This window comes from Cyprinus carpio, chromosome A2 (genome assembly GCF_018340385.1).
Source record: "Cyprinus carpio isolate SPL01 chromosome A2, ASM1834038v1, whole genome shotgun sequence".
In the NCBI taxonomy this organism is placed as follows: Eukaryota; Metazoa; Chordata; class Actinopteri; order Cypriniformes; family Cyprinidae; genus Cyprinus; species Cyprinus carpio.
In genome coordinates this window covers 26,330,004-26,400,003 of record NC_056573.1, presented here as the reverse complement: position 1 = coordinate 26,400,003, position 70,000 = coordinate 26,330,004, and the positions used below count along the sequence as shown (strand labels likewise).

Here is a 70,000-nt window from a genome sequence, read left to right as displayed (position 1 = left end):
CTTGAGTGATTTGTGTACTCCCACCATAATTGGCGCGTGGCCTCTCGTCCCGGACTGCTCTCCAATACTGCTCTGTGCCACCGATCACGTAAAAAATAAGCCAGCGAGACGGACACGTCGGGCTGGTCTGTGGGCGTCTGACCCCTCACTCCTGCCATTATAACAGCCGGAGAATCTCTGTGTAATTACACTCAGAGTGGAGTAATCATCCCAGAGCTGGGTTTGGGTAAAGCCGAGGGGTTGGAGATATTCCTCTGGTCGGAGAAAATTCGAGGGTGAAGTGAAAATAGCCAAAATCCAAGCCACATCAGGAGAATCGGCCACAAAAAAGAGGGCTTGTAATGAGCCCCCTCCATCCGCACGTCTATAAATGTGTCTTTTATGAGGGTTAGGGTACTTGGAGAATACGCTGTGTTTATGTTGGTTAGTAGAAGCATGCGGGCAGCAAAGTGCTCTTTTGAAGTGAATTCTCTCTTTTCTTAGTCTCATCTTCCTTCTGTCAACCGAAATCATCGTCACAGATCCTCTACGGTTCTCTACGGTAAAACCAATGCAAAAACTGTCCCGTGGCTTGTGAATTCAAGGAATAGTTCACCTAAATCCATCATTTATAAAGCTCTGTGTTGTTTCCTGCCATGTATTCTTCTGTTTCTTCCATGAAACACGAGATTGGAGTTTAATGGGTGTATCTGTATATATATATAAAAGAGCTGCATAATAATTCTTCAGAAATTATTTTTGTATTTTTAAGAGCTTACAGCTATGAAACAACATGAGGGTGAGTAGAAAGATCCAGTGATGATTTAGTATCATTGTACTATCATAGTTTCTATTAATATTCTATTAATAGTTTTAGTCATTTTCTTGTGTTTTGTAATATTTATTAGACATGATTACACATATTATTAGACATATTAAGCCATGAATGAAAAGTGATAATTCAGTTGTTGTATAGCACATTTAAAAAACAATAATAATTAAAGTAGTAATTTTTAAATAACAATTAAAAATAGTTTTGTAATAAGAGAACAAAAAACTACATTGCTGTTCAAAGGTTTGGAGTCTGAAAGATAATTTTTTTATGTATTTGAAAGAAGTCTCTTCTGCTCACAAAGGGGTTTGCATTAATTTGATAAAAAAAATACAGTAAAACAGTGAAATATTATTACAATTTAAAATACCTGTTTTCTATGTGAATGTATTTTAAACTGTAATTTATTTCTGTGATGCGCAGCTGAATTTTCAGCATCATTACTCCAGTCTTCAGTGTCACATGATCTTCAGAAATCATTCTAATATACTGATTTGCTGCTCAAGAAACATTTCTGATTATTATCAATGTTGAAAACAGTTGTGCTGCTGAATATTTTTGTGGAAACCACTTAGATGACTATAAAGTTCAAAAGAACAGCATTTATTTAAAATATATTTTGCAACACCATTAATGTCTTTACTGTCACTTTAGATTTATTTAATGCATCCTTGCTGAATAACAGTAATTTTTTTCTTTAAAAAAAAAAACTTCACTGACCCCAAACTTCTGAATAGTTGTGTTTATTGCCAGTTGCTGTATATTGCTATTGCATTCAAATGTTCCCATATTTAAAACACAGCACTGCATTAATACATTGATAATGGCCCAAAAGATCACTCAACACCTGGTCACGTCTACATTCACATTCACAGGACGGCCCAACTGTCCCTGATGTCAAACACACGTTCTCTTCTCTCTCCGCACAAATAGCCGGACTATTTCGAGGGCTGGTTAGTTCGCTGTGTCTCCACACGGCCTGTTTGCAATCTCAAACCCACAGTGGCTTTTTACATGATCACTAATTCACAAACGCGGTCGGGCCAGGAATTCATCTGCTGCGTTACTGTTTTGCTGTTGCCATGCACATGTGCTAAAATATCACTGAGGTTCACGAAAGAGTCGGCGAGAAAATAAAACAAATAAGAAGCCCAGAGAAAATCTGCAGAAAGAAACTATGCAGACGGCTTCCAAGGTCTTTCCCAAACAGGAGGAGGAAAAACCCCAGTGTTTTCAGTAGCAGCATGTAAAACCGAGAAACGTTTGCGTTGTCCATCACAGAGAATCAGGGCCTTTGACAAGTGACTCGCTGTGAATCGCAGCTGCTGAGATGATCACCGTCTCCACTGGAGGCCTTTCCATTACTGTTGCTGCCTTGCTGTATATCGCCTGAATAGGCTGCTGACCACTAAGGCAGAATCCTAATGGGAATGGAAGCTCAAAAGTGACTGATTTAGAGCTTTCTAGATAGGTAGCAACTTGTTGCTAAGCTAAAGATGCAATTGTCTGTATGTACAGTATGATACAAGGTTATTATTGTAGAGTAAATATTTTTGTTGATTGAAATAATGTTTAAAGTATAAATAATAGATGTAAACTTAAAAGTAGAACTGTTTTCAACTGAAATCAGTTGAAGTTGAAGCACTATAATACTACTGACTAGAAATAAATAAGAATTAATAAAATAAACTTAAATAGTAATAAAAATAAATAAATAGACTGAAAAATTAAAATGAAAACTGAAAAAATATATTAACAAAACCTGATTCAAAATATTAATAAATACTATAATGGTATATAAATAAATAAAAAAACAACATTGATACATTTTTTACATTTGTTTTTATTATTATTATTGTTTCTGTGTGAATATCTGATCAAATGTAATTTATTCCTGTGATGCGCAGCTGAATTTTCAGCATCATTACTCCAGTCTTCAGTGTCACATGATCTTCAGAAATCATTCTAATATGCTGATTTGCTGCTCAAGAAACATTTCTGATTATTATCAATGTTGAAAACAGTTGTGCTGCTTCATATTTTTGTGGAAACTGTGAATTTTTTTATTTTTTGTAGTATTATTTGATAAAGAAAAAAAGAAGCTAATTCAAAATATTCATAAAAACTATAATAGCATATACTGGTGTTATCAACACATCAGTATTGGGTGACAGTCTGTTTTTAATTAGAATGAGCATTTATTATAGGTATTGCAATATTGTATAAAATATGAATAAATTTATCACCATTTATTGCCATCTTATATAATGATTTCACTGAAAAAAGCAGCGCTACCACCTCGCTATTGAGAAATGTAGTTAAACTAATAGTTAATCGCGATTTACTTTTCATAAAATTGCCATTTTTAAAACAATTATTGCATTCAAATTGTACAAAATACACAGCTATACATGATTGTTTTCTGAAATGCTCATTGCATCGGTTGTCTTTAGGCATTAATGTGCATTCATGTTAAAACAGGCTAGCAGGATGCAACATACTCTTAGTGAGCTTTGTATTTTCCTGTCTAAAAATACATGACAGGTTGATTTTAGCTAACTGTAACTCGAGCGCTGAGATCCTAGACGCTCAGGCCGGAAGTGGTCCTTCCGTGGAGAGGTGAACCTGACCTGAGGCAACAGGTATTGTGCAGGTCTTTACATGAGATCTATCAGTCTCTCGCTCCCCGTCTGCTGGCTGCCAGGCTGTTGTTTCTGGTCATGTATACCGGTGAGAACCTGTGTTTGAGCCCGTGTCCTCCGCTGCTCACACAGATCACAGATAAAGCCGCACAGGTGAGATGTATTTCAGGTTTCTGTACATTCATGCTGACAGAGTTTGCAAGTACAACAACATATACAGCACTGTAACATAACCACTGTTGTGGAGCTGAGGGTTTTTCCACAACACACACAAACAGGGCATGTTGCTGCATGGCTCTGATTTGTGGATTATTCATGTACAGTAACTTAGACAGCACTGTACTGCCTCCACACACACACACACACACACACACACACACACAAAAAAATAATAATATAGACATATGCAAAACTAATTTGATTTTCCACTATTCACAGCAAAAAAAAAAAAAAAGTTAATTTGCATTTTTGTCTTGTTTTTCCGTATAAATATCAAAATACATTTACTTGAGAAGCAAAACTGCATGTTATATTTATTTATTATTTATATGTATATATTTAAGTATAAACCTCCAAAAAATTTAATTTAATTTATGCCTAAAACAAGAAGAAGAAGAAGAAGAAGACACTAAAAGGAAACAAAAATTATAATTGGGTAAGAATTTTGTTTTCGTTAAAAAAAAAAAAAAAAAAAAAAAAAAAAAAAAAAAAAATCTTGTTTCAAACGAACTAAACTTTTATGAGGTTTACACTTTAAACAAGAAAAACTATAAGTTAATTATTTAAAAGAGAACACAAATTTCAGTTAGGTAAGAAAAATACACAATATATCTTAATATAAGCAGTTTTGCTTCTCAAGTAAATTTTTTGATATTTGATAAAAATACTGATTTAAAAATACTGAAAATAGCAATGAAATTTTTACTTTTTCATTTTATTTATAAAAAAAACCCATTTGATTTAAATTAAAGCATAATTTCAATTACATTTGGTAGGACCAATACACTATGCTGTATAAATACTTATTTTTTCATATACGTAATACTTTATTTATTGTTTGTTTGTGAAATGTGGACTGAAATGATCTTGACAGGTTTGTTACAGGATGTCTTGCTAGTAATATAATGAGCGTGATGCTTAGGCCTGATGAATTTTCTCAATTAATCCTCTAATTGTATAATAGAGGTGTGGTAGAAAATGATATTTGGACTGTTTGCATACGCAATACAGCATATTTTCTTTTTATTTCAGGTGAGGTCAATGAGTGTAACGGCCGGAAGTCATTTCGTAAGACTTCATCAAAACCTTGATCTCGTGCAAGAGCTGCTTTATCAGCCGTCCTCCTCCACACGCCATCCGTCTTCACCTTAGAGACTTTGAGCTGTTTTAAATGACTTTATCACCACAGCAACTGTGTTTCCAAACACACACACACACATGCTGGCGGAGGTAAATATGGCAACACTGGGCCAAATGACTACCTGATTGCGCACTTTCACACACTAACATTACACCTGGTATTTGTCACCGTAAACTTGCGAAATGCCATTTGACCTGTGAAATGATAGTGCTGAGAAAATTCATGGAAAAAGCCACGGATACTTCTAAGAGATGAATCGTGTGCCAGCTGGACTAAATATTTGGACGTTACTACTGCAGCTATCGGCATGTCAGGCCGAAACCCAGCTAATGAAAATACGTTTTACTAACGTTAACATTACATTATGAAAACTTGTTCCTGATGTTCTCTGAACATATCAAACGTACAGTTTTTTTTTTTCTTTTTCTTGGTTATTTCTTGGAACTTTAAGCAAACATTCAATTGTATCATTTTGCAAACATTATGGGAATGTTCCGTTTGAATGTTCTCTGAACATTCCAAAACAAATAGTAACATTTAAAAAATGTTAGATGAACATCTAACTAAAACATAATAAAAGACATAATAATACACATTTATTCTATTAATTATGCTTAAACAAAACTAAATAACGTTTTTGTTCTAACGTTTTCAGAACGTTATTAAATGTAGCCTATATATAATGTAATAATAATACACATTTATTCTATTAATTTTGCTGAAAGAATGTTTGCTCATAACGCTTGAGAGAACCTTTCCAGAACATTTTGATTTAAAAGAAAAAACAGTAATTTTGTGAAATATTATTACCATTTTAAAAAAATGGTTTTCTATTTTAATATACTTTAAAATATAATTTATTTCTGTGATGCAAAGCTGAATTTTCAGCATCATCATTTGGGGTCCACTCGATCGATCACCCTCCAGTCTCCTTAGGGCTGAAGTGTCACATGATGTTTTTTGTCTGTATTTTTTGGTCAAAAAAGTGTACAATCAAAAACAAAAAGAACAAAACTCTTTAAAAACATTCAAAATATAAATGATCACAAACCAGGCCTAAAAAAGAATCGAAAATATACATTAAATCAATAACATAAAATAAATAACATCGAAATCTGTTCATTAAACCATTTTCAAATGATCGCAAATAAAAATTAGCACAAGAATGGTTTAACAAAAAGTGAATAAGGTTCACTATATAACATCGTTGTCTGATTTGTATAAAGATCTGATTTTTGATTTTTCTGTTTGCTGTTCATCTCAACTCGCTCATCGAGCAAGCTGACAGATTTCCAATAAAGTGATTTGCATGTATGCAAAATTTGTGTGTTGGGTAAAAATCTGGGTGTGCCGATCAGGTTTGCCTGAAACCACAGCGATGCAGGCTGATAAATCAATGCATAATTGTGGATTTTAACTCACTGCAGAAACCGGTTCATGTTACCGAGAGGATTTTTCTGATGCAGCCTCTGTCACATCAGCTTTACCACCTGCAATTTACAGTTTCAGACCACTAATTAAAGCTCATTTCGGCGAGTTTGCATTGTCTCCCTGCGGCCTCCCGCGAAATCCTCGCGCGTCACTGTAAAATGAAAGGGTAAGCTCGCCTGCTTGATTGCACCATCCACAGACACTTTAAATGAGGATGCTTTTCTTCCGGTGCTCCTTCGACCGGTTTTTCACTGACTCATTAACTGCTTATCTTTTGCAATCCAGGTAAAAGAATTCCTTTGGTTTTATCTCCGCGCCCCCGCGAGTGAATAGCCGGCGTTTGACGTCACGCGCGCTCTCGCGGTCCTACCCCGGTCTATAGAGTAAGCAGGGCTTCCCTCGCTCAGCCCGCGTTGCTAGGCGACGGGATTCCGTGTTGAAACAGAGCACGGGGGTTCCGTGCGACGATCCTTTGTGTGACCCGCTGAAACGATGCTAATCTCTTCCAGTTTCATAATAGGATGAAATTACAGTCAGTAAAACTCATTCACAGGACGCTTTATTACCCCGCGGGTTAATCATATTCACCCCCGCTGACACGTACACACGCACTCCCCTATTTACATTTCACAAGCGGCGGAAATGAAATCAAACTGTGCAGCAAGACTTTTAAACTAAATGCACCTGTTTGGGAAACTAAGTGTAACACATGTGAATCTGACAGAGAGGGGCCCAACAGTCTGAGACCACCAGTGGAAATATTTCTGTTTTGGATTTTTAATGTAATACAATGTTGTCAGTACAAATCATATAAAATTTGTTTTTATTTATTTGAAAGTTGAATATATTTTGGCCGGTTTCAAATGTTTTCTTTTAAAAGTATAAATATATATTTTTAAAGTATTTTAAAGCATTAAAGCATAAATATATATATATATATAATACTATATTACATTATATATATATATATATATATATATATATATATATATGAGACAAAAGGGATCATACAAGATGCATGTTATTTTTATTTAGTACTGATTACTGTAATACTGTGTTATTACCACGTTTAGTACAGCTTGATTCTTAATACTGTAATACTGTGTTATTACCTTGATGATTATATATATGTATGTGGGTCAAAGACGTTAAGCTGTCCGCATCAAAAGAAATGTACAAAAGTGATTTTGTGTCCATAGAAAGCACATTAAATGTAAGTAAAAGTGTCTACTTTTAAGGTTTCAAATAAGTTTTTGGATGAAGAAATATCAAAATTTGGTTGAAATATGTTACAATTGTCATTCCAGTTGTAACACAAGCATTTATGCAAAAATTCAAACAACAGGCTTATTCTGACGTGTACATATTAAAAATATCTAAAAGAATAATGGAGCATATTTAAATTCTTATTTATAGTGTTTTAAATTAGTAAAAAAAATGTCTACTGACAAATGGGCAAATCCTAGGATAGCGGCAAATGTTTAAAAATGTAAAATTACATGTAAATATAACTCATTAGTATTTGGGGTGAAAGTAATTAGTCTTTTAATATGTCCAAAAATTGATTTTTGTTGTAAATATGACTGACGTGATTGTACACTGAATGACATTTTACTGGGTTGTCTTCTCTAAAATCAGGGGGAAATGTATGATATTTATTTTTTCCTCAGAAAAACAAAATTGCAATTAAATAAAACAGAAAACTTTTTGCATTTTTTAGGGGAAAAACTACAGCAGTTTAAAGCAGTATTACACTTTTTTTATGCTTAAACACTTTTTCGTCTTTGACCCATGTATAAAACAAAAAAATGTGAAATTTTATTTTATCATTATTTTATTATTTAGTCTTGTTTTGAGCATCAAACAACGTCTTTATGCAAATTTTTTATTTTTATTTATTTTAATATTAAAACAAATTATGAGTGAAAAGTTGCATTTAGTGTTTGTCGTTTGCTTCAGTTGAGCATGATTTTAGATGCAAAGAATCTGAAATATTTTTGCCTTATTTATTTTTTACAGTGTTCTAAAAACAAAGTGGTCTCCGACTTTTGGACCTCACTTTATGTATTTCATATGGATATAGAGTTATCATAGAAAGTAATAAGAGGTCTCTTTCTTTCTCTTTTCTATGCAAAAATCCCACACTCTGTGCCAGACATCACCAAGAAGACGCTGCCAGGAACAGTTCCGGTCAGTGGCTCAGTCGTCATTGGGCTCCGTCCAGCAGGTTTGGCATTCCTGTGGTTTTGTTTGTGCGTATGCGGTGAGAACCTGCTCTGAAGTATGCGATCGCTATGAATGGAAGCTCTAGACATGAATGTGTGGTGTGTGGAAGTGTGCATTACCTGTTTGCTTTCAAAAGCTTTTGTCCTTTCGACTCCTACACAAACCTGATGAACCAGAAGAAAAGTGCATGTTTTTCAGTCCAGAACACCAAACAGTAACCATAACAACTGCATTTCTTCATACAAGGTGGAAATAATACTTTAAAATATTTTTTAACAATTTTATAACAACAGTAAACATTCCTATAGTTTATCAGGACGGTCAAAATGTGCAATAATTTCTATTAAAGCTTATTTTAATGTAAATATTATGGAATGCATTTATTTGATCAAAAATACAGTAAAAACAGTGAAATATTATTACAGCTCTAAAAAAACATTTTCTATATGTTAATCTAGTTAAACTGTAATTTATTTCTGTGATGCACAGCTGTATTTTCAGCATCATTAATGCAGTCTTCAGTGTCACATGATCTTCAGAAATCATTCTAATATGCTGATTTGCTGCTCAAGAAACATTTCTGATTATTATCAATGTTGAAAACAGTTGTGCATGGTTCTTATTTTTGCAGAAACTTTGATACATTTTATTTTTTAGGATTCTGTGATGAATAGAGTTCAAAAGAACAGCATTTATTTGAATTTTTTTAAACGTCCTTGTTTGAAAATGTGAAACAATTGAATGCATCTTTGTTAAATAAAAGTCTTAAATTCAAACTTTTGAACGGTCTGCATACAGAACGTTAACGTGATCACCATGTTTATGAAATAAACAGCTTATGAATTTTAACAAGCAACACTCTCCACTTTTCCGGACTAATCGAAACTTGATTTCGTGACTTATCCAGACACTTACATTCCACCTCCACAGTTTCTCAGAACAATAGAACGAAGCCTTGCGGATCTATGCCAAGAAAAATGAATGTCAAAATGTGGGCGTAATGAAGAAAATGCCAAAAACCATATATCTGAATATCCTTAATCTTTCAAAGCTTTTGCTGCTCGATCTTGTACAACAGACCAAAACTGAGAGTAATGGCACCATGGGAAAAAGAAACGATTATTAATTTATATAAAAAATAAGAGGCTTTTGCATTAGACATGCAGGTGGAGTCATGTTCATGGACCATGAAAATAGGACAATGGCATCCAAATAAAAGGGCAAGTACAGTCAAAGACTGGTGCGTGACTGTCCTGCAGCCGTTACAGGACTTCTTCAACCCAAACCAACACCTCAAACTACAAGCACACCAAACATGAGACATTTAACAAAGCCGTGAAAAATCAGCTATAAAATGAATCTGATCATTTTTTATATTTAATGGCATGACCTTTGGTAAAGAAATAAACATTAAACCATGTACTTATAGGTTTGGATCAACTTGGTCTGGATAATTCAGGGAAAATGGTCAAATTTAGTGCATTTTAATACATGTTTGAATGTTAAAGACTGACCTGGTTATGCTGTTCTTGTGTGGTTAATTTATTAAAAGTATGCTTGCATGTATATTATTATTAATATAAATAATATATTATTAATAATGCATGTATATATAGTTCTTGGCCAGAATAAACTGCATATTAATTAATTAATTCAATAAACTGCTATTTTCTAAAAACGTTATCAGTAAAATATATATATATATATATAATATATATATATATATATATATATATTGCAAATTTCAAAAACACACACACACACACACACACACACACACATATATATATAAACATCTTTATACATGTATAATATATACAATAAACTGCAAATTTCAAATTGATTGAAGTATGTATAATATATATATATATATATATAACAATTTTTATATTAATAACAATTTACCTTTTATTAATATTTGACCATTTTCAAATAGCAGTAATTATGAGACAGATCAGACGAGGTATTTTCTAAACAGGTACTTTATTGATTCTTGACGTGTACAGAGAGATGAATTATTTATGTGAGATACAGAAACATTTTGAGAGGAATACAATTATGTCACATTTCAGCTCCATTGCATGCAGTACCATAGTAAACATGGTAACCTTCACATTCCATCCTTTAAAGGCAAATGAAACTAGACAAATCGACAAATTAATACAAACTAACAAATGTTTTCTTCTTCGTCTTCTATTTTCAAAATGGCACCGTGGTTGACTTTAGATTTCTGTTTTGTGTTGAATAGTTTAAAATCGAGTGTAATTCTGCATTTTAGCAGTAGAAGTAAACTCATGAGGTACTGTGAACAGATCCCAGAGCAGCCGATAATACTGAATTACAACATGCTATAAATAAACTATAAAAAAAACCTAAAGAGTCAGTGTGCAGGAATGACATCAAAAAATACTGAATGTTAGAAAATAATATCGGAGTGAAATACTGAACGAAATGATGGCAAAGAAATACAACCGCTTCAATAAGAGTCGATTCATTTGACCTTTTTGGACTTATTAATGTAACAAACAAACACTGTAATCTGCAACACTATCGCTGTGACCTTACGACTGTCGTTGAGTTCATCTGATAAATGACCGCAAACGAACATGAAGTGTTTACAGTATGAAAACATCTGAAATGGGACACATATTAGCACTTCCTCCGTTCAGATGTGACGTGGCACCATTGGTTAAGGACTGGTTAAGGACCTGCAGCGCAACAAGAAACATTACTCCTTTACACATAAAAACAAAAAAAAACTGAAACACACACAAAAAACCACATTAAGTATGAGAAATGATTCAATACAAGCAAATCAGCATCTGTGATTCTTCCATACAAAAAATAAAAAAAAAAACATAAAAAATCAAGACAACAATATAAAAAAATCATGAACAACAACTCAACAACACAAAAAAAAATATCAATGAGATCAAAAGTAAAGATTCATGTGATTCTTCCATGTAAAGATTCATATGATTCACATGTTCTGCAGAGTTTTGTTTCGATTCAATTCGAACAAAATCTAATTAACACGGCATTAAAGATTCAATTGCAGTCCATAAACTAAGATCTAACGTGTTTGTTTGAAAACATCAAAACAGCACATAACCTCCACATCACATAAGAGAAAAAAGCAAAAAGACAAAAACACACACACACGACCCCTAATTACCCATGATGCTCTCGGCTAATTCTTCACGTTTACTGAGTCCGCAGCTGATAGTCTGCAAAGAGAAGGAAATGAGCGACGCTTAATTAAATGCACAGAATGACAGGAAACACGGGAAGAAAGTTAATTGTGACAGCTGAACTTTCTCTCTCCACCCATCAAAACACAATCAAGAACCACATCCATCAATAAGATTGAGACACAAGTTCACAAAATGAACTTAAATGCTGATTATAAACAGATGCTGGATGCGGTCGTGATAAAATATGCAGCACTTATAGAGGAAGACTGCTTACCGGAGTTTACACGATTGTAGAAAATTTAGCAACAATTTTGCAATATGTACATTTGGTACTTTGTACATGACTTTTAGATTTCATGTCAGTAAATTAGTTTCACAACCCTGAGAGCATAAAGACAAAGAGGGTTTAATAGTGTCTCTGATTTAAACTGTGAATCTGTTACAACTGTTTTAATGAATTGATTCAATGGTTTATTTGCCATGCAGTATAAATTCAACAAAAAAACCTCAAAAATTATTGCTCAAAAAAATACATGCACTATAAATAATTTGTATTTTTTTTGTAAACATAACAGAAACAAAAAAAATTTTTGTATATAAAATGACAATGATGTAATTATTGTTCATTTAATGAAAAAAAAAAAAAAAAAAAAAAAAAAAAAAAATTAAACCGTGTCTTATAAAAAATAATAATAATAACAATAATAATAAAATACAAAAAAGAAATACAAAAAAGAAATTATGTATATAATTTATAATAATAATAATAATAATAATAATAATCTATTTAAAAATTACATAATAACAAAATTTCATTTAAAATTTTATATAAATTTATATAATAACTATATATATTTACATTTTATATGACAAATATTTAGATTTTAACTACTATCAATTTGTTTTTTAAATTTTTATTTATTTATTTATTTTATCATTATTATTTAATTAGCTACAAGGAATGCCAGGTTAAAAATTATGGTTATAAATAAATACTTTCATACTTTAGTTCACATACAGAAAAAGAAAAAGCAACAACAAAATATTATATATGTATAGGTGGAATTGGTGGAAAAATACCTAGATAAAAAATAATAGTAGTAGTAATAATAATATAAATATAATGTAAAAATATAATATGAAAATACATACAAATATAACTCTGACTACTAAAATATGTGTGAAACATGGAGCTCTCAGTTGTAATGATACACACAGTGTCAAAGTTCAAGATGTGAATTCTGAGAAAGAAAATCTCCTACAACATCATGCACCACACACTGTACCAGCGTTTCTAATTTTATCGGCGTCACCACAGCGGTTTCTAATTTTATCGGGGTTTCACCATCTCGCACGCGTCTGTCCCGCGTCGTGTTAAACATCCTCTTTCTTCCACAGAACAATTTCACCCCGACATTTTAACAACCAATCTCCCATCATTCTGCACTGCATTGCAGGTATTTGGCAACAATTAAGCAACAATTTTCTGCGAAAAACAATGACAAAAATAGAGAAAGAGAGAAGAGAGGATGAGAAAGAGGATGAGAGAGGGTTTTACCTCCGTTCTGGGTGATGTATCGCACCCACGGCAGCGCCTGATAGCCGCTCTTCTCGATGATCTTCAGGTAACGCACCTGTCAAAACACACACGTCACTGTCATACATGCAATGCATTGTGGGTGAATTCATTTAGCCAAACCTGCTAAAGGCCTCCAACACAATGGAAATAACAACCCATTCAAGGTATACAAAACAATAGTTTGTTTGGCCTTTGGGTTTGTGTAAATTAAATGCCACTTTAAAACGGTCTTCCACAGCACAATGCATCTTTATGGTGCCAAAAAGAAAAAGGACGGAAAATAAACATTGCATTTCAGCATGCAACAAAAACAGGCTTTGAACAGACTCAACCAGGAATGTTTGAGGAATATCATGCAATGCAACCGCATCCCAGGCTTGTGATATTTAGCGTTAGCTTCATGTCAGGTCCACGTGGGCATCTGAGGGTAAATCTGAGTGCACGGACAGCGCAGCCTGGGAAAGTGGCAGAGTTTAACACCGCGGGCGGAAGCACATGAAGAAGTGAGATTGGGGAAATGGCACCTTTCAGTGGCAAACGCGATTGAGTCACATACGTGTTGTTAATTAAGGGCCTTGCATCACTTTTTTGTAAGAGGCCACAGATAAACCTGATACTCGGAATTAGAGGTGAAACGTGTTTTCGTTTTTTTTACGCTGGTTTTTCTAACGATACCCATTAACTATAGATTAAAAGTGTATTCTTCTTCTACGTTAAACAGCTTTTTCTAACGGGTCCTCAATCAATTCAGAGCAAATACATAATCAAGATTATAAAACAAATATTCTACGTTAAACAGCTTGACTGTTGGGTGGAAATTGTGGTTTCTATGATTGGGGAAAAAAATCAATTCAGAGCAAATACATAATCAAGATTATAAAACAAATAAATTTTTTCAACAACTAAAAGAACTGCCGTAAATTGTGGTTTCTGTTTTTTGGAAAAAAGTAATAATTGAAGAGCAAATATATAATCAAGATAATAATACAGATTCTTAGAGATGAAATTATATCACCATTTATAATAATATTTGATTTGAAATTTTAATCAGTTATAACTGTAACTGATTACATAATAATAAAATTGTATTAATATGTTTAATAATAATTGATAATTATAGTACTAAAACATATATGTGACCCTGGAGTGTCAATAGTGAGTCTTAAGTGTCAATTTTTCAAAATTGCGATTTCTACATCATCTGAAAAGTGAATAAATAAGCTTTCCACTGATGTATGGCTTGTTAGGGATCGCGACAATATTTCTATTTCACAATCAAATCTGGTGAATTCTGAGGGTGCAAACAAAAATCCAAAATACTGAGAAAAACATCACCTTTAAAGTTCTGTCCCACATGATAGTTCTTAGCCAATGCCACTTCTTTACTAACCAAAATTTTGATATAATTTTACGTGTAGGAAATTTTACATATATCACTTCACCTGGAGCCTATGATCCTTTACTTAATATCCTAATGATTTTTGGCATAAAAGAAAAATGGATAATTTTGACCCATAGTAGATTTTTTTTGGCTATTGCTACAAATATACCCCAGAGACTTAATACTGCTTTTGTGCTCCAGGGTCACATATACATACATACACATACATACATACACACATACATACATACATACATATATATATATATATATATACACATATGCATGCGCACACACACACACACACACACACACAATATAGTATAATATACAATCAGCTATAATTATAATATATTAATATTTATTCATCTTAAAATCTTAATAAAGAATAATAACAATGATATACCGTAATAACATAATTGTTATAATAATTTTAATATACCAAAAGAACTCCAAACACACCTATCTGGCTCAGTCGATGAGTTACGTTTGAGAGCACAATGAAAAACATGGGTGGAAGGAGCGGTAGGAGTGTTTTTGGAAACTCTCTTTATTTTTGTAATTCCATTTGATGTCGCTAGTCACCTTTAAACGTCTCCCGAGAGCAGGGATGGACCCATAAAGACAGCGAGGAATTACAGTCCCTCCGTTGGCCAGGTCCAGCAGCTCTGTGTTTGTTGATTTTGCCGAGCGTTTGTTCTAATCGTGGACTGTATTCTCTCAGAAAACCTCCCCGTCTAAATGCACAGAAATAGCCGACGTAAGACGCAAAATAGGCTTACGCAGAACAAGAGATGTATTCTAGGTATCAATACAGATTTTCAAAAAAGCACAAGGACAACCCTGCCGTCAGTATTTTGGGAAGGCAGCGTCCTGGCGTCCGTGGGCCGGTAATGTGCCACTCTTGGGTGCAGCTCACACAAACTTACCAGGCCCTCTTCGCCAGGCCCACCCTGGCGAGACGTACACACCCAAAATGTAAATAAACCCAAACCCATCTCCACCACCGCTACTACGCCTACTCTTGTTTTGTGTAAATGTAGCGATTCGGGCTTGTCGGGTTGCGTTTATGTCATGCTCTGGTTTAGCCCTTCATGAACTCCAGTGTATATTTGTAGCTGGATGAAGTCCAGTGTCAGTGAGGACGCTGGACGCGTGGGCAGGGCTCTGCGCGTGTCGTGGTCACCGCTCTCGTCATTACGCATGCGGAGTGAGCTTCACAGGCAGACCCGATCAGGCCAGACGCGCACACACATAAACCTGCACAGCTGCTTACTCAGCTCTTTACAAGCATCATTCCTTCACTATGTACACAAGCAAACAAAATATACAGGAGAGATGTTGCTGAAGGACAGTGGTTTAGTGTTTTTAAAATGATAATGAGATGGAAAAACATGCATCATGACAAAAAATAAATAAATTAAAACCTAATGTTGACAAAAACATGAGGAAAAACACTAGAATAAAGTGACAGTGGTGCAACTACTGTGCAAAAGTTTGGGGTCAGTAAGAGAGAAATGAACACTTGTTCAGCACGGATGCATTAAAAGTGACAGTAAAGACATTTATGACATTACAAAAGATTTCTATTTAAAATAAATGCTGTTCTTTTGAACTTTTTTTTTTTCATCAAATAGTTGTTTTAATCTGTAATAATATTTTTGCAATATTAAATGATTATACTGTATTTTTAATCAAATAAATGCAGCCTTGGTGAGTAGAAGAAAACAATTAAAACCCTTCAATTAAATCAAACAAAAGCGTATTCTAATTCGATTTAGATTATTTTGGATATATACCAGATAAATGCAACACCATAAAAAAGAATGTTAAAATTAACTGCATATACATAAAAACAAGAGATTCAATCTGCAACACCATTAATACAAAACTTAAAAATAAAATTAACTGTTTTGTATACAGACACTAAAATTATGCTTACGTTTGTATAATAATAAATTTATAATACTGACTTTATATTTCTATTTCAATTAGTTTTTCTGCAAAACAGACTTTTAATAAACAACAAAAAGCTAACAAAGCACATTTTTTGGTAGGAAAAATCCTACAACAATTTCCTTTCAATAAACTCAACAAAACATAAAAAAAATAATATACTCTTGATATAATAATAATATATAGCGTTTCACAATAAATAAAAATAAAAAAAAATAAAAATCTAGAATTTTTTTTTTTTTTTTTTTTACCCAGCCCTACTGTTTTTGTCCTATTGCGACTAAAATTTTAATTTTTATTGACCAAAGCTGTAATTTTACTGATATTCCAATTCACTAAAATTAATGAATGACATGATAAAATACTGACTACATTTAAAGCACAAGTCAAAAGACAAAAAAACAAAAACAATGAATGAACAGTTCAAAGGTTTCATATTTTACACTGGATAAAGTAGCAGCCCAATACATAAAACATTAAGGACATTTTAGAAAAGTTCTTAAAAAAATAAACATTAAAATGTATTTTTATGTTTTATTATAGAAGTTTGCAGCACTATAAACTCAAAAACAAATAAAATAAACAAATGAAAAAAAAAAATAATAATAATAATTAGACAAACATAGAGTCATATCCTAAATCTGTGGATGAAAAATTACACATTTTATTTGCTGTTGATGAAAAGTACACCATTTTAATTTTAGGATACGGTATATGCACTTTTCTTGATACTGCAAGTAAAAAAAACAAAAAAAAAAAAATATATATCTATATATATTATATATATATATATATATATATAGTATATACTATATAAATATATTATCTATATATATGATCATATAGATTTGTAATGACCTGTAGAAATGTTGTGCGAGCCGAACTCATGGTAGCCCAGCTCTGGGCCTGTGGAAGAGTCTCAAGCTACACCTGGAGAAAAGTTAAAATTGTTTTTGTGTTTAAAAAACCTTGTGAAAAAAGGAGAAACGCTCATTTACTGCAGACCTGTAAAACAACATCTCGATCAAGAAACACCCAATTACAGCATACCTAACAAAAAATATCCTACAAAAAACAACCAGCACGCAGACCCCCTAATGACGTGTGTAAACACCAATTTCAACAAAAATCTACCTTAATTGGAGAAGTCGAACACTTAGAGGATCAGACAAAATGCCAACCATCATTCCTCATCATTATCTTCATAATAAAAAACATTCAATAGTTTAGAATTAAGACTGAAGTCTCTTCTGCTCACCAAGGCTGCATTTATTTGATCAAAAATACAGTAAAAACTGTACAACTGTGTGGAAATTTATGATACTTTTAAGACGACGAATGAGGTTCTTTTTTTTTTGTTGTATTATGGTGTTCAATAAATTAATTAGTTCCGTGTGATCATTTTCAGCCCGTCTTTATAATCCTGCTTTAAGTGTGTCAACAACAGGTGATCCTTCAGAACGCATTCTAATATGTGTGTGATGATGTCAATTATAAAGTTCGTGACTGCACTGAATATGTATAATCCCGATTTAACAAAAAAAAAAAAAAAAAAAAAAAAAAGAAACGCTTGAATTTGAAAACTGTGATTTGTTAGTCACAGGCGATGTCAGAATTTATTTGCAATAAAAAATCTTTTGTAACATTATAAATGTCTTAAGAAACGTTTGCTCTATTTAATGCTCAATGCTGAATAGAAGTATTAACTTTCTTTTTCTTAAATCTTTGTTTTTTAAAACGTCTGGTGGTGATTTGCACATCCATTGATAATACTCAGAACTTGTTTCTTGCACGCTAGGCCACATTCCCAGATGAGTCATGCATGATTGAAGGATCACGTGCCCCTGAAGCTTGCAGTACTGCTTGACAAGGAATGATGATCTACACTTTAAACATATATTCACCTTTTAATAACCTTGCCATAATCTTTTCCGCGCCCAGACTGCAGTACTTTACAGTAAGATTACATTTAAAATATATTCACATTTTAATAACTGCAGACTAGCGTCCAGATAATCGAAATACTGACTACAGTTTAAAAGCAGAGCGAAACCGCGTCAGATTAAGCTAAGAACCAAACCAAAAACCAGAGACGAAACGCAATGGCAAGAGAAAAGACCAGGAATGAACAGTTCAAAGGTTTCATATTTTATCACTGGAATCACTAGTAGCAGGCCCCCACTACATTCAACAACCTCGCATAAGGATGCGCATTTTAGACAAGTTCTTAAAATCACAAAGGTAAAACACTCCATAGTAACACCAGCTGTACAGGGGACAATTTTATGTTTTTATTATTAAGAAGTTTGCAGCACTGGACGCTCAATGTCTGGCTCTCTCTAGCTGTTCTACCGGATGGCTATCAAAACTAACAAATAAATAATACACAACAAATGATTTAAACTAAATAAGAAAAACACACGAATATAATTAGGACAAACATTAGAGTCTATCCTAAATCTGTGGAGGAACATTCACATTTTATTTTAGGATACGGTTTATATGGCACTTTCTTGATTACTGACAGTTTAAAAACAAAAAAAAAAACTAAAAAAAAATATATCTAATATCTTTGCCTACTTGACCTGGAGCAAATACACCTGAGAAAGTTAAAGATTGTTTTGTGTTTAAAAAACCTTTGTGAAAATTACACGTCTAAAAACACACCTCCCAAAAAGTTAAAGATTGTTTTGTGTTTAAAAAACCTTTGTGAAAATTACACGTCTACAAAGTCTGTGCCCTCGGAGGCTGACGGTAACAGAGCCGCTCGATGGAGAAACGCTCATTTACTGCAGACCTGGCAACGAATATACAACACGAACACTTAGAGGATCAGACAAAATGCCAAAACAAAAAGCTACCTTAATTGGAGAAGTCGAACACTTAGAGGATCAGACAAAATGCCAACCTTCAGGCTTTCGCATGAGTTTCTTCAGAATATACATTAGTCAATAGTTTAGAATTAAGACTGAAGTCTCTTCTGCTCACCAAGGCTGCATTTATTTGATCAAAAATACAGTAAAAACTGTACAACTGTGAAATATTATTATAATTTTAAAGAAGAGGTTTTTTTTGTAATTATGTTAAAATATAATTTATTCCTGTGATCATTTTCAGCAGTCTTTAGTGTCACATGATCCTTCAGAAATCATTCTAATATGCTGCTTTGCTGATCAATTATAAATTTTTTGCAATATTATCCATTTAAAAAAAAAAAAAAAAAAAAAAAAAAAAAAACGCTTGATATTGAAAACTGTGTTTTTCAGGATTTTCAGAATTTATTTGCAATAAAAAATCTTTTGTAACATTATAAATGTCTTTAATGTAACGTTTGATCGATTTAATGCATCAATGCTGAATAGAAGTATTAAATTTCTTTTTATTTTAAATCTTTGTTTTTTGAAAACGTCTGTTTTCAACATTGATAATAATCAGAAATGTTTCTTGAGCAGCAAATCAGAATGATTTTTCTGATGACAATACTACCGTTTCTACTGAAAAACCAGTAATTTACAGGAATGAATTACATTTAAAAATATATTCACATTTTAATAACTGCAATAATATTTCACAATACTACCGTTTCTACTGCATTTTTTTTTAAAATAAATGCAGCCTTGATAAGCACAAAAGGCCTCTAAAAAACATTAAACGATTATTCCAAACTTTTGACCAGTAGTGTAAATATAGCCGCGCTGGGAAAACTATTCCCGTTTTCATATAAAACCCGAGCATGCTTAAAATTGCACGCACATGTCTATTTGTGACTAGCAGAGGCCGGTGGTAATAGTCCAAAGGGCCACGCTCAGACTGTCCAGTGCATCGGGACAGACTGCAGATCTCTAGCTGCAGTCGCCAGTCTTACACAAACGTCCCGAGGCTTGACGCGACACCAAACCACAGCCTGGTTCTGTGAGCGTGGGACTGTCGCACAATCAGCTGCCGGTCGTTAATCGCAGGGGACTCGACGCCTGGCGCTGAGAGTTATCAAAGCCTTCCTGAGGTCTCAGCACCCAGACCGCTTCTCTCACCATAACCCACCACTAAACAAGCGATCAGATGATAGTCTTGATTTATGGAAGAACTAACAAGAATATAACATTGACCCAAAGAAGAAACTAACACGCATTTACATCCCCAAAGAATCAAAACCCTACACTTTTGACATAGGGGGAATCAAAACCCTACAGGACTGCTGGGAAGCAGATGCAAAGCGGCAGCGCTGAATGAAAACACCAAAGAAATTATTTTTTTTTTTTTTTTTTTTTTTTTTTTTTTTTTTTTTTTTTTTTTTTTTTTTTTTTTTTTTTTTTTTGTTTTTTTGTTTTTTTTTTTTTTTTTTTTTTTTTTCTTTTCTTTTTTTTTTTTTTTTTTTTTTTTTTTTTTTTTTAATTGTTTTTTTTTTTTTTCTTTTTTTTTTTTTTTTTTTTTTTTTTTTTTTTTTTTTTTTTTTTTTTCTTTTTTTTTTTTTTTTTTTTTGAGAGAGGAAATTTCATAGAAGTTCAGCACTTAATTAGATCTGACACTCGGCTGACTTTCCCCTCATCATTTTTGCCCAAACATCCTCACTCTCAGGGGAAATTGAGTTTCAGATGATTTTATGTCGTTGATGTCCATGTGGGCTGATGAAACTTACCATTATATGGAGGAAATCTTTTGTTTAAAACAAAAAATTAGAGGTAATTTTATTGTAGTAGTTGTTTATGAATATCAGACTCGAGGTTGCAGTGAGTTCAGCTCGAAAACTGCTGTTTCACTTTCAACCTCTCTGTGATCTGATGTCACAGCAGTCAGGCTGTTATTTGAGTGTACGGCCTGTGGATTTTATTGTCGATTGTTCGTCTGGTTTGTGGGTTAGAGACAAAAACAGCTGAATGTCAAACAACGTCAAAATGAAATGTTGACAAATGACAGACCGGCTGCTTATGCTGCTCGACTGGATTAAAGCATTCGCTAAACGTGACACTGTAAAAGACAACATATTAAATAAATAAATCCTCACGCAGATGTTAAGCAAGGAGAATTCCTCCTGTAAAATGCCCCTATTATGCCGTTTTTAAGGTTCCTAATATTTAATATTGATTCTCCAACAACATACAAAAATTCAACCATGCACAAAAGCCCAAAAGTCTCCATAAATTACATAAAATATGCATTTAATATCATCTCATTTTCCAGCGATTCTCAAACAATTCGTTCGAAGCAGTTCTAATGAGGCAATAACTGGGTCAAATAAAATATCAAAAGCAATTAATCATATGGTTTTATTGAACAAAACAGTTTAAATTAAAAATATATATATATATTTAAGAAAATGATATAACCACAATAATTATAATTCACATTACTGTAAAATTACAACACAATATTTTCCATTTTAAAATGTCAAACCATCAAACGTTTATTCTGATGGAAAACCGCATGCGGAGTATTAAAGCTTCTTTTTTATTTATAAGCGCTTTTCATCACAAGTTTGGAAAGACTTTTGATGCATGTTGCATTTTCAAATGCACATTATAAGCAACACAAATGGATGCAGATGCAGATAAAGGTCACGTGGAGAAGCATTTGCTGAAAACACCGGCTCAAGAGCTGCTCACGTGTAAATGAACACAAAATGCTGTGCTTAACTCTTAAAGACACAGCGCATATATTTATTCAATTAAATCACAGCCTTTGTGATTTGCTAATAGCACTAAGCCATATCGTTATTTTGGTTTTATTTCGATTAGTCATGCAGCCTGCTGGATGATTAAACAGATGAAAAGGCTAACTGAAGGAGGAACCCGAGCCATATTTAGAGTCCAGAAGATCACAGAGTCTAGCAGGACTCGTATGATTACTATAAGAGAGAATGAATGCATGCAAACTGAACGAACAACAAATGAAACAAACAGATTCTGCAATTTAACATCAACAAATCATGTTAACAAAAAAAAACAAAAGCATGGTTTTGAAACCACCGAGAGTTCGATCCAAAACTACGGTGCACAACATCTGTTTGAGAATCATTCCCAGATCAACAAACATCAGTTGTTCTGTTGAAAGCAGTCCTGTCCAGTTTACTTCTGCTCTTTCCACCTTTATAAACTGCTGAGGCCTGAGAAACACACACTCGACTGACCATAACAAATAAACACACCGTCTGCTAAAACACAAGATTCAGCGGGAGCTGTGGTTCTGTTCTGTCTGTCCTGGATTTGACTGGCTGCCAGCGTCTGGACCGGGCCACTGTCACCGCCACAACACACACACACACACACACACACACACACACACTGCATGCAACTTTAACCATTTATTCTAACGCAACAAGATTAAACCCTGTGATCCTGTACGAGACACATGATAACTTAACAGAGCTCATGTTTCTGTGGAACACAAAAGATGATATTTTTAAAGTATTTTTCATCTGTTTTTGTCCAAACTAAAACAACAATGGACTCCATTGACTTTCACTGTACAGACAAAAAAAAAAAAAACACATTTTCAAATGATCTTCTTTTGTGTTCTGCAGAATAAAGAAATCATAGAGGTTTGAAATGACATGAGTGAGTAAATGATAACAGAATTATTGTTTTTGGATTTTATGACTTTTAAGTTAAACTCCAGCAGATTTATTGGTTCCATCAACAAATCGTGTTATTTTAGTATTATTTATATGTTATTATATATATATATATTATATATATTATATATATATATATATATATATATTCAATTTTCATTTTAATATTAGTTTAAGTTTTAGTAATTTTTATATGTTTGTTATTTTATTACTTATTTGTAAATATTTCTATTTAGCTTTAATTTACTTTTATTCCACTTTCAATTTTAGTACTTGTTTTCGTAACTTAAATGTACTTTACTTCCCTTAGTTGCCAAGGCAACACACATTTTATATTTTATTATAATTTTATAATAGTTCTATTAGTAGTTAAAGATAACACTGGAGTAGATGCCAGTTTAAATGTTCATGAGTGAAAATGAGACGGTGATGGACAAATGCACATCGAAATTTCACAACGCAGAGTATTAACACAGAGTGTATTAACACAGAGTGTAAACACAGTGTTTAACAGAGCCTTCTGTCATCAGGAATTGCCAGCAGATTGATCAACAGCAAAGATAAATTCAGTTGAACAAGCGTCTAACCCTCACAGCCTCATTTACATTCCCAAGGAATTAAAATAATTCAATCCATTCCAACACAGAATTGAGATAATGTTGAAAAAGTGCACATAAGACCAGTGTTTCCCAAAGAGCATCACAACAAGACAACATCGCTCACATTTGAATCCGCATTACAAATAAACATAAATAAACAAGTTATTATTAATATTTTCCTCTTCTATGCAGATGTGTGATGTTAAATGCATCGCAGAGCCCTTGCTGTCAGTGGGAGTCCAGCTTCTTTTCATAAATTAATGATATTTTGCTAAATTAATTCACTCGAGAGTTGATCACAGAATAGTAATGAAGAATAAACTACCAAAAAAACTGAATCTAACAATTTAACATAATATTTTATTTACTCACTATTAATAATTCAACAACACAGACACATACACATAAAAAAAAAAAAACCTGTCAGGGTACAAATGCTTTAAAAGTACAGATTTATAGCACCATCTATTGGTGACAAAGCAAAAAGCACATATCAGAGCTGCCATGGCCTGAGCAACAGGTGTTCAGCACCAGGGAAAAAAATATATATATAAAGCCATCAAATAATCAATCAGCAGCGCCCCCTTTTGTCAAAAACAGGAAGTGGTATTAAGATGACGACAAAAATCTGCTCTGGTCACTGAAACTGAGACAGTTCTTATACTCATCATGTACAGATTTAATTATGATTCAATAATTTTATTAAAAGCAGAGTTAGAGTAATACATTAGAAGTATGTTACTTTAATATTACAGCTTGCTTTTTGAATTCACACCATAATACAGGAGCTACTTTTAAAGTAACATATTATTTAATCTATTTATTAACAAATGCAACTGAAAACCTCTCCGATCCCAAAAACCTAGTCAGGCTGGTTTACATCAGGGTTATTATTATTATATTAAATCTCTCTAAAACTAGAACTAAAACTATTAAAACATTTTGGTTAATCGAAGCTGAAATAAAATACAAAATAAATATTAAATGGAAACCCTAAACTTATTTCAGTTGGTAAGCATTTAGGTAGCATTTTTATTTTTTATTTAGAGCATTAAAATTACTAACTGAAAAAAAAAAAAAAAAAATAATAATAATAATAATAATAATAATAATTAAACAATTAAAAATAAACCTAAATAGTAGTTTTTAGTAAAAACAAAAAATAATAAAAATGACAAAAGCTCATAACAAAATAACTAAAATGTAAATAAATTAAAGGTAAAACTAAAAGTATAAAATAAAAGCTAGTTCAAATTATTTTTAATAAAAACTATAATGGTATGTAAAAAAATAATAATAAAAAATAAAAAGCCTAAATTGCAAGAAAGCAATGCAACAAAACTAGATCACTCTCATAACCAAAGATGAACACAAAACAGTAGGACTGCAAGCCAAAGAGTAAAGCTTTGTAATAAAAATAACAGATTAGTTACCTGTATTCCAGAGGTGGTGAAATACGGAATCTCAAACTTGACACTGATTGGTGGTTTTCCCTCCTTGTCCTCCGCCTCAACACTGGGCAGCCCGAAATGAGCCCTCATCAGGTACTCCTTCCCTCCCTGAAACAGAGAGAACACACTCGTAAGCTTCTGCTAACACGACTTCCACTCTTTTAGCTCCTAGATTTATTATCATGATTGAAGCGTGACGTTTTCTCACGGGGAAAGATTTGATGGACCAAACAATCTCGCTGTTCTCCGGCACCCACTTCACGCTGCCCACCGTGGTCTTAAACTTGGGCGAGTCTGCGTCGGTCGGCACTGGGATGTGAATCTCCACGTTGTTGGCAGTGGAGCGTCGCTTAAACTGAGACTTGGCCTACGGTTAAACAGATGAGACACGAGGGACAGTTTAGATGCTCTGTGGACCAATCAAACAAAATCACACATACACACACGTTCTCACACTTATAACATACTCGATTCTCCTCTGTGAAAACTCCTCAAAAACACACACTATACACATCATCAGCTTCACCTCCTCACCACACAGAAAACCAAATCCCATCAGAACCAAACAAAAGAATCAAGTCCCAGACAGCAGCAAACGATAAGTGTTTTTCATTTTAGTATTAATTAAATACTATTATTAATATTTAGCAATTTGCATATTTTATAATATAATATTTTGAATTAGCACATTTTGAATTAATTTTAGTTCAATTTTAACAATTGTATGTACTTTTTCCATTGTCATTGCTATTATATTATTTTATTTTAATTATTTTAATACATTTTTATTAATCTTTTTTATCTTAATTTGTAAATTTAAATTTATTTTAAAATAAATAAATAAATGTATTATTTATTTACAATATTATTATTTAGGTTTAATTTACTCAGCTTTAGTTTTAATCTATTTTATTTCCAGTTAGTAATTTTAGTGCTTTAAACTATTTTTTTATTCATCACATATATATATATATATAATTTCATAATCCAGTATTATATTTAATATTATACTTTGTATTTGTACAAAATATTATATATTATATATATTTATATTATAATCCAGTATTATATTATACTTTGTATATTATATATATATATATATATTATATTATATATATATATATATAAAAAAAAAAATATATATTATATATATATATATATATATATATATATATATATATATATATATATTATCTATATATATATATATATATTTTTTTTTTTTTTTTTTTTTTTTTATTATTATTAATATTTTAATTATATTATATTATATTGTTATGTATTTTATTTCCATCAACAAAAAGTTTTTAATAGTTGTAGTTAACAATATGTGCCCCTGGAGCACAAAACCAGTCTTAAGTCTCTTATATTTGTAGCAATAGCCAAAAAAAACACTATGGGTCAAAATTATCAATTTTTCTTTTATGCCAAAAATCATTCTGATATTAAGTAAATATCATGTTCCATGAAGATATTTTGTAAATTTCCTACTGTAAATATATCAAAACTTAATTTTTGATTAGTAATATGCATTGCTAAGAACTTCATTTAAACAACTTTAAAGATGATTTTCTCAATATTTAGATTTTTCTGCACCCTCAGATTCCAGATTTTCAAATAGTTGTATCTCGGCCAAATATTGTCAGATCCTAACAAACCATACATCAATTGAAAGCTTATTTATTCAGCTTTCAGATGATGTAGAAATCTCAATTTCGACAAATTCACACTTAAGACTGGTTTTGTGCTCCAGGGAAACATATTACCCTAAAATTTACTCAAAGGGGACATCAGATGCAAAATTCACTTTTACATGATGTTTGCACAGAATCCACTCTACAACGAGGAATACACTGAGGAATTTATGTTACAGACATTACATGAAGACCCTAAAGGATCATACCAACTTGTGGAGAATGGGCATCCGATGTCTCCTTTAACATTTAATCAATTTAGTAAGCATGAATGAGTTTAGACACTCACGTGTGTGTTGAGGCGGTAGGACATCAGCTCAAACTCTCCGTCTGGAGGGATGAAGGAGATCGTGCGATCGTTCTCAAATCGAGACAGACGCACACACTGATGAAACTTCACATCCTCCAGCTCCACTGACTTACTCTTACCACCTGAAGTGAAAAAAGTGAAAGTGAAAGTGAAAGTGACGTGACATTCAGCCAAGTATGGTGACCCATACTCAGAATTCGTGCTCTGCATTTAACCCATCCGAAGTGCACACACACAGAGCAGTGAAACACACACACACACTGTGAACACACACCCGAGAGCAGTGGGCAGCCATTTTATGCTGCGGCGCGCCCGGGGAGCAGTTGGGGGTTCGATGCCTTGCTCAAGGGCACCTAAGTCATGGTATTGAAGGTGGAGAGAGAACTGTACATTCACTCCCCCCCACCAACAATTCCTGCCGGCCCGAGACTCGAACTCACAACCCTTCGATTGGGAGTCCGACTCTCTAACCATTAGGCCACGACTTCCCTGAAGAAGGGAGACAGGATTGAACAAACGGCTACGACACCACACCTCAGGAGTACTTCAGCATACAGATGAGCTCAAAATGAATACACATGAAATCAGAAGCATGAAACTCCTGATCTTTTAGCATCCGTATGTGGACAGAAAACTGAGGAAATCGACTCACGGCCGGTGTTCTCAAACAGAACCTTGTCATTCAGACCCAAACGCAGCTCTGGCATTCCAGAGAGGAACACTCTCATCTTAATGGAGCCGACGATCTCGCTGCACAGGACGTTACCGTTCGCGCTGACCTGCAGAGAAATCAGCAGACATGACAATCACTTCAGTTACAATCACATATAGACAGATACTCAATCAATCAAAACAAACAAAAAAACACTTTAAATGATTATTTATTTTATTTGTTATTTATAAATTTATTTTACTTCTATAGTAAATATAATAATAAATTAATACAGTTCATTAGTGTAATCATTTTTTGTAATTTTAGATTGTGGCTCATCCAGTCAGATTTTAAAGCCAGAAGTACAATTAGTTAACAGGGCTGCTTAATTATGGCAAAAAATTATAATCACAATTATTTTGGTCAATATTGAGAGACTTGTTGATAGGGTTGGGTATCGAAAACCGGTTCCATTTTAGAACCGATTCCTGCAATCGCATTTCAATTTGATTAAAAATGATTAAGTGCAGGAACGGAAAGAATTTGCGCTCTGTTTGTGTGCAGTGCACATGAAGCACAAGCGCGTGCACAGAGAGCAGCGGTCGGTGGTTGCGCTGTGGGTTCCCAGTTTGTGTCCGTTCTCGGACCGTTCCGTGTATTTCCACTGTAGAAAAGGTTGTTCCGAGCCGAAACTGACTTCTTTCATATTTTTTGACCAATATTAGGGCTGTGCAAAAAATCGAATACGATTTTCATGCGCATCTCTTCAGTAAAGACTCTCCTGTAATTAGTAGTATATCACCAGCACGTGCGTTAAGATCAGGGTTGCCAGGTTTTCACAACAAATCCAGTTGCTTCTCAAAACTAGTCCAAAACTAGCCCAATCGCGTTTCCAGGAGGTTCCCCGATAAAAATTGCATCCCGGGGTTAAAATATACGTTTTTGTCAGGGTTGCCCAGGTAATATTCACATTTTATGGGCTAAATATCACGTTATTGGTATTGGGGTCGCTTCAACCCGCGGACATGAAAAACAACCACACACTTGGAAACACTGGTTCAGGTGAAGCGGCATTTACTACACAGAGCCGTTGTTCGCCGACAAGCTACACAAAATCGCTTTCAAAATCGACAAAGAATCGCCTGCGATTTTAAAAATCGATTTTGTGTAGATTGTCAGTGAATTACGGCTCTGTGTAGTACATGCTGCTCCACCTGAACCAGTGTTGCCAAGTCCGTGGTTGTTTTTCATGTTCGCGGGTTGAAGCGACCCCAATACCAATAACGTGATATTTAGCTCCTAAAATGTGAATTTTACCAAGGGAACCCTGCCGAAAAACGTACATTTTAACCCCGGGATGCAATTTTTATCGGGGAACCTCCTGTAAACGTGATTGGGGTAGTTTTGGACTAGTTTTGAGAAGCAACTGGGCAGGATTTGTTGTGAAAACCTGGCAACCCTGATCTGAACGCATGTGCTGGAGATATACTACTAATCACAGGAGAGTCTTTACTGAAGAGATGCGCATGAAAATCATATTCGATTTTTTGCACAGCCCTAACCAATATACAGAAAACTACATCAGTATATCATCATAAACACAGCCGTTTTTGTCTTACATGAATGTAAACAGATGAGAAAGAAAAAACACATGTACAGTATTTTTGCTTAAAGAGACAGCAGCTGCCTGTCATTAATGTTAATCAAAGAACAAAAGAAAATCATTCACTGATCTTGACTGAATATATTTAATAACTTTAATTGATTAATCTTTATTTTATTTATAAAAAGAAAACTATGCAGTGTTTTTAAACTTTTAATTACAGTTTCTGTACCTGAAATTTTGTTTAGTTGTAGTTGCTAATTGATTGGTTTGTTCCTATCTTATTAATGACTGTTTACTTGTCTTTAACACTTTAATATTTGAAATTTATATTAATCTAGTTGTTTTTGGTATATGGTTTTTTTTTTAAAGCACAGGCAAAATTCCTCTTGCAGTGTTTTGTAGGCTGCTGATTTTTGCTCATGTTATTCAGCTGCAACAGAATGCTTTGTAAAAAGACACAGAATACATGTTTGACATCTAAATGTTTAACTTAATTTTTTTTTATATTGGATTTTTTATTGGAATCGAAACTAGGAATCGATAAAATTCGAACGACACCCAACCCTACTTGTTGACTATCGAATAATCATGCATTTATTACAGTTTGAAAGTAATAACCTATATTAAATATAATTCAACAAAATTATATTGTCTGTCTGTCTATCTGTCTATCCTAATAGATATACTTATCAAATTAAATAAAGTAAATTCCAAGGTAATATTGTTAACTAAAACTATTTTTATATTTCACATAAATTATATATAAATTTGATCAAAGTATTTTTTAGACACTCATATATAACTTTAATCAGAATAATTAACACTTCATCAAAATAAATAAGATCAACACTATTTTAGTGCACTTCCACAACTAAATGCAATTATCTCGCTTTCATAATCGTTAGAAGCCAGACTCTAATATAATAGAATTAAATTGCTAGTCCAGCCCTATTAGTTAACATGGCTCATCTCGGTCCTTACACTCTTGGCCTGGACTCTTTCGGTTAAAGGGTTAAAGCTTTCATATTAACAGCAGGTTCATCACCTCACACAACACAAGCACAATGGCATGGATGTGACTGCGTCCTGTTCACTGTGATGGATTCCTGTGTTTATTCTGAGCACGTCTACAGACGTCTAAGAAACGTGGCCCTTCTAAAAACATACCAGGAGGTTGACAGACTCGATGACGTCCAGGAAAACCTCGTTCTTCCTGTACTTGATGCCCTCTGACCTCCAGGAGACGGCGTTGGTGACCGTGGCAGGGGGCCGCGGAGCGCCCGTGTCCAGCTTGTGACCTTCCTGCGTGATGTATCTGTGAAAAATAAACACCTTCCATCAGTTACTCCTGAATGATATCTGCTGGGTCTGAGAAAGAACCGGAAGTGTTTCAGTATCGCCGTGTTTGAAACAAAACAATGTTATGATTTAAAGACTTTTAATAAAAGGAAATCAAACACGGACTCACTCCTGAAGGATCTTGCTGTCAGTGGTCTGCGGGTATCCAAAGTCCATGAGTTCATCCAGCAGCTCGTAGATTATGACAAAGTTATCTCTGATACTCTCCTCCTCCAACTCCTTGAAGTATTCGGAGAAAACCTGGAAAACAGACACATTGAAACCCCTGCTGTGATCCTGAAATGTAGTGATGCAGTGATGAACCGATATACAGTACAGACCAAAAGTTTGGAAACATTACTATTTTTAATGTTTTTGAAAGAAGTCTCTTCTGCTCATCAAGCCTGCATTTATTTGATCAAAAATACAGAAAAAACAGTAATATTGTGAAATATTATTACAACTTAAAATAATAGTTTTCTATTTGAATATACTTTAAAAAAAATGTATTCCTGTGATGCAAAGCTGAATTTTCAGCTTCATTACTCCAGCCTTCAGTGTCACATGTAACATCCAGTCTATCACATGATCATTTAGAAATCATTCTAATATTCTGATTTATTATGAGTGTTGGAAACAGTTCTGCTGTCTAATATATTTGATGAATAAAAGGTTAAAAAGAACTGCATTTATTAAAAATAAAAAAAAATTCTAATAATATATATTCTAATAATATATTTTCTTTACTATCACTTTTTATCAATTTAACACATCCTTGCTGAATAAAAGTATTGATTTTATTTAAAAAAAAGAAAGAAAAAAAAATTACTGACCAGTAGTGTATATTGTTATTACAAAATATTATTTTAAAAACATAGCTTCTTTTTTTTTTTTTTTTTTTTTTTTACTTTTTATTCATCAAAGTATCCTAAAAAGGTATCACATGTTCTGAAAAAATATTAAGCAGCAGAACTGTTTCCAACTTTGATAATGAATCATCATATTAGAATGATTTCTAAAGGATCATGTGATAAAGATCCTAAAAATTCAGCTTTGCATCACAGAAATAAATGATCATTTAAAGTATAATAAATTTAAAAACAATTATTTTAAATTGTAATAATATTTCACAATATTACTGTTTTTTCTGTACTTTTGATCAAATAAATGCAGGCTTGATGAGCAGAAGAAACTTCTTTCAAAAACATTAAAAATAGTAATGTTTCCAAACTTTTGGTCTGTACTGTATATATAATTATTAGGTATGATCCAATAAGATGAGCTGCCTCACCCAGACATCACTTTAAGTGCAAATTTTTATTATAACGTACCTGAACAATTTTGTAGAGGAAGGAGAAAACCAGGGAGACACACGCATTCTTTTTGGATGTTGCAACAACTGTTTGTCAGCCGGTTAAGAGACAAAACATGCTTAAAAGAAGCAATAAAGCAATACAATGATGAACAGGTTACAACAAAAATATTGTAAAGTGATCCCAAGTAAGATCATGAACGATCCAAATCTAATAAAATGCAACGGTGATCAGTCATTTATTCAGCAGCCATCGTCCTGAATGTATTTCTCCAATTTATATTTATATATAGTGAATTACTTAATTTTTAATTCATTTAATTTATTATTAATTAATTTTACTTGCTAACTGCTTAGACTAATACCAATTAAAATCATTAATGCTAATTACAGTAATAAAGCAATATAGTTCATTAGTGTCATTTTTATGACAGTTTTGTAATTTTATAATGTGGCTCATCCAGTAAAATAATGAAATAATTAGTTGATAGAGCTCCTTGATTATAACAAAACTCATAATCATGATTATTTCGGTCAATGTTGAGATATTCCTCAACATGCATTTACTGAACTCGTCTTTTTAAAAGTTGATATCCTTGAATTGTAAATATAATTAAATAGAAAAACAAATAATGTATATATATATATATATATATATATATATATATATATATATATATATATATATATATAAATTATTTTGTAATATCTTCTTCATAGAGATATTAGAAATTTATTTTAAAAAATCAGATCCAAGATCAATCACAACATTACAACAATCTGATTTAAAGCAAAAAAAAAAAAAAAAAAAAAACAACAACAATAATAAAAAAAAAAAAAATAATAATAATTATTAATAATAAAATAATAATAATAAAAATAATAACAATAAAAAAAATAATAATAATAATAATAATAAATTATTAATAATAATAATAATAATAATAATAAAAAATAATAAAAAGAATAATAAAACTACTTTTTAGGGAACAAATGACCTGGGAACTCAATTCCAATCATGTTAAACAAATCCTATACAATGGAATAATATAAAACTTGTAAATAAAATTTGATTAATTTTATTTCGGTGTTAATGTTAAGTTTTTAACATTAGTGATTATTTTTCAGTAAACATTTATTTCAAGTAACAAAAATGCTTTTTATGGTTCTAGTTTTAGTTAACTGCAATAACCTCAGAGCTAGGTGAGCTACTATGTAGAAAATGAAAGGGATTTTTAATGCCAGAACTCTGTATCGTCTGTTTTTCTGGAGGTTTGGAAGGATACGGTACAGGTTGTTGTGTTTAATCCACATGAAGCGAACTCCCCCGTGAGCCAGGATGGGCGACAGCGTTCCCTCCTCCTCTTTATCCATCAGCAGGGTCATGAAATGCTCGATCTCGGACATGTCCACATCTCCGCGGTAATTTCGGCAGATCAGCACCTGAAACACACACACACACACACACACACACACACACACACAGACCACTCATTTCAAATCCACTGACTCCATTTCCAATATCTGGTGACTCTCTAATACTGGACATTTTTTTGAATGTCCAAACATGCATATTAACCCAGATTCACTAGAGTAACCATAGCAACCGAGGCCAGGAATGAGCAGCTTACCAGATTAAACAATCAGACGAGTTATGCACTTCATGCAAAAATTTGTGTAACACCATTTTAAAATGTATAGCGATTTCATGACTTGCAATTCAAACATATGCAAAGCAATGATTTCGCAAACCTGTACATACAATAACATTTAAACAAGGTAAGATTAAATGTGCAACTCGAAATATTAATTACATCCTATTAAATATACTAAAGCACAAGGATGGAGACTACTCCTAAACTAAAGAATAAGTATGAATACAAATGTCTTCTCTTTATAAATGAGTGAACAACAATAATTGACTTTTGACTGACAGTTACAAAATTAAAAACACCAGTTGTTGCAATAGATTTTTTTTTTTTATTAACTAATACGCGATAATCTAGATATCCTCAGAGCTTTCAGACCAAAATAAAAATGTTGATTATTGTAAATTAAAAATGACTTTAAACTGTTTTTACGCTGATGTTTGGTGTGGATTAGCTTTAGCCTGCTGTGCTAGTGAACCGTTATCTTACCTTCCCCTTCAGATCTAACACATAAACAGCGCTGGCCGACATGTTCGCGCCTTCCTCGACCGCTTTTAACGTTAATCTACAGAAGTCCGCTCACTTCTGGCACATTTGTTAGTTTAATAAAGAGCTGTCATCCGTTTTAGACGCTCAGAGAAGCTCCAACATCATCAAATCGCGGATGGAGAGATTTTGAGGAACCGGGTGGTGCTGCAGCGGTGATAGTGAGGGACTGCAGCGCCGCCTGCCGCTCTGGACGAATGAGAGAACTGCAGCTTCACCAAAGCAGAGACCGCTGCGACACAGAACATCACACCTGGGGCCTGTCCCATGAAGCCGGATTAGCTGGCTATCCAGCTAAATTTCAGTTTAGTTTGCATCAATCTTTGATTTTAGGTAACATGAAAGTGGCTTGGCTTTTAGCTGGGTTCATTGCCATAGTAATTTGCAATGCACCTGCTTGGGGGTAGATTATGTTCTGAGTTATATCTCAAACTGAAATTGGACCAATCAGATGTGAGCAAAGTGACACATGTCTGACACAAAAAAGTCACTCCCCCTTGCTCCAAATTAAAGGTCACTATTACTAAAAAAAAATGTCTGGCTTTAATGATAATTACTTAGAGTTATTTTATATGATTTATATTATTATTAATCCATTATTACACACAAGCAATTTTAGTTTAACGGTTATTATAATTTATTTTAAATCAATGTTAATATTACATATCATATGTAATATACATAAGCTGAAGAATCAATAGATAATGCTTTAAAATGACTAGTACTTGACCTTACATGTTCGAGTCTCTATCGATGTATAGACTAACAAGTTTCATTTGTGACTGCACTGATAAGGCTTATACACACACACACACACACACACACACACACACACACACACACACACACACACACACACACATATATATATATATATATATATATATACACTCACTATTATGAAATGACACACACCACACACACACACACACACACACACACACACACACACACACACACACACATATATATATTATATATATATATATATATACAGTTGCTTGAAATTAAACAAATGTTGCCTAAAGCAACATGTCTTTTTTTATTTTAGTTTAATTGATGTACAAAAATAACTAAATAAACCAAGACTGAAATATAATTGAAACTTATAGACGTGATTGAATAAAACTTAAACTAATAAAAATGACAAAAACAAAATGACTAAAAATGTAACTAAAATTTAAATGGAAATGGTAAATATAAAAATAAAAGCTTATTCAAAACATTAATAAAAACTATAGGAGTATCTCAATGATACAAAAAAAAAACAAAAAACTGGCCATTATGTGTAATTTATTTATCTAAAAATATTTTTTACAAATATTCGCATATTGATGTTCTGTCATATCACAGAATATAAAACTAGAATAAACTGAAGCCCATCTGACTTTACAGGGATAGATCGTCCAAAATTCAAAGTCCTCTCATCATGTACTGACCCTTAAGTTGTTTAAAAACAATAATACATATTTTTCTTTAATGAAAAACGAAATAAATGTTTGGGGAAATGCTGGCTTTTCCATAAAACAAAAAGTAAGTGGTGATCAGGGCCAGTTGATTTTTGCATGTACTGTTCCTTTAAGAGTGTGAACTAATGAACTCTACATGATCAGAGGTCTGCAGTTTTTAATGTAATATTGGCCGGTATGTTCTTGATGCCAGAATTTTATGTCGGGCTGAAAAATGTGGAACATGATGGAATGTGACACTGAGCTGCTGTCGTTTAGTTTTCCTTCAGGTCCTTTTTTCAGTCATCTAGGAGAAATGTCATCTTACTGCTTCACACAAACTAATGCAGCATTCCAGACTGAAGTTCTGTTTCATCTCTGTTTCTGTGATACATTATTATTTGAAAAGAAGATGATATTAGACAGATGAAAATGAGAACAAAAAGCTGCCGTTTTAGATCACTGCTATAAAACCTGAAACATTTACTCACCCTCAGCGTGAGGACATCTTCAGCAGATTTACATATTTGGGTGAACTTTTCCCTTAAGAAAATAAACATGGTGCATTTTGATTTCATGTTTACTTTTATCTGTGTTTTTAATCAGTGTTTTATTTAAACATGTAGCAGAGTAGCTTCCTTTAAGATCAGATCAGCTTTCTTATAATAACCGTCTCACGCTGGTATTGTGAAATTGCATTCAGTTCTTTTGCATTATGTCAGAATCCTTTGAGGTCTGATGTATTTGGCTGAAGACATCTGCCAGACCTCATCAGCAGCATCACTATCAAATCTCATGACTTAGACGTCCAGCAGATGTAATATGAACTCATGTGCCGTTCTCAATGAGTGACTCACGGTCTACAGCAGCACCACAACTACCTCCAGAACCCCTTAAAAGGGTTTATCTTCACTGTAAAACACTTTCAGGTCATGATCTCTAAATCATCTAGAGCTGAAGTAGGAATACAGGGCTGGAGGATGAACGAGAGAGCAAGAGATTTCATCTGAGTGTGTCTGTCTCTCTCCCCCCTGAGGTCTCAGACGGCTCCATCTGTCTCTTTATGGCTCTTTTTGCTCGTTTCAGCAGCACTCTCAGTAACGACCCTCAAAAGACGGCTTGATTTAATGCTGTCTGATGTACTCTTCTGCTATTAGAAGCTCTCCAAAAATTACCATGGTAACCAAAGTGTCTGTCAAAACAACTTACTGTAAAATCACCATTAATTTATATGAGTTCTAAATGCGTCTGTTGTTTTATTTATTTAGGACATTTATCACCAAATTAAAAGAAAAAAAAATATTATTATTAATTTTATTATATTTTTTGAAACTCTGAAGACTATGTTATTTTTTATTTATTTACTTATTTACATTTTTGCAAGGGAGGAAATAATGCAATTTCAGTCATTCTAAAATTCAGCGACAATTCAAAATGTGAGGTTTTAAAAGCCATCTTTAATGCTTACCAAAGCTGCATTTATTTGATCAAAAATATAGAAAAAAACTGTAATATTGTGAAATATTATTCTAATTTAAAATAGCTGTTTTCTATGTGAATGTGTTGTAAAATGTAATTTATTTCTGTGATGCGCAGCTGTATTTTCAGCATCATTACACCAGTCACATGATCTTCAGAAATCATTCTAATATGCTGATTTGCTGCTCAAGAAACATTTCTGATTATTATCAATTTTGGAAACAGTTGTGTTACACTGATACATTGAATTTTTCATTATTTTTTGATGAACATAAAGTCCAAAAGAACAGAACTTATTTGAAATAGAAATCTTCTGTAACATTATAAATGTCTTTACTGTCACTTTTGATCAATTTAATGCATCCTTGATTTATAAATGTATTCATTTCTTTAAAAAAATTATCTCCCAAACTTTGAATGCTATATTCTGCCTGTATTTGAGGTATTTTTTAAATACTCCTGCATCTTCTTAATGAGTGTCTTGTCCTCAGTGTTGCTGAGATGCCAGAATAAATGAGTCTCACATTCTGAACATGTTATTAGCGGTACTGGACTTAACGGACGGTCTTAAGTTGTTCCTCAGCCTTGAAGCAGTGACAGAGAAACACAATCACCCTTGAACTTTAAATGTGATTGTGAATGAGGGATGTCGAGGATCTGAGGCTCCTCTGGTATCAGTGGAAGCTCATGAGCTCACAGATATAATAAGCTGCTGTTGAATGCAAAGCTTTAAACACATTCAACAACAACTTATAATGGAGCTCTTAGCTCGACTAACATAGTGCTGGACAAATGGAAGTTACTTTAGATTTAAGTGTCTGTCGGATGGATTGAGGTCATAACGTATGGAAGTAGCTGATGATTTAGTTATTTATGCGTATGCTATATTATAGGTGACAGAAATTATGTAAAGGATAATGAATAAATTTGAACAGAAGCAACAGCTAAACATAATGTGCCTGTCAGGGCTGTGATGAGATCTTTCGAGGCCCAAAGTATAAAAGAGGCACATGGAACAAGGCTTTAAATAGGGCTGTGCTTAAAATATCAATACAGCAATATACTGTGACACTTTCCTTGCTGATATGTGTATCGATATGCATGCAGCAGCAAATGCAGTGACACACTTTTAAAAAAGAAACAGAACAGAGAAGTTTAAAAGTTAAAGATTTTTTTTCTTTGCACCTCTTAATAACTCTGGTATTAGAAACTGAACTGTATTATTGATATTATTATTATTGTTGTTATATTATTATTATTATTGAGTTCACACCAGTGTATGATGGTTTTGCTGTTGTAAACTACTGTTGCTGTTGTAGAAAAAAAATTCTTTCATGTTTTAAAAAGAATTCTATTCTAATCAAGTTCTGAATTTATTCATTTCTTGAATGATAATGATAATAAAAACTGGATTGATAAGTATAATTCAGAGGATGAGAAAAGCAGTATAAGGCTGATTTGATAATTATTTTTAAGGCACTCTGTGGTTTTTAAATAAACACTGTAATAATAATAGTTCTAATAGTTAATAATAATACTTAATAGTCATATTATTTTTCTATTTTTTATTAGTTTTATATTTATATACAGATGTATATATGCATGTGTATAGTTCTTCAAAAAATATATATATATATTTTTTTTTTTCAGTTTTGGTTTAGTATATCAGGTTAAGATCAGTGAAAATGAGAAAGGTTTCCTTGCCAACTAGCTCAATGTGAATACATACATACATATACATACATCCTGAACATACATACTTCATTTGATTGCAGTTAGCGCTTATTTAATGTCAAGTAACGAAAATCTTTTTTATGGTTTCAGTTGTTGTTTATGCTGGCTTGTAATAACCCTGAGTGTTTCTGGTGTTTATAGTCCTGGAGTGTTTGCTGTCAGTGTTGGGCTTCATTCTCAGGACCTCAGCTAGGCTCTTGACTCACAGTATCAAATCAGTCTATTCCCAAGGTGACCACATGCTTTTTGGGGTGTTTTTACCATAATAGGGCATGAGGAGATGTAGATGCACTTCCTGTGGGAGGATCTTTTTTCCTTTCAGTGATACAACTACATTCTCTCTCTCTCTCTCTCTCTCTCTCTCTCTCTCTCTCTCTCTTGCAGTTTCTCAGATGTGTTTATTTAAATCAAGAAAACCTTGAGGAGGTGCACTGTGTGTCCATGCATAACGCTCCAGCATGCAACAATAACAGCAGGCAATAAATGTGCTTTTTGCCAAGCTGCATGGAAGAAATTAAAGTTTAAACATTAAAAGTTAAAGTTTAAACTCACTTTCTCTATATACAACACCAACAGGGTAATTTTTTTTTTTATGTTTTTGAAAGACGTCTCTTCTGCTCACCAGGGCTGCATTTATTTGATTAAAAATACAGTAAAAACAGTAATGTTGTGAAATATTTTTACAATTTAAAATAGCTGTCTTCTATGTGAATATATTGTAAAATGTAATTTATTTCTGTGATGCGCAACAGTGTCACATGATCTTCAGAAATCATTCTAATATGCTGATTTGCTGCTCAAGAAACATTTCTGATTATCAATGTTGAAAAAAGTTTGTATTTTTGTGGAAACTGTGATACATTTTATTTTTCAGGATTCTTTGATGAACAGAAAGTTCAGAAGAACAGCATTTATTCGAAATAGAATCTTTTGTAACATTATAAATGTCTTTACTGTCACTTTTGATCAATTTAATGCATCATTGCAGAATAAAAGCATTAATTTCTTTAAAAAAAATCTTACTACATTCAAACTTTTAAACATTAGTATATATATACAATTTAAGCTACTGAACCTCTAAGCAATGAAATGTTTGATCATGAGACTCTTGTCCTGGAGCAGATCTGTCACTCATTGCTGCAGGGTTACCACAGTTGTTGTGTTTTGTGTTGCACAAGGCTTTTAAAAATGTTATAATTTCATAATTGACTGTATTTTAAGAGCCAGCAGCTGTTAGGTATCCCCATGCTGGAGAAAGACCATCATCATAACTCTCACCTGTCTGAGCTGAGACCCTCCAGACCTTCACCATCATCTGCTCCGTGATCACTGCTAAATATCCTCTCGTGTGTTTAATGTCAGATATGTCTTTCTCAAAACTGAAGAGCGATGCAGATTTGATGCATTTAAAGATATATGTACAGGTTTTGAAAATAGGGTGATCAGGATGAGTGTCTCGTATCATCCTGAAAGTATTTATTTTGTCATAATGACTGACTCCTTAGACATTATCATGCTAATTATATGGCAAATTACCATATAAATAAATAAATAGACATGGAATATTTATCTGAGTTGATTATGTGAGAATAAAGAGAGTATAGAGCGATACTAAAGACATTAAGCACAGCTACTATATCATCAGTTGCCTGGGACAATTCATATTAATTCTATTATTCAGAATAAATATCTGTTAGTTGTATATCAGTCCTGTGTGAATAATGGGGTCATTCCTCATGAACACAGCAGAAAACAATTCAGAATTGCGAAATCATCAACACATCATAATCTCACATTTCTCATAATCCAACAATGCAGCTTTTTTTCATTTTGTCCTTTTTTTCCACTTCCTCCCAAGCAGCCAAACCAACCCAGTTATTAACATTAAATCAAACACATAGATCATATAGAAATATCTCATTGCATTTAACATCATATATTTTTATTATATAAAATTAAAGTCTAAGATTTTACATGGGTATTTTTGTGCAATTTTTTTTTGTTTTTAAAAGAATATTTAATAATACATTATATATAATACATAAATTACATCTCCTTGTGTATTTTTTAATAATAAAATTATTTTAGATTTTAGATTTTTTTGTGTGTTACATTAAATATTGTTTACATATTTAAATGTTCTAAATTAATTATTTAATAATGGATTATATATAAACTATATCACCTTGTGCATTAATTAATTCACCACATAGATTTTAGAGGAGTTTATTGTGCTAAATTAATTTTTTTTGTTTACATATCTAAATGCTCTAAATTAAATGTTTAATTCATTAATTAATTCTGAAACTAACCACATAGATTTTAGAATATTTTTGAGACATTTTGTGATAACAAATGTGGGTTAAACACCAGAATGTTGACTGAAAAATAAAAGAGACTGATGAGGAAAGTCATTTTAGAATCAGAGCAAGTGACTGTAATTTGATAAACCACTAAGCCACTTTTGTGCATTGATATTTGTGTGCACTGATATATCATTCAACTGTGTTTTAAACAAGTAAACAGGGTCAGTTGTTTAATGAGGCATGAGGAGCCACTAAACTCTCTGGAGCACGTCTTGCTTCATGAACTCACTCCAAATAAGGGAATCAGCTGACTTTGAGACGTTCTGTGGGTAAAAGGTTTACTACTTTGGTGTGCTTGAGGAGGGGGAGTGTGTGTGTGTGTGTGTGTGTGTGTGTGTGTTGAGGAAGGGGTTCAAACAGGGGAGGTGGAGACCACCAGGGACCGAGACTCATCTCCTCCACCTCAGGTTTAAACCACGGCAGCAGCAGCGTTGTGTTTCAGTGTGGACTCTCTCCCTCCCGCTCTCCTCAAGTGACGAGGAAAAGCACTGTGATTCCTCTCTCTGTGTCTGACTCTGCTCTAGATCCCGGCGCTCTCGCTTTCCTCTTTGTTTTCTCTCAGGTAAGAAACTCAAGAGCAGATAGAGCAGAATGGAGGCCATTAAGAAGAAGATGCAGATGCTGAAGCTGGATAAGGAGAACGCCATCGACCGGGCAGAGCAGGCCGAGTCTGATAAGAAGTCAGCAGAAGACAAGTGCAAACAGGTGAGACACACGTGTGAGACGCTCCTTACAGTACAGAGATGTTATCAGATGCTTTTACTTTCATATATGTTGTTTAAAAGTTTGGAGACTTTACAGAAATGATAGTTTGCATGATTTTTAAAATATTTTATTCTGAAAACTCTTAAAATTAGTTTTGAAAACTTAAAAGAGATTTTTCAACAAAGATTATTCTTGTACAACTACTATTTCAGTCTACTTCAAAATTACTTCACATTTAATTCAACGATACTTGCTATTTCCTGTGAATTATTTGTGAAATTTACTAGCAATTTCTTAGTGAGGATTGTTTGAAAGGAAAAATTTGAAAGGATTATTCTGCAAAAAATTTTTTTAAATAATAATCAATTATATAAAATATATAAATCTCATTTTTTTGTATGTATATGTATATATGTATTTATCCAAATACTTTTAAGATTTATTTTGCTATTTTTTTTACATGTTTAAATGTTCAAAATTAAAGCTATCTCAGGTTTCTATCTATCTATCTATCTATCTATCTATCTATCTATCTATCTATCTATCTATCTATCTATCTATCTATCTATCTATCTATCTATCTATCTATCTATCTATCTATCTGTCTATCTGTCTGTCTGTCTATATGTCTGTCTGCCTGTCTGTCTGTCTAACTAACTATCTGTCTAGCTATATATATATTGTAAGTTGTAATTTCTATGTAACAACATAGATTTAGATTTTAGACCCCCCCCCCCCATTTCTGATTGAAACTGGATACTACAAATTAGAGGAAAATATAATTTTAAATAATTAAAACTACAAACAATTACCATATTATTATTATTATTATTTTTTTTTTAAATAAGGAAAATTACAAACAGTGTCCAGTGCACGTGTTCCTTCTTCACGATGCAACACATGAAAATGGTTGATGTCCACTGAATACAGCTAAAAAATAAAAAAAAAGACGAGGCTGAAATATAATACAGTTTTCATTTTTGTTACATTTTGATCATTACATAATTCCTAGACTTTTTGTGTTATTTCAGTTTTATCACATTACTGTTGTTCTAAAATGTGGATAAACTGTCCAGTTTACCTGAATTCATCATGTAACATGCTTAAATGAGAAAACTAAAATACAAACATCCAAACTTCTTGCAAAATAAAACAAAAAGCCACACATTTAAACATCTATCCAAATATTTATTTATTTATTTATTTATTTATTTATTTATTTATTTATTTATTTATTTATTTATTTATTTTATTTTTTTATTATTATTATTTATTTATTTTGCAGTGATGCCATTGAAGAACCATGTTGGTCCTACAAATAACCTTTCAGTTAAAAGTTCACTTTCTTCTAAGTGTGAAGAACATTCCAATAATCTAAAGAACCCACTATAAAGGACCTTATATTATATTATATTATATTATATTATATTATATTATATTATATTATATTATATTATATTATATTATATTAATTATATTATATTATATTATATTATATTACACCATATTACAACTAAATTATATTATATTAGCTGTAAATATTAGTTATTTTTTAACCTAATCAAAATAACCCAAATAAGGTTCCTTATTTCCACTATAAAGAACCTTTTTTTCTGTGGAATGGAGGGATTCCATGGATATAAAAAGTTCTTCATGAAACCATCAATGCAAACCTTTATTTTTAAGAGTGTAGCTGCTAAAGAAATCTCTAAATGTAAATAACTCTCTCCCAAAATATTTATTAATTATTTCCATACTTTTGCAATATGGCATTTGACTAGTTATGGATAAGGGAAACTAAAGGAGGGAGGAATGATTTCCAGACATTCCGGGCATCAGCAGGCTGTAGGGAGCACAGGAATGATCCAGAAGAGTGCCAGCTGTTTCTCTGTGTTTACTGCTCTCTGGAGTGCAGCATCCCACAAATTTCTCAACATCCCCAAACATTCCAGAGATACAACATTTTCACTTCAGTCAGTGAGCTAATCTTATGGGACATTACACTGATGCTGGGAAGTTTCTGAGTTTGCCTATTCCATGTCAAAATCCTTACTACACACGTTTAAGAGCCTTAAACTTCCATGAAACCTTTCCCTTCCACATAAGGTTCTTTATATAATGGAAATTGTTCATTAGATTTGTAAAATGTTCTTCACCAAGAAAAAAGTGGTTCTTTTGGAAACTGTTCACTGAAAGGTTCTTTGGGGAAACAAAAATAGTTCTTATGTAGCATCACCTCTTTTGGAAACTTTGTTTTTAAGAGTGAATATTTTTGCATTTAATTATTTTTCTTTATTGCTTATCTTGACTATAGAGAAAAAATATAGAGAGAGTTATTTACATTTAGAGATTTCTTTAGCTGCTACACTCTTAAAAATAAAGGTTTGCATTTATGCCACACATTTTTAACTATGTGTGTTTATGTTATTTACTTTAACTCTGATCGTTGTACACAGAATAGCAAGTTTTTGTGAGAAAAAGGTGAAAAATGCATGTGCAACTCATCACATTAGAATGGAAATTTTAAAAAATTATAAAATGATATTAATAAATTCTATAAAAAATGACATATTAATTACAAAGTTACAAAATGACATTAATAAATACTATAAAATATTTTTTAAAGTCTTTTATTTTCAAAATTACTCTTATTAATAATAAATAAATACATTCATATATTGACTTAATAGTTTAAAATCAGCTGTTACATTATTGGTAATAATATCTTGCATAAATTCATTTTAACAACAACAAATGTTTACAAAATAGATTAACTAAATATGTCGGCTTCATTGTAGAACTGCAGCTCAGTAGCAATCCTCATAACGTGGCTGTCCACCGATTAATCGTAATTAATTTAATACAAAATAAAATATTATATTATAATAAAATATATTATATTTCTTTGAACTGCAGCTCAGTAGCAATCCTCATATCGTATATTTTATTAATATATATTGTATTAATTGAAGCCAGAGATTTTATGAAATATATATGTGTGTGTGTGTGTGTGTGTGTGTGTGTGTGTGTGTTCATATTAATATTTTATTTACAAAAATCATAAAACAACAACTTTTAGAAATTTTTTAAAACCCAATCAAAATAACATGTAATCATGTTTTTATTGTGTTCGTTAGCTAATAACTTTTAGTTATTTTTTTCAACCTAATCAAAATAACCCAACTGAAGTTTGATTGAGATTAATGCAATGCACAATGAAAAAACATGATGAAACATGAAAATGGTTGTATATATATATATATATATATATATATATATATATATATATATATATATATATATATATATATATCACAGATCAGATCTACAACAAAACCAAAAAATGTGTTAATTAATTTGTTTTGAATGAATGAATGAATGATGCATATATATAGTGCTTTATTGTGTATTGTTGTACACCCAAAGCCCTTTACAATCATGTGGGGGGGGGGGTCTCTCCTCAACCACCACCAGTGAACACCAACAAAAAATAATTTGTTGTTGTATGCTATTTATCTCCAGCTTCAATTAATAATACAATATAATAAATAACGATAATTACTGCATAAGACTCTGAGCTGCAGTTTAGACGTTGTTTAGTTTTGTCATGTCGCATGAAGCTGCTCACTGGAGACGCTGATGGAATGTAAGTGTTGATGATCAGAAGACTCCAGATTCTAGAATTAGAATCACACAAACAGAATTCCAGCTCAGTGATACAGACAAACACAGATCCGCTGCACAAACATGTGTCAGACGGAATAGATCCTGTCAGTCTGACATAATCACATGTCAATGGTGTTTGAGCTGCAGCTGCAGCTGCGCAGACAGACGTCTCTGAGGACGCGCGCATTGATCACAGTTTAATAATGCTGAGCTGTGTGATCATATTTATGGCCTCGTTAGTGCAGATGGACTGTTAGCATGATCTGAAAATACACACAGCTCTCAACACATGAACACACACACACGCACACACACACACACACACACACACACACACACACACACACACACACACACACACACACACACACACACACACACACACACACACACACACACACACAGTACTGCCTCTATAAACCCTGCTAAAAAGGCCAATGAAGATTAGACATTGATATATGATATCACTTTATTTACTACATCTATCTATCTATCTATCTATCTATCTATCTATCTATCTATCTATCTATCTATCTATCTATCTATCTATCTATCTATCTATCTATCTATCTATCTGTCTGTCTGTCTGTCTGTCTGTCTGTCATCTATCTATCTATCTATCTATCTATCTATCTATCTATCTATCTGTCTGTCTGTCTGTCTGTCTGTCTGTCTGTCTGTCATCCATCTATCTATCTATCTATCTATCTATCTATCTATCTATCTATCTATCGTTGTATCTTTCTGTCTGTCTGTCTGTCGTTTTATCTATCTGTTAATCTTATCTTCTGTTACTGTTTTTTTTTTTTTAGCTAGAAGACGAGTTGCTTGCTCTGCAGAAGAAACTGAAAGGAACTGAAGATGAACTGGACAAATATTCAGAAGCTCTCAAAGACGCTCAGGAGAAGCTGGAGCTGTCTGAGAAAAAGGCGACAGACGTGAGTATTCAAGCATTAGACACTGTTTATACAGACAAAATCATTTTTCTTCAATAAGACATCGGTTTTCAGTTAAACATCAAAATCAAAAACATATGTGATCGTATAATAATGCGTCCCTCGCTGTTTTCATACGAATATGGCACCGCAGTAAATCTTGGCACGTGGTCGGGATGGTGAGGTCCAGACAGATTGTTCTCATTCCAGCAACAAAGATGCTTTAATCATAGTGGGAGCATGTCAGCAGCCCCATGTGGAAAAAAATGGGAAGAAAAAGTTTCCCCACATTCCTTTTCGGCTACCGCTGACAGCCTTAAATAAATGTCTTTCCCACTCATTCTGTTACCGGACACCCCAGAGACGTCAAACGTCTTCAGCGTGCAATATTCTAGCAAGGCTTACTTGAACTCATCAGGGTTTTTTTAACAAAACAACATCGGAAAGCTGTGGAATCCAGGCTCACATGCAGAGGAAATGGATATTTAGGGCGAGAGCCACCTCTGAAACCCACAGGGAGAAAATCCAGACCACAAAGCATGAGAGCGGAGCTGCACAACCGAGAATCATTATAAAAAACTGTCTGGACGTGACGTCTACCGCCCCAGAGCTGCATTCTTTTAAAGCACTGAGAGAGAATGTAGGCTACACTTTTAGTGAGCAAGGATGCTTTAAACTGATTAAAAGTGACAGTAAAGACATTTATGATGTGACTATTTTTTTAATATATATAATTTTTTAATATTTAACAATATTACTGTTACTGTATTTTTTGATCAAATAAATGCAAAAGAATACTACTAATAATAAACATCTTTCCAAAAATTATTCCAAATTTTGTAGTCCTGAACTATTATATTGACAGTACAATTACATGATGCATTTGGCAGACGCTTATATCCACTTCATGTTTTCATTGCATGGAAAGTAAAGATATAGCTGCTCTGTTCCAAAACACAGACAACATTTTAAAGTCATCCGAGAAGTGTTTTTTTTTTTTAGCTTTTCCAAAAGCTAGACGACAAAAGATGCCTCCTTTTGTCAATCACGGAATGCATTGTTTTAAAAATAAATATTCTTTCAAATATTTAATGCTAAAACTGTTGATAAAAACAGATGTTTTCCTATTTTACCCAATATTTGTTATGCTGATTAAAATATGACACCATTATCTTATATATTATATATATAGCATTAAAAATACTGACAGTTTGTTTCTATTTCATTATATGGAGAAAAAAAAAAGGTATTCAGATGTGATCTTAAATGATCTTAAATTAGATCATTACGGCAGCGTCTCGCAGTTTGTGTAATATTTCTATACAAGGCAACAGTATAGGTCTGTGCAGAGCATGAAGTTCACTTCATTTCTTTCTTTTCACTCACAATCACACAATCACACACACACACACACACAGCCCAGGAATGTGAGGAATTCAACTAAGCAAACAATAAACCTTCAGCTCTTGAATCTAATGAATCCAACTCTTCTGCTGGGACAAACACACACACACACACACTCAAGCATTTGCAAAAATACTCCCACACATGCTGGAATTCACTGAATGGAATACAAAAGGTATTGTGAAAGCATTATGTAATTTATTAGGCAGTGAACTGATTAAAAAAAAAAATCTGTGCGTCACTCAAGGCTTTGCGCTTGTGCCGCCCCATAACTGCTGTGAGAGGGCCAATAATTACAACAGCACGTCTTGCTCAAGAATATATGCTCAAGAGCATATGTAGACCCATACAGTGTGTATGAAGAAGCTGGAGAAGTATTTGAGCTGTACATGTGTGATTACTCAGGCTTTAAAAATCTTGTGTATTTGTATGTTTTTGTGCATGTCTACCTATAAATTACAGATGTATGTGATTTAAATATGATATAAAATAGGTTGGCATGTGATGGGCATCACTTTTATTTTTGTTGTTTGATGCTAACAAGTTAAGAATACAACAATTGTCTGACTTGTTAAGCATGTTAACTCTCATCATAATAGTTGTAAAGTCTGTATTTAACTTGATTTTCATTTGTTTTTGAAAAACAAAGCTACTTAAAAAAACACATTTAGGATCTGATTGCTTGTCATTAATAACAATACATGAAAATTGGCCATCATTTATATATGTGTGTGTGTGTGTTTGTGTGTATTTAGCATAAGTAAATAAATATGTGTGTGTATTTAATATGCAAATTACTATATAAATTAAACTAAAATTGTATATGCCTATATTTCTCATAATTGCTATGCAATCTGCCTTAGAAAGACAATTGAGCCATTTCGAAGTAAAATGCAAATTTAAAATTAAAATAAAAATTACATTTAATGATAATGTCATATGATGGTGGATAAAGTGCTGTAATGTGTATTACGTTTCAGAGAAATTACTGATTTTATGAGTTGCATCACTTTTAACACTACTGGTTAATAAATGCATTAAACTGGTGTGCACTGATGATTTTACTCACTCATTTCTCATCATTGCTGCAATCACACATGATCATTCATAAGAAACACCAAATATGCCCAGAAGTCAGCACATAATAGCAACAGAAGTCAACACAGGAACACCACCCCCTGATGTCATCTGAAACCCGCATCTTCTTCCTGGGATTGGACTTTTTTTTTTTTTTTTTTTTTTTTTTTGCGCATTCCTGCCCTTTTTTCCAGAATTCCTCATTCTGCGGCTCCGCGAATCAGAGACGAGCAGATGGAAAGTTTGCGACAGTTCTGAGACGTACAGAAGTTGCTCCAAATCTGCGCTTTTGATTTATTTAGAGATTCGCTTTTCCAGCCGGCTTGATCTTGTCTCTAGATCGCTCAGGGGGTTTGTGTGAAGGTCTGGGGATGTCTGTGAAGTCTTTAGACGCCGTGAAGAGGAAGATCCAGAGTCTGCAGCAGCAGTCGGATGATGCGCAGGACAGAGCGCAGTTTCTGCAGACGCAGCTGGACAATGAACGAGACCTGCGGGAGACAGTGAGGACACCTTCTTATCTTCCCATCCTCTTTCTCTTTTCTCTTTCTCTGCTGCTTCTGTCGGATGCCTCTCGCTCGTTTCCGTGCACGCTGAACAGAAATAGTGCAGACCGGGGCTAATTGTCACACTTTCGTGAATGTTTCTCATGTTATTGTAGCGTGATGCTTCACCGGGGCATGTTGTCACGCGGCATGTTTTTTTTTTTTTTTTTTTATTAAAAGTCCAGTTGCACAAATATTTAAACAGTAGGCCTATTTAAAATCTGAGTATTTTTTTTTTTTTTTTTTTTGTGAATTTTATTATCAAAGCAAAAATTCTAAGGTGAGAACGAGGCTAGTTCTCACACTGAATAGTGAATATTATTCAGATGATAGGCTATGTAACTTGGCGCCATAGCGGGGCATGTTGTCACTCTACTAGTTTATTATTTATACCCAAAACTCAAATAATAAGCACAGAACAAAATATAACATACATAAATGTCAAAGCATTGCTTGGCTAACAAATATTGTGATGCATTAATTGTAGGCTAGGCCTATAACATTTAAAACCAATGTGACGATTTGCCCCAAACAGACATTTTTTAAAATATCGTTGTTTTAATAACAAATTTTATGGTTTAAATTAAAAGATACCTTGAATGAAGGTTTAGAAACCACTGCTAGAGAAAACAAGCATTTGTGTAATCAAGGCAAAATGTCACTTGTGTTTTATATTTTGTAATTGTATCCTCGTTTGCATTTCTTACTGCTGGCCACAACAAGGGTTTAGTTTTTTGTTTTTAATGAATGGTTTTGTGTTTCATAATTGCTTTACTGTTTACATTTTGCTGAAAAAGATGTTGTCGAAGAAGGCTGTTATATGCAAATAATAAGTGTCAATAAGTAGCAGGCCTCCATTGTGACAACTTACCCCATAGTGTGACAATAGTGTATATATATATATATATATATATAAAACATCATACCTATATGTTATATATAAATATATATTTTCTTTATTATATCATATATAAAAAATGTATAATATTATGTTTGTTTTTTTAAAGAGGTAAAACTGACCACTAATATAGCAGCCCAGCACCCCCTTCCCGGAAACCGCTGTCTTTAGTTAGTCAGGGACATGACGTTCTTCACATTCTCACTTCCTGTCTTTATTTGTTGCAGTCTGCTTTCACCCAACATGTGTCTCGTAGAAAAACATGACCCAGATGCCCTTTCTTCATATAGCTTTGGAAAGCAGATCTAAACCATCAGCAGATGCTATGGTCTGAAATGACTGTCCTGCAGGAGACTCAAAGCTCAGCCTGTGATCTGGTTCCTCTGCTCTCCAGTAAACCATCAGCAGTTATTTAACTGAACGGCTACGACTAACCTTCCTCCTGTCTGTGTCTGCGGAGCAGCACAAAGGGTTAATTCAAAGTATACTCTTGATATTTGTGCATTACAGACCAAGAAGGTGTTTTCCAGGCCGCTTTGCCACTTGTAAAGACTCATAATGAAATTATAATCAGATGCGTGTTTGAGCACCGTATAAGGCGTGAGGCCCACTGTGTTCTGTGTAAGAGGAAGTGGGCGTGGCCAGAGGAAAACTCTCATTCAAACCTAAAGAATCAGCTTCACATGTGCTTAGATTTCTCTTTGTGTGTTAAAACTACTGATTTCTCAGAGTTTAAACAGTTACTTTACCTAAAAATGGAAGTTTTGTCATGAGTCATGACCTATCTCCCTTGCTTGTATCAGTTTTTTATTAGTCTTTTAAATTCGTTTTTATTTTTTATGTTTTTGTTTTCATTTTAATCTTAGTTAAAGTTTTAAATAACTTGAACTTGCATTCTTAATGGCAACTGATGGCATAAAAAAATATTGAACTATATATATATATATATATAAATTTAAAGAAAGAAAGAAAGAAAGAAAGAAACACAAAGGAGATCAGTATAATTTTGTAAATAATACACATTAAAATTCAAATAAAAAACTATGGAATTTCTAATAGGAGTCAATCCTACAGGGATCCACAAAGATCTTACTGGATTCGCTGAAATTTCTTCATGTTTCTTATGTTGAATGTATTTTTTTGCTATGTTAGAATTTCAGTTTATCGAGTAGGGTATTAGCAGATTGTTTTAAGATTATAATCCAGACCCGTTTCTGAAAGCATTCCTGTAGGATCTTTTAACTCTGCCTCATTCCTTCAGATTACTTTAAGCGCTGTTTCTCTGTGTGTTGCCAGGCGGAAGGAGACGTGGCCGCTCTGAACCGCAGGATCCAGCTGGTGGAGGAGGAACTGGACCGAGCTCAGGAGAGACTGGCCACCGCGCTCCAGAAACTAGAGGAGGCCGAGAAAGCGGCGGATGAGAGCGAGAGGTACAAACACACACATGCATCTGTGCACATTAGAGTCATTATTCAACTAAAACTAAAACCGTGAAACACAATTTACTTAATGGACTGTTAAATGAAATAAAATATAAAAAACTTTTTTTACACTTTTATTTCAGCTAGTTTCCAAGGAAACATTTCTCATTTCATGTAGTTTAACTTGATGTACTAAAATAACTAAAACGAAAACTGAAACGGAAATAAAAGTTAATAAAAGCTTAATAGACATAAAAAAAAAAAAGTTTTAAAAATTAAAATAAAATGGAAAATAAAAAAACCCTCAAATTCAAAATTCAAATATATTTTTGAACTATAAAAACTATATAATATTTGACTCATCCACCTAATTATCATTCCTTTTGTGCACAGTGTTCTCATTACCATAATGTTCAGTTAATAAGAACACTTAAAAATAAAATCCAAAAATCACATTTTCATTGCCAGTCTATATAATTTTTATAATTTTATGTAAAAAATAAATAAATAAATAAATAAATAAATAAAAAACATTTTACTTGAACATTGTTACTTGAGATAAAATAAATGTTAACTGAAAAAAAAAAAAAAAAATGCAACTTTTATTTTATTTCAGCTAGTGGCCAAGGCAACATTTCTCATTTTCATTTAGTTTAACTTGATGTACTAAAATAACTAAAACGAAAACTGAAATAAATGTTAATAAAAACTTCATAGACATAAAAAAATTGGCAAAAAAATGAACAAAATGTTTTAAAAATTAAAATAAAATGTAAAATGTAAAAAAAACCTTCAAATTAAAAATTTTAATCTGTATTTGAACTATAAAAACTATATAATATTTGACTCATCCACCTAATTATCATTCTTTCTGTGCAGTGTTCTTGTTAACATAATGTTCAGTTAATAAGAACACTTAAAAGTCAAGTAAAAATCCAAAAATCATGATTTCCTTACAAATATGTACAATTTTTATTAGCTTTATTTTAATGCAGATGTAAAAAACTTGAATTGTTACATTCTTACTTGAGATAAAATAAATGTTAAATGAAATAAATTTTTTACAAAATTTTCACTTTTATTTAATTTCAGCTAGTGGCCAAGGCAAAATTTCTTATTTTCATTTAGTTTAACTTGATGTGCTAAAATAACTAAAACTGAGATAAAAATTAATAAAAACTATGTAGACATATTAAAAAAAATAAGAAACTACCAAAAATGACAAAAACACAATAAAATGACTAAATATTAAATCGTGTTTTGTATCCAGAGGCATAAAGGTGATTGAGAATCGTGCAATGAAAGACGAGGAGAAAATGGAAATTCAGGAAATAGAGCTGAAAGAAGCCAAACACATCGCTGAGGAGGCCGACCGCAAATATGACGAGGTCAGACACACTCTTTTAATCCGGTTTACTCTGTGGTTTGAGTCAGGAGTGGATCTGTGAATATCATCTGTGTGTTTGCAGGTCGCTCGTAAGCTGGTGATTCTGGAGACTGAGCTAGAAAGAGCAGAAGAGAGAGCAGAGATCGCAGAACTGTTAGTACACGTCTTTAACTGACCCACAGGCAGATTTAGTTAACCATAACACAACAAGCTGACCTATGCTGACAAAAAAAAAAAAAATGTGTAGAATTTGCTTTGAAACTATTTTCTATGGAAGCCCGCTTCAGCCACGGAATAAAAAAACAAAACAAAACAAGGGTACAGTAATAGTGGCTTTTTATCTCACAATTCTGACTTTTTTTCTTGCAATTGTGAAAAATTCTCAGTCAAACTTGTGTTATAAAGTCAGATTTGAGGGATATAAACATGCAATTGTGCAATTCTGACCTTTTATTTCACAGTTCCGACTTTTTTGCGAGTTATAAAGTCAGAATTGTGGGATATAAACTCGCAATTCTGACTTTTTTCTCTTATATCAAGCAATTCTGAGTTTATAACCCGCAATTACAAGTTTTTGTGTGTTTATTTCATGCAGTTCTGAAAAGAAAAGACAGAATCGCGAGATGTAAACTTGCAATTGCTAGAAAAAAAGTCAGAATTGCAAGATCATTTTTATTCAGGGGCGATAAAACAAAATTCCATAATTTTTATTCATAAATTGCTAGTAAATTCACATTGAATTGAACATGAAGTAGAAAGACCGAAATACTATTTTCTTGTAAAACATACTACAATAATCTCATTTTATTTACAACTTCTGGGGGAAAAAAAAGTAAGTTTTTATAATGTAAATCAGTACGGGTTTGTGGCCTGCACGAAAATCCAGTTTAAAGTTAACATGCAACTGAGTTCAAACCCCATTTTACTTCAAGTAAAAGATTACTTTAGAAACATTAATATAAAATAAGAAATTTGGGTCCATTTTTGATTTTATGCTGCCTTTAAATTGTTTTCTTGTTGATCCAATCTGGTTTTAAAACCTATTAATGATGTGGAAGTTAATGAACCTTTTAATTTCCGTGGAACCTTTTATATTCCACAAAAGGTTTTTTTTTTTTTTTTTTTTTTCGTTCTTTAGATTATTAAAATGTTCTTCACACTAAGAAAAAAATGGTTCTTTTAGAAACTGTTCACTGAAAGGTGGTTCACTTTGGGGAACCACGAACTGTTCTAAACTTTTTTAATCTATGTTTTTACAGTAAAGGTGGAGATTTGGAGGAAGAACTGAAAAACGTTACCAACAATCTCAAGTCCTTAGAAGCTCAGTCAGATAAGGTGAGTCAGCTGACCGGTGACCCATAATTCCACGGGGCAGAATGAATTTCGGTGTTAACTGTTCATAGTGCATTCTGATCTAAGCTGTTTGTTGAATTGAATGTGATGATGCATGCAAGTGATGATCTGCACAGAAACTGGTTCTGCTAGTGTTTCATGAATGAAGCCCATTGTATTGAACATGAATGAACTAGAACGCAGGAATCTGGGAAATCTGATTCATTTTAGCGACTTAGTGGCTTAGGAGATTCATTTCAGTGAGCTGGTTTGAAAAAAATGATTCATTTTAGTCAGTTCTCAACTGTGTAGCTCCTGCACTTTAGTAGGAAAACAAATGTTTGCTAAATACTGTTGTTATTAATTACTATATTTCAAATGCAATGGTTATATATATTATGTTACTATTTATATTGTGCATAAATTAGGACAGTAAAATAATTAAGCTAGTGATCTTTTCAATATGAAAATAAAATGCATATAATGTTTTTCAAATTCTATGCAAATTCATCCACGTCTGGCTAATAAAGCAATATATTAGTGTTTGTTCAGCTGGTAAATCACACTTGTGCTGTTTATTTATAAACAAAATTATAAACTATTCTATTCAGTTGTAGTAGTATTTTTTATTGTTGGGTCTGTGCTTTTCATGATAATATCGATGCATTACTTTTAAGATTTTAATTAAAGTAAGCAATACTGGTACCATGTTTTCACTTGATGTCCAGTGTTAAATCTGAGACCTGAAGAAAACCCGACTGAGAACCAGTGATCTAAATAACCTTTTGCATGATTTCTGTCTGATATACAGAGAAAGAGGACAAGTACGAAGAGGAGATCAAAGTTCTCACTGATAGACTGAAAGAGGTGAGCGAGTTTAACCTAAAGCAGCTGTTCATTCCGATAGTTTTGCATGCAACTCTTTCGTTCGTCGGTCAGATGCATGTCATTCAGGCCATTCTCTGAGCTTTTCAAATCCTTTTTTTCTCTCTGCTTTTTCCCCCGCAGGTTGAGACTCGTGCTGAGTTTGCAGAAAGGTCGGTGGCCAAACTGGAAAAGACCATCGATGACCTCGAGGGTAAGCTGTGAGGATGTCACTAATGATGTCTCTTGTGACCGTGTGCAGCGGCTTTATTTCTCTTTTCATCGTACTAAAAGAACAGAGCTAACGGTGGTGGCATCTTCAACCTGTTCAACTTTTTTGCAAACACCTGGAGAAGATTAATCGAAGCCGAATCAAACTTGTTTCATAATTGATGAACTTCGCAACATTGACACTGTTATTGAACTAAATTGAAACTAAATTTAGCTGAATAATGGCACTATTATCTTCTGTAGAGCTCTTGATAGCTAAAATGAAATTTAATTAGTTTCATAATTGATTAATACTAAATAAAATGTAATAAAATATATATTTGTAATTTATTAGAAATTAAAAATATTTTTTTAATTAATTCATAAATAATTTTACAATTAAAAATTTTTAACACTGTTATATTCCTTATATTTTCTGTAAAGCTGCTTTACAGCTGAAATGGAATTTGTTTCGTAATTGATTCATATTAAATAACATTTCATAAATTATTTATATATGTATATTTAATTAATAAATAAATAATTATAAAATTAATAAAACATTATCATTGTTATATTCCTGTTTATTAAGAATTATTATTTTCTGTAAAGCTGCTTTACAGCTGAAATGGAATTTGTTTCGTAATTGATTCATATTAAATAACATTTCATAAATGATTTATATATGTATATTTAATTAATAAATAAATAAATATAAAATTAATAAAACATTATCATTGTTATATTTCTGTTTATTAAGAATTATTATTTAGCTGAAATTGAATTGGTTTAATAATTGATTAGTATTAAATAAAATGTAATAAATTATTTATATATGTATATTTATTATAATTAATAAATAAATAATTAAAAAAATTAATAAGAGTATTAACTGTTATATTCCTGTTTATTAAGAACTATGATCTTCTGTGGAGCAAATGATTAATATTAAATAATATGTTAAATAATTTTCACATTAATAAAACATTAACATTGTTATATTTCTGTTTATTAAGAATTATTATCTTCTGTAGAGCTGCTTTTGAATTTTTCTGCAGCGCTGAAATTGAATTAATGAAACATTAATACTGTTATATTCCTGTTTATTTAGAACTATTATCGTCTGTAAACAAATTGAATGTTTCATAATTGATTTATATAAAATAAATGTAATACAACTGCACATATAAATGCACAAAAAATGAATCGAAAGCAAATCGAAGCATTTAGGATAAGACTTCAGTTTTTGCATTCCCCCCTCTTCCCCCTTTCTTTTTCCTTTCTTTCTTTTATCTAGTGAGCTGCCTACCTAGAAAGCATTTTTAGGCATTACCGTGCTGTCTTGTCCACTTTGACCTGTTGAACTTACTGTTTCCTCTTGTTTTCTGTCTGTCCTTTCCTGTTCCTGTCTCCTACATTCTCCATCCTTGGCCGAAACACCTGTCCTTTCTGCTCTTGACCTTTGACCTCCAGATGAAGTCTATGCTCAGAAGCTGAAATACAAGGCCATTAGTGAGGAGCTGGATCTCGCCCTCAATGATATGACCACCTTATAGATGCTTTAGTGCTTGAGCGTATAACATTATGAGCGCTTACTGTGATTGATAGCACTATCCTGATTGGCTGTGCCTCTGTCTCTCTTTCTCTGCTCACCCTTTCTTCCTCAATGTATTTTGCACTCTCTTAAAGTTCGGTTATTCCACTAAAATGTAATAAAGTTTTTTTCTGCTCTTTGGACACTCCCACTTGTTTCAGTTTCTTGCTTTTAGAAATAATGCATATTTCCTGCCTCTCTGATCTTGAGTCTAGTCTAGTCTTTCTGCATCTTTGTTGCCCTTTTCATGGAAACACAACATAATAAAGAAACAACTTGTTTATATTAGACATGTGATAATTATTTCATATTTACTTACAACAGTGGAACATAAGTTATAAGTGTAATAAAGCCAACACTCATAGAAAAATAATATAAAATATGTGTGTGTGTGTGTGTGTGTGTGTGTGTGTATGTAATTTATTTAGTCTAAAATATTTTAAATATAAATTTTTACAAATATTTAAATATTCAAATATATGTAAATATATAAGTAGTTTGAGAGCACAGGGAAACAATTTGTAAAAAAAAACAAAAAAAAGGTTGAAATCACACTTTACATTTATGCTTTTTAACCAAGGAGACTTGCAATAAAAAAGTTTTACCGGAAAATATAATAATAAATGCAAATATTTATAATTAGTTTAAGAGCACATGGCAACAATTTGTTTAAAAAAAAAAATGTTTAAAATAAAAAGTTGAAATCACACTTGTGGCTTCTACATATATTATGATTAAAATCTCATATATTATGATTTAAGAATCTCAGAGCTTATTGCATTTCTGTCTTTTGAAAATCTGTAAAAATCAGTTTCTCCATGGAGACAAAATGAATGGGATTTTATTTCCATAACCCAGCTGTGGTTTACTGGTTTAACTCGGAAGGGACAGGCTTGTTATGCAATCAACACTTTAGAGAATCGTGTTTAGAAAAATGGCACAGTCAGCGATTGTGTCTCTTTTTAAATCATGGTGCTGGTTTCTTTCAGAGGATGTGGCTGAGGCCAAACAGCAGAATCTGGAGATGAATCAAGTCCTGGATCAGACGCTTCAGGAGCTCAACAGCTTGTGAGCAAACAAGAAGAAATCAATGAAGAATGTTCCAGAATTTCTCATTCATTCCAGCAGCTTTATGTTTAGCTTTTCATGTGTTTTTGATTTTGTATGTTGAAAGTTCTGTTATTTTCATCCATTAATTTTGGTTTATAATTTTCTGATTATTTCCTAAAGCACCTATCAGTCCATTAAGTACTAAATAATGTCTTCTTCTTGCCATTTGTCCCATTTATAAGAGTGCTGCAGGTTAAACACATACTTCTGACACAATATGCGGCATAAAACCAAAACATGCCTTTAATACTGTTTTATGTTTTTAGACTTTAAAATTATGACCCATTATTGTATGTAAGAATGTTTCCCTTTTTCAGTTTTTCGATTTTTTCTTTTTTTTTCTCGATCTGTCTGCTGTGTAAGGGTAGTGCTGTTTTATTTATTTGTTTTGAATTAACATAAAGGCAGAAGGTATATTTAAAACAGTGGAAACGTAACAACAAAGGGTCAGTGCATAGAGCAATTAGTACATCACTTTTTAGTAGTGATGTTAGGAAAATGTAAGGGAATGTACAAAAAAAAAAAGTTGTAAAGGTATTGGAATATAGATATTTCTTGGATTTTGGCATGAAGAAGTCTTTATTAGTTTGTCATTAATGGGACCATTTTGTACCCTTGTTGCTGCGTGGGATATTTTCACTGTGGTTAGATTTTTTTTGTACTTGTTAAACTAAATAAATGTTTACTTATTTGAACACCACACCAATCTATGAGAATTATTATTTACATGTCTGCTGGCTGATAAATCACATGAAAAGTAAATTTCTTTATAGTTAATATAATTATATATAATTAATTATATATAAATAATTATATAAAATATATACTTATATCTATTATCTTATTTTAGTATCATATTCTTTTTTTTTTGGCACTTGCATTATTTTCATCACAATTTCACCTCAAATTCTCTTTATTCTAATGCAATAATAATAATAATTGTGTATATAATATATAAAAATAAATATAAACGTTTACATTTAAATATTTATGAATATAATTTTTCTTACATTAATATTATGGGGAAATAGAGCTGAAATAGAGACGGTCAGGAAAATAAACCACAGGCCTGAAGCCAAGTCTTATGAAGGAATTTGACCGGCCACACGCGCTAATTAGTAATGACCTTGAGGCACAGACTTACGTAAGTAACTGCTGTAAAGTTATGAGGTCTTGTATTTGTTCAGGAAGCACATTTTACGAATCACACTATGGCGAAGACTTAGCTTATGAATATTAATCGTGTACTCTGACGTTCGACGTGGCCGTCACGACCGCTGGCAAACCAACGAATCCTACTATGACGAAGGCGCGTCTTATGAATATTAATGACGGTCCGTACACTCACGTTGCAGGAAGGTTATGACGTACCTCATTAATATTAACATACGCCGCCTTCGCCATAGTATGATTGGTCAGTTCCTCGCTGCTCTGCGGATTCTGCGCTGTCTGCTAAAGAACCGGGCGGGATTTCCGCAATACACTCAGTATGGCGAAGACCTACGATTACTTGTTTAAACTGCTGTTAATCGGGGATTCCGGCGTCGGGAAGACCTGTGTGCTGTTCAGATTCTCGGAGGATGCCTTTAACTCGACGTTTATCTCGACGATAGGTATTAATGTCTCTCCGCTCGGGTTGTTTATAAAAACGTCCGGCTGTGCTAACGGCTAAGCTAATGGACTAGTAACGTTAACTGTCTGTTAGCTCTTCTTGAGTTCTTGTGGTTTGTTTCTTTTGTTTCTTGTTTCTTAACTTTGACAGTTTTGCGGGTGTTTTGGCTTTTAATTAATAATTTCGTGCGGCGATAAGGTGTCTATTTGGTGAACGTTTCTATCGGTTAGCATCTAGCTGTTCTGACAGAATGACTCCGATACTAAATACTAGATTTGCTTATTTTGTAAACTTAAATATCCAACAACTAGAATCATTCTGTGAATATACAATTAAAATGCTTAAAATATGTGATTAGAAACCTGCTAGCCACACTATAAGATGTTTAGGACTTAATAATATAATAATATACATGTCCACTTTCAGTTAAATAGCTTTTACTGTGGTAGTACCATGGTACAGTTATACTAATATCAGATGGTACTTTGATATACAGATACCATGGTGCTGAATGATTACTGTATACTTTAACCGTAGTAATCCAAGTTACTTTATAGAATGGAATTTCCTAAAATAGTGGTAGTGATATCTACATGTTCAAAAATGTGTTGGTTTCATGGTAATATGTCCAAAAACATGGTAGTAATATGTTACTTTTTAAATCTGTTGATGTAAATGGAACGTTTTCTTAATCAGTTGCTCTGTTAAGGCGAGACACTGCAGGTGAATAGGGTAAAAAAATTAACTAATAGTTATCACCTTACCAAGTTGATTGATTACATTGATAATTGCAAACATTTTTTGTATTACAAGTTTTCTAAAATGTTATATTTAAATATGCAAATGAGGCATTGTTTAATGAAATATGTGCTAATTTGCATAAATTCCAAGTACAAAAATCTGAAGAATGGATGAAGTCCGTTTCAAAATTCTTGTTTAATTTTTTTTGACATATTAGAGTCAGAAGGAATTCTGGGTATCTCTTTTTGTCACTCCATAATTCAGAAAAACTTTGAACAGCTAGAAAACAATATATTTTCACCATTTTGGGGGGAATAAAATGTTGTATATAATCAAGAAAATTATATATGAGCAAATTCCTGTGTAAAAACCTTCAGAATATAGACAGGAATAAATATGTAAAGTTTGGTGTGTGTAAGTGCCACTGAAGTGGAGATTTATGGCTCAGAGTTGGAGAAAAAAACTAATTTTGAGAAAACAGCCTTTAAAAATATGTATTGTAATTAAAATCTATTGACACAAATAGATAAAGTGCTATAAAAGAAACACTTAACAGTGTCTTTTGGATGTTTTCTTTCCATAAGTCTGAAAAAACACTTTATGAAAAGACAAAAAGCCCAAAATCTAAAAATTGACAGGTGCATGAAAACCTCTGTTTTTGCCTGCAGTGTCTCCCCTTAAGATCAGTTATAAGTTTACCATCATTCAATTATGTCTCATTTTTAAGTAATGTGTTTACAGGTCATGCTTATGGTTTTGTTTCTTTGTGATATGAAGGGCTGATGAGAAATGTCTAGCTGATTTGATGTTGATTTTGATCAGCCTTTGACAGTCGTGCAGTTACATATTTTCTCTTCCAGGTATCGATTTCAAGATCAGGACGATAGAACTAGATGGCAAGAAGATAAAGTTACAGATATGGTGAGTTTCTTGTCGTCTTTTCCTTCTAGTGTCACTCTCAGCGCTTGTTGAACATTAGCAGATTGCTGGAATGGCATGTGTGAGAGAGTTTTCTGAAGGAGCCTCTGTTTTGAGTACTGAAACCATGACCGGTTTAATTTCTCCTTTACATGGCAGCACGTGTCAGTGGTTAACTTTTGTCATTGTTCTAGTAAGGAGCAGGTCATCCTCTAGTTTAACTGCAGCTACAATACTGATATTGTTTGATTTTTGCAGGGACACGGCAGGACAGGAGCGATTCCGAACGATCACAACGGCATATTACAGAGGTGCAATGGTAAGATGATGCTGAAGTACAGTACAGGTCAAAAGTTTGGAAACATTACTATTTTTCATGTTTTTGAAAGAAGTTTCTTCTGCTCATCAAGCCTGCATTTATTTGATCAAAAATACAGAAAAATAATGTAATATTGTGATATATTATTACAATTTAAAATAATTGTTTTTAAATGTATTATACTTTAATTTATAATTACTAATAAATAAAAACTTTAATATTAATACATTTATTTCTGTGATGCAAAGCTGAATTTTTAGGATCATTATCACATGATCCTTTAGAAATCATTCTAATATGATGATTCATTATCAAAGTTGGAAACAGTTCTGCTGCTTAATATTTTTTCAGAACATGTGATACTTTTTTAGGATACTTTGATGAATAAAAAGTAAAAAAAAAAAAAAAAAAAAAAAAAAAAAAAGAAGCTATGTTTTTTAAAATATAAATATTTTGTAATAACAATATACACTACTGGTCAGTAATTTGGGGTCAGTCATTTTTTTTCTTTAAATAAAAAATTTTTAAATAAAATCAATACTTTTATTCAGCAAGGATGTGTTAAATTGATATAAAGTGATAGTAAAGAAAAAATATTATTAGAATAGATATTATTAGAATTTTTTTTTTTTTCTCTCATACTCACCAATGCAGTTTTTTTTTAACCTTTTATTCATCAAATATATTAGACAGCAGAACTGTTTCCAACACTCATAATAAATCAGAATATTAGAATGATTTCTAAATGATCATGTGATAGACTGGATGTTACAATGTGACACTGAAGGCTGGAGTAATGATGCTGAAAATTCAGCTTTGCATCACAGGAATAATTTTTTTTTTTTTTAAGTATATTCAAATAGAAAACTATTATTTTAAGTTGTAATAATATTTCACAATATTACTGTTTTTTCTGTATTTTTGATCAAATAAATGCAGGCTTGATGAGCAGAAGAAACTTCTTTCAAAAACATTAAAAATAGTAATGTTTCCAAACTTTTGACCTGTACTGTATGTACTCCATTACTGTGCTTTGTACGATGAGCTTCTGGTCTGTCTTCGCCGGTTCACCCTCATGTTGCGTTCTGATCATTTTGACATGGATAGGATTTTCTTTTTTAAGAAAAAAGTAGTTAATGTTATTGCATTGGACCGAAACCTACTAACTTTGCTTAAACTGTGTATAATTTTTCTTTTCTTTTTCCTCCACCTTGTTACTCATGTGGTGTTCCCGGTCAAAAATGCTTATAAATTTCTCAGTATGCTGTTATTGTATATATGCTGTTGATCGTAGGCATGTGCTAATTGCGAGACAACAAGTTTGAAATCAAGATTTAGTGATGATGTAGCATAATGCGAGTTTTACAAAGGCTGGACAGTTTTGAATTAGATAACAGATTTTCAGCACAGGGTTAATGCAGTAATAACACGTCTGCTGTTGTCTTCATAATTGCTGTTTTGTGCACAGTTGTGACTTGTCTTGTGCTCTGATCTCAGGGTATCATGCTGGTTTATGATATTACCAATGAGAAATCATTTGACAACATCAAAAACTGGATCCGAAACATAGAGGAGGTGAGTGTTTCAGTGCCCAATTTATCTTCCTTAACGGTAAACTTCAGATTTCAAGGCTTTTGCTGTGTGCAGTGCTTTCTTAATATGTATAATCATCAGGTCTAATCCGCTTTTTTTTTTTTTTTTGCAATAAGCGGTTATAAAATAAATGTTTACACTTCACTTAACAGTGAAGCATGGGTTAATTTCTCATGAATGCATGAACTGATAAAATGTATAGTTTAAATGCATTGCATTTTGCTTTGGATAAGTGTCTGAAAAATGCATTCATGTACATGTAAATATTTTGCCTGTTTATTTTTTAAATCTAAAATAAATATTGAAATGGACGTCTTTGGCCATTGCATCTCACTGCTTTTTGTCTCTAGCATCTTCTGGCATTTAAAAGTGTTGTGCTTTTAATACGACATATCCAGTAAATAATAGATTTGAATATGAAAGCATGTTATGTGAACTCCTATTATTGTTGTCTAAACTACCAGAAACCTAATTACTAGTCATTCCGACTAGTCCGTTTTGAAAATATGTAGCTTTACCAGTGTACCAATAATGTTTGCATATTCAACGGCAAATTATTACAGCTCATGTTCTTGTGTTTTCAACCCAGCATGCATCAGCGGATGTAGAAAAAATGATTTTGGGGAACAAATGTGACATTAATGAGAAGAGGCAGGTGTCTAAAGACAGAGGCGAGAAGGTAAGCGATCTTGTTCCTTGAGCTTCTCCTATAAAAAAAAAAAAAAAAAAGTATTATATGCTAGTATAATATTATTTAACTTTCAGTGTATAAGACTCTATAGCAATGAGGCCACCTTCCACAAAGAATGTATTCTTGAGAGATGATATACATGTATTTTCTATACTAAAATCTGCCTGTACTCGTTTAGCTGGCGTTAGAGTACAGCATCAAGTTCATGGAGACGAGTGCGAAGGCTAATATCAACGTTGAGAACGTAAGTGTAAATGGCTTTGATAACGAATCCTCATTTCATTTCCTTATCATATCTGCAGCTGACTGAATGTTTAAAGGTCATAAGACATGATGATGTTTTCTGCTCTACCTACAGGCATTCTTAACACTCGCCAGAGACATAAAAGCAAAGATGGACACGAAATTGGTAAGACTTTCCCTTTCTGTGCCTTAGGTTTGTGTAAAAATGAATTTAGACTTATAATTGGGTGACACTACAATAAGGCTTCATTTGTTAACATTAGTTGACTACAGAAGTTAACACAAACAATGAACAATACTTCTACAGCATTATTAATCTTAGCTGATGTTGATCTAATACATTTTTAAGATCAAAAGTTGTATCTGTTAACATTAGTTTATGCTCTGTGAATAAAACAGACAACGTAACGTAGTTTAATGCTGTTTGTTCATTATTAGTTAATGCATCAGTGTTAACAAGTGAGACAACTAGCATGTGAAACTGATTAAATGTGTAACACAGATCACGTGACATCGAAATGTTTGTTTCATACTATTGCCATGCAGTTATCATCTTGGAAATAAGTTGATTTTGCATTAAGTTAACGTTTGGATGTCTTATTAAATAAATCAAATAGTAAATAATGACAATTTTGGTAATACTTTGCTTGCCTTTATAGCCTTTAATGCAGTATAACAGTATTCATAATGTACATTGTTTGTAATGCATTATACATTTTCATAAATAATTGTAACAAAGTTAAAATGCATTATAATATTTGCATACTCCTTGTTGCATCTAAAATTGGTTGTTTGTCATAATTCAATGCAGTATGTATTTTCATAAATTGTAATGGAAGTTAAAATGCCTAACATTTGATAAGATACGTTTTTACATCTGAAATTGGTTGTTTCTCATAATTCAATGCAGTATGTATTTTCATAAATTGTAATGGAAGTTAAAATGCCTAACATTTGATAAGATACGTTTTTACATCTGAAATTGGTTGTTTGTCTTGTTTTTTTATATGCATTATATTTTCTTAAGGTGCAACAATGAGTAGATAAGTATAATTATAGGCCTAGATTATAACTGTTGACTTGATCATACAATGCATTATTACGTGCATTGTGAGGGATAATAAATGCATTAGAAATACTTTCATAATGAATTATATATAAAGGGTTCAAGTTAAGTGTTACCGTTTGGAAGAACAAATCTGATATCCCTTGCTCAGACTGATAAGGTTTTTTTTTTTTTTTTTTTTTTTTTTGTTCGCACAGGAGGGGAACAATCCTCAGAGCAGCAACCATGGAGTGAAGATTACCACTGAACAGCAGAAAAAGAGCAGCTTCTTTCGCTGTGTGCTACTGTGAAGACCAAGGCCTTACTTTCCGCCGCCCGTGGGCTGGACACGACTGGACTATGTTCTCCTTATTAGCACTCCTCCTCCTTCCTCTTTATCCCATCTCTTCTCTTCTTCCAGCTCGAGGGCAATCGGAGTTCCGTGCTCCTATATCTTCTTCCATTGACAGATTAGCGATGCCACTTCCTCTCGCTTACGACCCTTCCCTGATGAAACCGTGGTGGGATTGCATTGGTTCTGCAAGTCAAGGTGAAGAGCTGGGTGCTGCAGCATCATCACAGTAGTTCCAGCAGTAAACGTGCACTTAAGGAGATCCCCTAGCTTTGTTTCAATCGCTCGTTTTGAGCACACAACTGCCAAAATTGATCCCTTCCTTCACGGTGACCTGGAAGCAGTTGTGATTCTGGGTCGGGCCGCAGAGCGTGGTCTGATATTGAGCCAGCTTGAGAGTTACGTGGGACTTTCTTTATCATTCCATTTTCATGCATTCTTCGACAATCACATGACCTTATTGTAAGTAGAGGAATATTATAACTCACCTCTTAGATGCTTTCCCTTCCTTTCGTTTTTTAAAAAGCAAACATTTCGCAGTTTATGTCCCCCAGTTTTATGTTTCAGACCTGTTACGCAAAAGTGTTGCATTCACAAACATAGTGCAGTCAAGGTTTCATATTAAACGAATGAAGATCCTGCTTTTTATTCATTAAGACATGTTTACTACTGCCTTGTTAAAACTAATCTCCCCTTTTTTTTTTTTTTTAAACATGCACATGAAGCTATTTCCAAATGCAGTGGCGCTAGCTTTCCTTTTTTAACATTCCTTCGAATAAATCCAAACCTCAGGTCTTGCTTTATAACGACCCGAAAATGCCCAAACATGAAAGCGTTCTTTAATTAAAATGAAACGTAGTCCTTGATGAGATGTGGAAATGCTGAGTCTGTAGTGTTAACAAGTATGCGTAACCAAAAGCATTGAGAAAGGGTGACTATGTAACCTGAAAAGCAGAGCTATACTTGAGAAAGCACCTCGCGTATACAGAAGTCCATGCACTTTATAAGTATCTTTTGTGTTGTGTGTAGTTTGTGCCAAGTGATAGTTTTGCATCATAAAGACTGGCGTTTTTACACGGTTACATGGAGTATGACCTGCCGAGTTTTGAGATTAAGCCGTTTTCATTCCCCCAAGAAACATTTCTACAAGTTTTGAATGATCTGTTCTCCTGATAGTTGCTAAAGCACTGGCTGCTGTTGGTACAGTTTGAATAAATAGTCTTCTATCAGTTGTATTATGAAAGGACTGTACGTGTATCATCTGAATCACAGTCCTATAACATGTCAGTCTTATTAGTTTGGGTCGCACGGTGTAAAAACAAACAGATTTGGTTCATATGACTAGGCTTAACTACCAAGAATACAGTAATCCACCATTCCTGAGCTCTGAATAGTGTGTTGTCATAAGCACATGCTTATAATTAATGCAAGAAATGCAACGCTAGAGAGTTCAGAAACAACCTGCAGTTGGATATTTTTTCACTCCAGTTGATCAAAGCTGAGTCAAAGCCGCCTGTCTCTTATTTTGACAAATCGTGTAGTTTTGCCTTTGCACTCCAGTATACACAAATATACGTTTTGAAGTCATATTGTAAAATGAAACATGTCAGTTGGTGCAGTTGTGTTCTCCAGCAATAGTCAGGAAACGTTACCACAAGATTCAGCACTTGTTATCAAATTCTCCATTTATAAGAATCCAAATAAGTGAATCACACAAAACCTGTCGAGAACATCTTCAGGTCAAATTTCACCCCCAAACCAGTTTTTGCATTTTGCTATTTTCACGACAAGCTTGTTTTTCCTGAATGCAATCTGATTATCACTGTCCCGCACAAATTCTTACATTTTATATAATATAATATAACAACTATTTGCATATCAGGGCAGTATGTATTGTAGTAGCTTTGAAAAAATAAATTGTAATACATTTTTTATTTTATTTTTTGCACAGTTTGGGAAGTTAATTGTCATGTTCCATACGATTTTTGGGTGAAACGTGACCTGGATGTGTTTTTAAGAGAAGCACAGTGTTTGACTGTTTTTCCTGCGAGGCAGAAGTGCATGAAATTCTCTTCTCGCTGCAATATGGCGCATCCTAAAAATGCCCACTTTCCTTTTCTTTTTCCAAGCTTAAATGTTGAGCTACTTGAAATGACTTCCTGTTTGCACCTTGTTCTCTTTCCACCTCCAGGAGATGCTGTTTTGGGTTCATATTTGCGTTAGAAGTCGTATGTTGGTGTAACGGAGGTCGGCCCATTTTCATCTGTACCCACGGCATCTCTCTTCTATCCCTGTCCAATAATGCCGTTTGTCTTAATAACTAATACTTGATCTTTAATTTTGGATCTATGCATCATGAAGGTGATACTGTTGACCTCCTGTGTGTTTATTATTTTCTGTACATGGAAGCGTCTGTTTAGTTGTCTGTTCTGAGCTTTAGAGGACAGTCTGCTGTTTAAAACATGTTAATGGACCTCCGACGCAATTTAATCTGGCCTTAAAGTGACAAAATGCAACAACAGACAGCTGGCAAAACATTTTGATTTGATTTGCAAACAAACCGAGTGGAAAAGAACATTAGCAAACAGGTACCGCTTTCTGTCTGTCATGTCGTGTTTGAGCCGTGATACGTACGTCTGTTTAGTTTGGTTTGTCTTCTTGTATTTCTTGATTTGAAACCATATCATTTACAGATTCTTTTATATGACCGTGTTTTCATTTGTTGATTCGGAGGTAACCGGGGAGATCTGTAAATTACATTTTGGTATAAAAAAAAAGAAACAAAACAAAATAAAACAAAAAAAAAAAGATACCTACTAAAATTTAACTTAACTTCCAAAAAACGTTGAAAAACTGATCTACGGTTTTTGTAGATATCTGTACTTTTGATTTATTAAAATAAGATTCTTTTAAGAGATGGATTTGTATGTGTGTTTAATATTGACGGAGGAGTTATTTGCAGGTGTTGATTTGCTGTAGCTGTTTATGGTTGACAAACAAAAAAAAGCTTTGCATTTCCGGCACAGTATTTGCTTGTGTTTAAAATAAGAATCCTTATATTTTATTAAACATTACATTCTTCTTATATAATTACAGGTGCCTTTATTTCTGTGTTTTACATTTTAACATAAGTCAGCATCTGTCCCTGACTTTTGAATCTGCAGTGAAAGATCTTACATCATCTTAAGGAAGTAACTGTCCTGTTGTTCAGTGTCCAGATGATCTTCATATCCTGATTTTTGGGTGAACTGTCCCTTTAATATCGTAGATGGAAATAAAAACTAAAATTTATATATATATATATTTATATATATCTTAATTTAAAGTGATTCATTAATATTTCAATATTTTGAATTAGTGTTTTGTTTGAATTTTGTGTTTTTGTCCATTTTTGTTTGTGATTTTTTTATTTTTTATTATATTAGTAAATTGTTAAATTAGATGAGAAATGTTGCCTTAGAAACTAGCTGGAATAAAATTTCTTTCATTTAATTTCAGTTACATTTTTATTTCAATTAACATTTTTTTTTTTCGTATGGTTTTAGTTTTAAGACCAGGTCACACCAAGGGGTGATAACTATAAAGCTAACGATAAAGACATATTTCTAAAAATCGTTCTCCTAAATAAACAACAAAAAAAACAAAAATAAAAATAAAGAATCAATCACATAAAAAACTTTTTTTTTTTTCAGTTGATGAACGATAAAAAACTGACAGCCAATCAGAATCCATCCTGCTGTAACCAGCTCGAGAATGTAAAGCTGCAGACTTGTGTGTGCTTAGAATAAACAGATGATATAGTTCGCTGGTGTGGACGCTAACATCCATATCTTTATAGTTATCTTTATAGTTATCGTTCTTGGTGTGAACGGGGCTTTAGTCAACTATAGTAGCCATTTCAAACAGAACATCAGTTTAAGTGATCATTATTCAATTAAATCCAAAGCATCATTCTGTTACAGTTTTCATTCCAAACTAGTTTTAATTATAGAAACAAAATGTTCTGCGT

The 70,000-nt window shown here is 32.8% G+C and overlaps 3 protein-coding genes across 6 annotated transcripts; 2 read left to right on the top strand and 1 right to left on the bottom strand.

The window, feature by feature from the left end:
• Positions 1-11,629: 11,629 nt before the first annotated feature.
• ap1m1 (adaptor related protein complex 1 subunit mu 1) lies at positions 11,630-34,451 on the bottom strand. Its single transcript, XM_042712963.1, has 11 exons — positions 34,249-34,451; positions 33,397-33,553; positions 32,130-32,197; positions 30,929-31,059; positions 30,628-30,775; positions 27,855-27,981; positions 27,182-27,324; positions 25,407-25,565; positions 25,181-25,306; positions 13,223-13,298; positions 11,630-11,697 (listed from the first exon to the last, which is right to left on the bottom strand). The coding sequence occupies exons 1-11, from the start codon at positions 34,288-34,290 to the stop codon at positions 11,675-11,677; spliced, it is 1,200 nt and encodes a 399-aa protein (XP_042568897.1). The 5' UTR covers positions 34,291-34,451; the 3' UTR covers positions 11,630-11,674.
• Positions 34,452-41,627: 7,176 nt separating this feature from the next.
• On the top strand, positions 41,628-59,177 carry tpm4b (tropomyosin 4b). Of its 4 annotated transcripts, none has more exons than XM_042712940.1 (9): positions 41,628-42,037; positions 46,516-46,641; positions 51,856-51,989; positions 53,251-53,368; positions 53,450-53,520; positions 54,627-54,702; positions 55,504-55,566; positions 55,708-55,777; positions 57,247-57,518. In XM_042712940.1, exons 1-9 carry the CDS (start codon positions 41,924-41,926, stop codon positions 57,327-57,329), a joined length of 855 nt encoding a protein of 284 aa, XP_042568874.1. In that variant the 5' UTR covers positions 41,628-41,923; the 3' UTR covers positions 57,330-57,518. The 4 variants fall into 4 exon arrangements, with proteins under 4 accessions (XP_042568874.1, XP_042568865.1, XP_042568882.1 ...); XM_042712931.1 differs by lacking the exon at positions 57,247-57,518 and adding an exon at positions 58,357-59,177 and having other exon boundaries at positions 41,629-42,037; XM_042712948.1 differs by lacking the exons at positions 41,628-42,037; positions 46,516-46,641; positions 57,247-57,518 and adding exons at positions 49,308-49,619; positions 58,357-59,177.
• Positions 59,178-59,907: 730 nt separating this feature from the next.
• rab8a (RAB8A, member RAS oncogene family) lies at positions 59,908-67,234 on the top strand. Its single transcript, XM_042712920.1, has 8 exons — positions 59,908-60,090; positions 61,691-61,751; positions 62,007-62,067; positions 63,565-63,642; positions 64,250-64,339; positions 64,530-64,595; positions 64,710-64,760; positions 65,858-67,234. Exons 1-8 carry the CDS (start codon positions 59,967-59,969, stop codon positions 65,948-65,950), a joined length of 624 nt encoding a protein of 207 aa, XP_042568854.1. The 5' UTR covers positions 59,908-59,966; the 3' UTR covers positions 65,951-67,234.
• Positions 67,235-70,000: the final 2,766 nt, after the last annotated feature.

Coding starts and splice junctions, on each gene's coding strand:
- rab8a (XM_042712920.1), top strand. CDS start 59,967: ATGGCGAAGACCTACGATTACTTGTTTAAACTGCTGTTAATCGGGGAT. Junction 64,596..64,709: donor CTAATATCAACGTTGAGAAC/GTAAGTGTAAAT, acceptor CTCTACCTACAG/GCATTCTTAACACTCGCCAG. Junction 64,761..65,857: donor CAAAGATGGACACGAAATTG/GTAAGACTTTCC, acceptor TTGTTCGCACAG/GAGGGGAACAATCCTCAGAG.
- ap1m1 (XM_042712963.1), bottom strand. CDS start 34,290: ATGTCGGCCAGCGCTGTTTATGTGTTAGATCTGAAGGGGAAG. Junction 25,566..27,181: donor CCTACCGCCTCAACACACAC/GTGAGTGTCTAA, acceptor GTTTAACCGTAG/GCCAAGTCTCAGTTTAAGCG. Junction 25,307..25,406: donor GGTCCATCAAATCTTTCCCC/GTGAGAAAACGT, acceptor TCTCTGTTTCAG/GGAGGGAAGGAGTACCTGAT.
- tpm4b (XM_042712931.1), top strand. CDS start 41,924: ATGGAGGCCATTAAGAAGAAGATGCAGATGCTGAAGCTGGATAAGGAG. Junction 51,990..53,250: donor GCGGCGGATGAGAGCGAGAG/GTACAAACACAC, acceptor TTTTGTATCCAG/AGGCATAAAGGTGATTGAGA. Junction 54,703..55,503: donor TAGAAGCTCAGTCAGATAAG/GTGAGTCAGCTG, acceptor ATTTCTGTCTGA/TATACAGAGAAAGAGGACAA.